General features: G+C 44.8%; 1 protein-coding gene across 1 annotated transcript; it reads right to left on the bottom strand.

Moving 5' to 3' along the window:
- Nucleotides 1-3121: 3121 nt before the first annotated feature.
- Nucleotides 3122-47475, bottom strand: mmp2 (matrix metallopeptidase 2). Its single transcript, XM_038806744.1, has 14 exons — nucleotides 47367-47475; nucleotides 47107-47271; nucleotides 45671-45897; nucleotides 44555-44703; nucleotides 41167-41295; nucleotides 40166-40339; nucleotides 35184-35357; nucleotides 32121-32294; nucleotides 23896-24051; nucleotides 23128-23254; nucleotides 7391-7527; nucleotides 6147-6306; nucleotides 5824-5933; nucleotides 3122-4003 (listed from the first exon to the last, which is right to left on the bottom strand). Exons 2-14 carry the CDS (start codon nucleotides 47248-47250, stop codon nucleotides 3900-3902), a joined length of 1965 nt encoding a protein of 654 aa, XP_038662672.1. The 5' UTR covers nucleotides 47251-47271; nucleotides 47367-47475; the 3' UTR covers nucleotides 3122-3899.
- Between the last annotated feature and the right edge of the window lie 13473 nt (nucleotides 47476-60948).

The raw sequence follows: 60948 nt of genomic DNA, 5'->3' as shown, positions 1-60948 counted from the left end.
TCCTCCAAGGTTTTCTCATTCCGCCATCCAAGGAGCATCATTTGTTCAATCTTCGTTAACAATGTGTCTCTATTAATCCAGTACTTAACTTGCTGTGCTGTTACAGCTAAGGAGCCCAGAAGGTTCAAGACCATTAAATCTTGTCCGGTATGAGAGGAGGTGAAGTGCTTTCTGGTTGCTGGAGTCTACTTAAGGCATGTGCATTTGCTATCCCTGGTTGATGTTGGAAAGTATATTCCTAGGTTGATAATAGCACCTAATGCTGTACCCTAGTAGAAGCACTTGGTAGAATTGCTTTGTCTTGTGGTCTGTGATTATGCTGAAATGCCTTCCGTATTTGCACTGATGAAATTATCTTCTTAGAGGGGTTGAAATGTACTAATAAGCATGAAGACTGAGTGCCTACATAACTTATTTAAAAGCCTCTTCCTGCAGTGTTCTCCATACCATCCCTGGTGCTTCTTGAACAGCAAATGCAACAGTGCCTGCAATGTTGATAGATTTGGAGGAAACGCCCATAGTAGTTGGTATACATAAAACCCCTGGCCAACTTGGCTTACAGAGTCTCTATTTTAGGGATGGGGTACCTACCTCGTTTGGTAGTCTGGTTTACCGTTAGCTTGTACTCTCATGGATGCGGATTGTCTTGTCTATTTTAACTACTAACACAATGGGTGCTGCCCAGTCTGCAAATTGTATGGGCCTGGTGATGTCCAAATCTTCCAATTGCTTTAATTCAGTTTCTACCTTCCCTACGAATGTGAGGGGCATGGATCTTGCTCTAAAAACATCTCAGGGTGGCCTCTGGGTCCACACTGATTTTTGCCTGCAATCCTTTGATCTTTCCCAATTTCTCTTGGAATAAGTCTTGGTGTTTTTTTTATGTGTTTGTGCAGGCCCTTCTCCTTCAATTAAAAAATTTCCAGCCAATTCTACTGGGGACCTAGTCATAACTAGGTGTTGGTGTTATATTTTTATGGCCTCTCCGGTATATGTAGCCAGTTTAGCTGCAGTATTCTTTAACCATGGGGGCTGAATCCCCTCTTGGAGATACCGGTAGATCTATTCACTTACGACAGTAACTGACGCCCCTGTGTCCACTTCAATCTTCAGTGTCTGGCCATTCACTAACAAACCCACTGTGAAGGAGCTATCTTGCCCACTTTCACATTATTCAGCGACAAAACGTTCCGTTCACCTGCTGGGCAATCCTCCATACTATGCACTGAGGCTGGATTATTTACTCTGCAGGTACAGGGCAACCCTACTTGTTTTAACACTTGTGCCACAAATGACCTCCCACCTGCAAAGCACTTTGCTTCTCTAAATCTACACATTGCTGGTGAGTGACTTTCCCCGCACCAATAGCACTCTAATATTCCTAGGCTGCCATTTAAATATTCTATACTTTGTGGCTCTTCCAGCTTCTGCATTATTGTCTCTACTTAAACCAGCACGTCCACTGCTGGCACCTCTGCTACTTTCAGCTTCCTGCCCTAACTGGTGAACCGCATCGCTTATACACTTTGCAACCCCTGGGCACCCTTCTCAGTGCTCTCTATCCAGCACCTATTTAAATGTTAACTCTGATTCAGCTGGGACAGCATGGTGGCGCAGTGGTTAGCACAGCTGCCTCACGGCACTGAGGTGCCAGGTTCGATCCCGGCTCTGGGTCACTGTCCGTGTGGAGCTTGCACATTCTCCCCATGTTTGCATGGGTTTCGCTCCCATAAGATGTGCAGTGTAGGTGGATTGGCCCCGCTAAATTACCCACACTAAATTGCTCCTTAATTGGAAAAAATGAATTGGGTACTCTAATTTTTTTTAGAAACTGATTCAGCTAACAGCTTTCTCTGTTTATGCCACATTCCAGTCGGTCCCTTAGCATGTCAGTCAACACTGACCCAAAATAGCAATGAGCTGCAATTTGTCTTAATCTTGCTACAAAATCTGCAATGGTCTTCCCTGGGCTTCTCCCTATGGAATTAAATGTGTACCTTTGTAAGATTATCAAGGACTTAGGGGGGGGTAACATCTCTTTGCTAGCTCAATGGGCTCTGCAAATGTCTTCATGTGGGAGCATCCGGGGACATTAAACCTTGGATCAAGTTACACTGGGTCCCACATGCAGTTAGCAAAATAACTTTCTTCCTCCTCCTCTATTTCGTTAGCATGTTGGTAGCTTCAAATTTTCCGAAGAGAGGCAGGCCATTTTTTCTGGCAGGACTCAATTGAAATAGACTCTTACAACCGCACTTGCCTTCAAAATTCTTTTTTTTTTGGTGCAACTTGAGTTGCTGTTGTTTTTCCTCATCACCAATATAGTAAATGGAAAGAATGGCGACCACCAGTTGGCCAAGGGTTTATTAACAAACTGTATATAGAGCACAATAAACTATGTTTTCATTCTCAGCAATAGGAGCACAACTGGCTGCAACAACCTGCGCTCTGCACCCAGATCCTCGCGCGTTCTTTTCCCATTGGCATGGCCCTTCAGATGTTCACCCTTCCACACACAACTTTGAGTTTCGGATTTGATTTGTAAAGTTATGCAAGAGAAAGGTCACTGCACATCCTAATGTGCATGAAATAATTTATTTAATGTTTGCAAATTGGAACTTTTAGACTATACATTCCCAAAATGAGGTTATCGCATTTTCACATTGCTAACCTCTCCGTCTTCTGTTTTGTCATACGTTAGTCAATCTACATTATTAATGAGATAACTTTCATCAAAATGTCTAGCTCCAGGCTTAGATTTATTTAATTAATAATATATTTGTAATAACCAGCACGGGACATACGGTGTGGGGATAATTGTTTCCCCGTGCTCCACGGGGATACAAACTCCCCCGCTCGGGGTGGGGTAGCTTATCCGTACCTATATAAAAGGTTGACCAGTGTGGAACCGACTTGACAAGATAGAGAATACCCGGTGAGGTTGACTGGGCCTCATGAATGAACTGTTGTAAAATAAATATCTTTATTTTTAAACTTGCTGTGGATTCCCTGCTCCTTACTAAAATATTAATAATGATTGTGTTGTGAGAGTTAAATAGTTTCTGGATAACTTCATCCATCTTCACTGTCCTTTCACTACTAAATAATCACAAAAATTGGATTCGACCATCTTTAAGACAACTTTATTGAATATAAAATTTATGGAAAAAGACAAAATTAGTACAAGAATGCTTTAAAATGTCACAATGTTTTTGTAGCTTACTGCCTAATAAGAAATGGAAACACCAGTGTTTCCTGTGAGTTGTCAATTTTTAAAATCATATCTGGGCACTACAAAAGGTGCAACTAAATGGCATTGTTCAGAAAAAAAGCAGTTAGCACAAATAAGCTGATTTTAGGTTATTTTCAGCTTCCCATCACATCTTTGTTCTAAAAAGCAGTTATTGTGACTTGTTTTTGACAACTGATTATGTCCGTGTCTTGGTTATTATGATGTTTCAATACCATTTAAAAGAACTAGTTTTGATTTATTTAAAGCATTTCCTGTATTTTAAAAGAAAAAAAAAAATCACGTTTATATGAATATGGCCTGTGTTAAAAAAAATGTACCAGTCAAGTACAGAAAGCATTTTCAAATATTTAAATAATGGTTTTTCATTATAATTCCATCACACAACACAAACCAATACATTAGGCAACCTGTGCCTTCACCATTTGTTTTCTTTAGATCTCACAGAATAATGAAAATACTGACCTAAAAATGTTGTTGCAATAGCAAAGCCGTATATAATACTGTTGTACTTGATCTCAGTGTAAAATTCCAAGCTTCACTTTACAACCATGAGACAATGTTACATTTATCATTTCAACAATAACTTACAGCTAAGACATATGACTATGTGGAGGAGAATAAGATAAATGATAAAAATATGTTTATCCTAACAACCGAGCCAGTCAGTTTTCACATTTCCTACTTTGATAATCTTCAAGCTCTGGTCTTCCATTTTAAGGTAGTACCAATCCTTGAAAAAGTAGGAGTACCCTGTGAAGAATTAAAGATAATGTAACAAATTCAATACACAATCATAAACAAGAATTTTGAAATGTTCTTCCGTTTTCATGGATTCTTGTCTCAAATTTCTGTTGGGCAAACAGCAAGGGTCGGGTGGGAGGAGGGGCCTTTGTTTTGGTACCTGTTTCAGGTTCTTCGCATTAGGCAGTCAGAGGTACAAGAGTATGATTTAGGGAGACTGTCTAATTACTCTCCCGCTGGGAGGAGTTTAGGGTTGTGGGTCTGGGGGTTTGCATTGGGAGCGGTGATGGGGAATAGTGGCTGGAAGATGCCTCACCTCTTTGCAATATCAAAGGTTAAGAGTTTTTGCATGAATTACTAGGCTACAAGATGAGTTCTACCATTTATTATTTGCATTAATTTGGAACACTGACTTTACAATTCATTTTTATAATTCTGAAACAAATGTTGACATATGTCAAATCATAGAATGGTTTAAGACTAATTTACATATAGAAGATGTTGGTATAGTGGTATTTTCACTGGACCAGTATTCCAGAGACCCAGGGTAATGCTGTAAGGGCTGGGTTTGAATCCTACCGCGGCACATAGTGAAATTTGGATTCAATTAAAATCTGGAATTAAAAAGTCTAATGATGATTGCTGATTGTCATAAAAACCCATCTGGTTCACTAATGTCCTTCAGGGAAGAAAATCTGCCCCACTTAACTGGTCTGGCCTACATGTGACTCCAGACCCACAGCAATGAGGCTGACTCTTAAATTGTACCAGTCAAGTACAAGAGCAATTAGCGATGGCAATAAATGCTGGCCAAGCCAGTCGTGCCAATGAATAATTCCAATTAATTAAAGAAAAACTAAGAAATATAAGTGCAGAAGGATGTTACAAGTTACAGAGGGACATAGATAAGCTGCAGAGCTGGGCTGACAGGTGGCAAATGGAGTTTAATGCAGAAAAGTGTGAGGTGATTCATTTTGAAAGGAATAACAGGAAGGCAGAGTACTGGGCTAATGGTAAGATTCTTGGTAGTGTGGACGAGCAGAGAGATCTCGTTGTCCATGTCCATAGATCCATGAAAGTTGCCACCCAGGTTGAGAGTGTTGTTAAGAAGGCGTACGGTGTGTTAGCTTTTATTGGTAGAGAAATTGAGTTTCGGAGCCATGAGGTCATGTTGCAGTTGTACAAAACTCTGGTGCGGCTGCATTTGGAGTATTGCGTGCAGTTCTGGTCGCCACATTATAGGAAGGATGTGGAAGCATTGGAACGGGTACAGAGGAGATCTACAAGAATGTTGCCTGGTATGGAGGGAAGATCATATGAGGAAAGGCTGAAGGACTTGAGGCTGTTTTCGTTAGAGAGAAGAAGGTTAAGAGGGGACTTAATTGAGGCATACAAGATGATCAGAGGATTAGATAGGGTGGACATCGAGAGCCTTTTTCCTCGGATGGTGATGTCCAGCACGAGGGGACATAGCTTTAAATTGAGGGGAGATAGATATAGGACAGATGTCAGAGGTAGGTTCTTTACTCAGAGAGTAGTAAGGGCGTGGAATGCCCTGCCTGCAACAGTAGTGGACTCGCCAACACTAAACGCATTCAAATGGTCATTGGATAGGCATATGGACGATAAGGGAATAGTGTAGAGGGACTTTAGAAGGGTTTTACAGGACAGTGCAACACCGTGGGCCGTAGGGCCTGTACTGCGCTGTAATGTTCCATGTTCTATATGCTTATCAGATCACAAATTCCATGATATCAAGTGCAAAGTTGTTTGGCTTCCTCTTTTGTAATCAGTGACATACTTTGCCCTCAGTCTATTTCAAGGCTTACCATTTCTAACCGACTCAGCAGCACAATCCAAGTTATCTGGGATGCCATTCCAGGCATCTGCAATTAGCTTAGGGAATCCGGCATCCATTTTTTTCTTCGCTTCATTATATCTGTAAGTTTGAAATACAAACCGAATTAATAAAATTAATTCTTCATCTTAAGAGCAATGGAGAAATTTCTTGTACTTTTTGTCAGTTACATGACATCGCCAATGTAAGAATATAAGCTTGGGAAATCTGAGGCTTCACAATCTGCACATCAAAATACTATTCAAACTAAAAACTGAAAATTCCTCTGATTAACAATTTGGAGTTTCAACTTACCTCCAAAACTTGTCACCTGCAAAGATGTAAGTCTTCTTGTTTTTATTCCAGTTAAAAACGGCATCAATACGTGGTAAGTCATCTGGTAGCCCAAGTGTGGAGATTTTCTTGGGATATCCTTTCTCCAGGTCACTGGCACTATAAACCCAGTGTTGATCTCCTGAATAAAGAAAACCATTGTTTACTAGTAAAGTAAAGCGAATAAATATTCTTAGTTTTCACATACGGCAAAACAAATGATTTAAATTTGAGTAAAGTTACATTTTCATCTTTTAACAGCTGGATTCAAGTTCTGATTAAGAGATTGATAAGTAGACTTATCCAGCATTATTGAACTGAGGTGATTTACACTTTAGTCTCAGGCTATTGCTTTGTACGATACAAGTATGCTATTCTCTTTCATATTTAACATCGTTCTTGGTTATTATTGCTTCCATGTGTAGCCTTGTGGCAATGACTGGTCAGATTGTAGAAATTTTTTGCTTCTGAAATTTCCTTTCGCCTACTCCAAAAGTATGCTTGGCTCAAAATTTGCTCAGCAGTTTTACAAAAATAATGTTAAAATATTTGCTGTGTGCATGGGCCTATATTGTTTGCCTTTTGGATAATGAATTACGGGTTTTTTGGCAGCAACAAATAGTCTTGCAAGGTTTTGTCAGGGGCAATGGAAGACGTCCATAGTGAGTTATCAAAGAAACAAAACTTATTTTATTTAACATGTTAATATACACAGCTCCAGTAGTTTCCTACTGGGCCTTCTCTAATGCACAGCACATTGTTAAGGGGCCCCCGCCTCTTATCGGGAGAGCCCGGATTCTTCAAGTTCCATCGGCCTGTGGTACCCTTGCGGGTGATAACACAAGGTAAGTTGTGTGGAGCAACAATCATTTTAATTCAATATGTTTGTTTATTTGCAGAAATGTAACCAGAAATTTACCATGATATGGATCTGTATTCACAAGGTCTTTTTAAAAAAAAAAAAATATTTGCATTGCTTGACATTTACTTGGGCGGGACTTTCTGACCCCCCCACCCCCCGTGGTGTATTTTCCAGTGGCGGAGGAGACCCGCTATTGGTTCTTCCAGTCCTGCCGATGTCTGCTGCGTTTTGTGCGGTTCGCACCCTCCGACGTCGGGGAACCTGCTGAGGGGAAGTCACCATCGGCAAGACTGGAAGATCCTGCCAGTGGGAAGAGTCAGAAGATTCAGCCCTAAATCACAGTAATCAATATTGAAATCAATACCGGCAAAGAACACAGCCTTCTCATGTAAAGGCTCCTGATAGACAGCATCAATTTTTTCAGGCAGTTCAGTCCAGTAAACAGCAATTAGGACAGGTCCCGTGGGTTTGCTCCGGGGATTTGTGGTTCTCCACAAGAATCTAAACAGCACAAAAGATTTTAGGGAATGTACAACAGACTTATTCATCAGTACATCTGCTTCTAATCACTGCCAGCAAAGTGAATACCCACAGCAGAAGCTCATAATTCCCTATGTCTGTCAGGAGTTGCTCATTAAAAAAAATTATATTTTTTGTAAAACAAGATGTTTCTGCACATTTAATAAAAAGTTATGCAAAACAATCTATTTGACTTCTTTGGCAAACGGGGGAAAAGCTTTAACTTAGTGATTCTACCAAATTAATACAAATAAGCTAATAACATGCACATGACTATAAAACGTTAACCACAATTATCCAAGCAGTGATACAGAAAAGTAAGGATGAATTTAGAATGAAAATGTCCGATAAAATAGAATAAACCGATTAGATCATTCGTAACTTTTTGTAAGACGAAGCAATGTTAATAAGGAACATAACATGCAAATATTTTAGAACATTTGTAAGTTCAAGTTCAATGGCAAGAGATTATATGTATTATAGTTATCCTCTCAGTTAGTTACATCAAGGTTTAACGCATTAATTCACTGAAGAATTAAAACATTTGCTGCTGATGGCTCATTCTCTTCAGCTGCTGTCCCTCCTTTAAATCTGCTGGCATTATCCCCTCCTCAAAAAACAAACTTTTCATCCTGCTATCCTTGCTACCCTCCCATCTCCAACCTCCCTTTCCTTTCCAGGTTCCTTGAGCAGATTGTCATCTGACAAATCCGTTTCTGTCTGTTCTATTGCATCTACCATGTTTGAATCCCTCCAATCATAACTGAAATAGCTCTTATGAAAGTCACAAATGAGACCTTGTGCAATTGTGCAAAGGTAAATTTTCCCTGCTCTTCCTTCTCAACCTATCTGTCATGGTTGACTACACCATCTTCCTCCAGTGTTATCCTGCTGCATGAGACACCTCTCGCCTGGTTCCATTCTTATCTATCTAATCATAGCCAGAGAATCACTTATAATGGATTATCTTCCTGCTCACTCATCAACATCTTTGGTGCAACCCCCCCTCTCCCCGTCCCCTAAGGATCAATCCTTGGTCCCTTCTTATTTCTCATCTACTTACTGCCCCCCCAGAGACAACATCCAAAGGTACAGTGTTGGTTTTCACATGTGCGCTGACATCACGCGGCTCAATCATGCCACCTTCACGCGAGACTCCTCCACTGTTGCGAAATTATCAGAATTCTTATTCGATATCCAGTGCCGCATGAGCAGAAATATCCACTAATTATATATTGGGAAGACTGTCTCAGCTCATCTACTGTTGACACACCTTGCCGGAGCGGAGACAAACGGACCTGCAAGGGACAGCTCTACTTGAATAGCGGGCTGAGATTGCGAGACAATCCAGGAGGGACATCACAGGAAAATGGTAAATTCATTGGTTATTAGGAATTATGTTTAAATGACTTTTAACTCAAAAAACGCATATTAATAAAGAAGTAGCTCCTGAGAGAACACCAGTAGTAGGGAAGCAAAATGAAATCAAGTCAAAGTGAAATAACTAAATAACTTAAATGAAGTTAGAGAGCAGAACCGGGGAGATAAAAAAAAGAGTGCGAGACAGAGTGAGACTGAGTGTGGAATCGGGAGGATAAAGGAGCGCAAGAAAGAGCGTAACAGAGGACGGAGCTGGGGGGGATAAAGGAGCATGAAAAAGAGCGGTACTGAGAGACAAGTGTTAACTTGCAGTTTGAAGTTCCTGAGATGACGTCAGGATTCAAAAGTGACGCAAGTGGAAGCAGCTGATTGGGTGAGTGCGGTCAGGTATGTATTTACTACTTTCATCGCTTATAGTTTGTAAGGTCTGTATTTTGAGGGCTATAGTTTTTTTTTTAAATAATTTTTATTGAATTTTTCAAAATACAAACATTTTAACCCCCCCTACATTTACATTTAAATTATAACAAAACAAAGTCAAACCCCCCTACTTAACAAGAAAAAGAAAAAAGTCCCCCCCCCCCCCCGACCCGCGCGTCCCCCCCACCCCCCCCCCTCGCCGGCGAACCGACAGTCAGACCAACTTATCATTTCTAGCAGCGTCCTCGGGCAGGCCTTGCCCGTGCCACCACCGCTACCGTACTTCCTTCGTCTTTGTCCCCCCTCCCCCCCCCCCCCCCCCCCTCCCCCCTCCCTCCCGCCCTCCCCTCCCCTCCCGGGTTGCTGCTGTCACGGCCTCAGTTTCTATCTCTGATCCAAGAGGTCTAGGAAGGGTTGCCATCGCCTGGAAAACCCCTGCACCGACCCTCTCAGGGCGAATTTGATCCTTTCCAATTGGATGAAGTTTGCCATGTCGTTTAACCAGGTGTTAACACTCGGAGGCCTTTCGTCCCTCCACTGAATCAGGATCCTCCTCCGAGCCACCAAGGACGCAAAGGCTAATATTCCAGCCTCCCTCGCCTCCTGTACTCCCGGTTCCACCCCAACCCCGAAGATCGCAAGTCCCCATCCTGGCTTGACCCTGGACCCCACCACTCTCGACACCGTCCCTGCCACCCCCTTCCAGAACTCCTCCAGTGCCGGACATGCCCAAAACATATGTGCATGATTCGCAGGGCTTCCCGAACATCTAATACACCTGTCTTCACCCCCGAAAAACCGACTCATCCTTGTCCCCGTCATGTGGGCTCTATGCAGTACCTTAAATTGAATGAGACTTAGTCTCGCACATGACGACGACGAGTTGACCCTCTCCAGGGCGTCTGCCCATGTCCCGTCCTCTATCTGTTCCCCCAGCTCTAACTCCCACTTATCTTTCAGCTCCTCTACTGGTACCTCCTCCACCTCCTGCATAATCTTATAGATGTCCGAGATCTTCCCCTCCCCGACCCAGACCCCTGATAGCACCCTATCACTCACCCCCCTGTCGGGGAGCGCGGGGAACCCCGCTACCTGTCGTCTGGCAAATGCCTTCACTTGGAGGTACCTGAACGTGTTCCCCGGGGGGAGCCCAAATTTCTCCTCCAGCTCTCCCAGGCTCGCAAACCTCCCCTCTATAAACAAGTCCCTCAGTTGTCTAATACCCGCCCTCTGCCAGCTCTGGAATCCCCCTCCTGTGTTTCCCGGCGCAAATCTGTGGTTCCCTCTTAGTGGTGCCCCTATCAGACCTCCCACTTCCCCCCTGTGTCGCCTCCACTGCCCCCAGATCTTGAGGGTGGCCGCCACCACCGGGCTCGTGGTATACCTCGTGGGAGGGAGCGGCCATGGTGCCGTTACCAGTGCCCCTAAGCTTATGTTGCCGCAGGACGCCCTCTCCATGCGCTTCCAGGCTGCCCCCTCCCCTTCCATCATCCACTTTCGTACCATCGATGTATTTGCCGCCCAGTAATATCCTGAAAGGTTGGGTAACGCCAGCCCTCCACTATCCCTACTCCGCTCCAAAAAGACCCTTCTAACTCTCGGGGTGCCATGTGCCCACACATACCCCATGATACTACTCGTTACCTTCTTGAAAAAGGCCCTGGGGAGGAAGATGGGCAGACACTGGAACAAAAACAAGAACCTCGGGAGGACCGTCATTTTAACTGACTGCACCCTCCCTGCCAGCGACAGCGGCACCATGTCCCACCTCTTAAACTCCTCCTCCATCTGTTCTACCAGTCTGGAAAAGTTCAACTTGTGGAGGGTCCCCCAGTTCTTTGCCACCTGCACCCCCAAATACCTAAAACTTTTAACTGCTCTTTTGAAGGGGAGCCTCCCAATTCCCTCCCCTTGGTCTCCCGGGTGTATTACAAAGACCTCACTTTTCCCCAGATTTAATTTATATCCCGAAAAGTCCCCGAACTCCGCTAGTATCCCCATTACCTCCGGCATTCCCCCCTCCGGGTCTGCCACATACAACAACAAATCATCCGCATAGAGCGAGACCCGATGTTCCTCCCCTCCCCTTGTCAGTCCTCTCCACCCCCCTGAACCCCTCAGTGCCATCGCCAACGGCTCAATCGCTAATGCAAAGAGTAAGGGAGATAGGGGACATCCCTGCCTAGTACCTCGATGGAGCCCAAAATATTCTGACCTCCTCCCGTTTGTTACCACACTTGCCATTGGAGCTGAATAGAGCAGTTTTACCCACTTGATAAATCCCTCCCCAAACCCAAACCTTTCCAACGTCTCCCACAAGTATTCCCACTCCACCCTGTCAAATGCCTTCTCCGCGTCCAGCGCTACCACTATCTCCGCCTCCCCTTCCACTGCTGGCATCATAATCACATTTAACAATCTCCGGACATTTGTGTTAAGTTGGCGTCCCTTCACGAACCCCGTCTGGTCTTCATGGACTACCCCTGGCACACAGTCCTCTATCCTGGTTGCCAGGACCTTTGCTAACAGCTTGGCGTCAACATTCAGGAGGGAGATGGGCCTGTAGGACCCGCACTGGACCGGGTCCTTGTCCCGCTTCAAAATCAAGGAGATCAGGGCCTGCGACATTGTTGGGGGCAGAACCCCCCCCTCGCGCGCCTCATTGAAGGCTCGCACCAGCACTGGACCCACCAAGTCCACAAATTTCCTGTAAAACTCCACCGGGAACCCATCCGGCCCCGGCGCCTTCCCCGCCTGCATCTGGCCTATCCCTTTAATTAGCTCCTGCAGCTCTATCGGCGCCCCCAACCCTTCCACCAGCTCCCCCTGTACCTTTGGGAACCCCAATTTGTCGAGAAAGTTCTTCATTCCCCCTCTCCTCTTCGGCGGTTCAGACCTATACAATTCCCTATAGAAGTCCCTAAAGACCCTATTCACCTCTTGCCCCTTCTGCACTACATCCCCACCCCTCTCTCTCACTCCCCCAATCTCTCTGGCTGCATCTCGCTTACGAAGCTGGTGTGCCAGCATCCTGCTCGCCTTTTCCCCGTACTCATACGCCGCACCCTGCGCCCTTCTCCACTGCATTTCCGCCTTCCTAGTGGTCAGTAGGTCGAACCTGGCCTGCAAGCTACGCCGCTCCCTTAATAGCCCCTCCTCTGGTGCCGCCGCATATTTCCTATCTACTTCTAGGAGCTCCCCCACCAGCCTCTCCCTTTCCTGCCTCTCCTTCCTCTCTCTGTGTGCCCTTATGGAGATCAGCTCTCCTCTAATCACTGCTTTCAAGGCCTCCCAGACCGTCCCCACCTGCACCTCACCTGTGTCATTCGTACCCAGATAGTTCTCAATGCCCGTTCTCACCCTTCTGCACACCTCTTCGTCCGCCAACAGCCCTACATCCAGGCGCCACAACGGGCGTTGGTCCCGCGCCTCCCCCATGTCCACGTCCACCCAATGTGGTGCATGGTCCGATATCGCAATGGCCGAGTACTCCGTGTCCTGCACTCTCGGTATCAGCCCCCTGTTCAATACGAAAAAATAGATCCTAGAGTACACTCTGTGGACGTGGGAGAAAAAAGAATACTCCCTCGCCCTAGGCCTACCAAATCTCCATGGGTCTACCCCTCCCATCTGCTCCATGAACCCCCTTAACACCTCTGCCGCTGCCGGCCTCCTATTCGTCCTGGAACTCGATCTATCCAGCCCAGGGTCTAACACCGTATTAAAGTCCCCTCCCATGATCAGGCCCCCTGCCTCCAGTCCCGGGATGAGGCCCAGCAGGCGCCTCATAAAACCCGCGTCGTCCCAGTTCGGGGCATACACATTTACCAGTACCACATTCTCTCCCTGCAGCCTACCCCTCACCATCACGTACCTGCCCTCCTTGTCTGCCACCACCTCTGCCGCCACAAACGACACCCTCTTTCCCACCAAAATCGCCACCCCCCGGTTCTTGATATCCAAGCCTGAGTGGAACACCTGTCCCACCCACCCCCTTCTCAGGCGGACCTGATCTGCTACCCTCAAATGAGTCTCCTGCAGCATTGCTACATCAGCCTTCAGTCCCTTCAGGTGTGAGAAGACCCTTGATCTTTTGACCGGCCCATTCAGCCCCCTTACGTTCCACGTGATCAATCGGGTCGCAGAGCGACCCGTCCCTACTCCCTGTCGATTAGCCATGTCTTGTCCCTTGCTCGCCCCGGGTCATCCCTTCTTTTCTGACCCGCTTCCCATAGCGATGCGCCCCCCCCCCCCCCACCCCCCCGGCTCTCCCCTTCTCGTCCCTGGTCTTTCCATCAGCAACCCGGTGTCCCCCCCAGCCCCCCCCCTTCCCCCCCCCCCCTGGCTAGGACCCCTCCTAGCCGCGATGTACCCCACATCGTACTCCCGAGAGTCAGCTGGTCTCCGCTGACCCGGCTGCTCCTGCCACATTCCGACTCCTCCCGGTTCACCCCATCTGCGCCCGTGAAAGATCCCCTTAAAACCCCCGAGAAAGACCCGCATAATCAACCCGCTCCCCCCCGTCCCGTCTCCCCAACTTAACGATATAAATACCCAATGGCAACTAAATACATAAATACTTAACTACATACTTAAATAACAAAATAATTAACTAACTATCAACTAACAGTGTGCCCAACCATCACCCTCCATCAAACAGTATAAATAACCGCAGATAACCATAACCCGAAAAGAAAAAAGAACAAAAAAAAAACCCCCCCAAGCACCCAAAGAAAAAGGGTAAGAGGGGTAAATAACTAAGGGAAATTGGAAACGGGAAAAAACACCCCATAAGAAGCCAACGACCCACAATAGAGATTTCAACAGTACAAATATACAGAAACACCCAACAACTCGAAACCTTCAAAATATTCAGAAAAGTCAACCGTTCGAGAAAAAACACCCCAAACAATCCACGAAACTGTTACCCAGTTCCGACCTGGCCTGAAAAAGAAAAGGGCCACTTGCTCAATCAAGAGTCCCCCGGCGGCTACGACCGCCGGTGCTCCCAGGTTTTAGTTCGTGTCCAACTTTTCCTCTTGTACAAAGGTCCAGGCCTCCTCTGGGGACTCGAAATAATGATGTTGGTCCTTGTAGGTGACCCACAAGCGCGCCGGTTGCAGCATTCCAAATTTGATCTTTTTCGCGTGTAGCACCGCCTTTGTCCGGTTGTACCGGGCCCGCCGCTTTGCCACCTCCGCACTCCAGTCCTGGTACACCCTTACCGTCGAGTTCTGCCACTTGCTGCTTTTCTCCCTTTTTGCCCACCTCAGGACTTTCTCTCGATCACTTAGCCGCTGGAACCGCACCAGCACCGCCCTCGGGGGCTCGTTTGCCCTAGGCCTCCTGGCCATGACCCGGTATGCCTCTTCCAATTCCAGGGGCGCCGGACCGGCCCCTTCCCCCATCAGGGAGCTCAACATCTCCGCCTCATATCCCGGGAGATCCGACCCCTCCAGGCCTTCTTCCAGGCCCAGGATCCTCAAATTTTTCCTCCTCATCCGAGTGTCCAGCTCCTCGAAGCGGCTCTGCCACTTCATGTGGAGTGCCTCGTGCACCTCCACCTTTGCCCCGATGACTGTGGCCTCCTCCTCCCTCGCGGTCATCTCCTGCTGCAGATCTTTAATCGACGCCTCTTGGATCGCCTGGGCTCCCACCAACCTGGTGGCCGTCGCGTTCATGGACTCTAAGAGTTCCACTTTCATCTCCGTGAAAAAACGGAGGAGAGCGGCCTGCTGCTCCTCCGCCCATTTCTTCCACTCCTCCGATGCACCGCCGGCCGCCATTTTGATTTTCTTCCCCCGCTTTTTTTGGGGAGCTGCTGCCGCTTTTCTTGCCGCTCCACTCCGGGTACCGACCATAAAATCGGTCTAGTTCTCCTCAGGGGACCTTCCCCCACCGGGATTCGTTTTTTCAGCGCCGTTGGGGCCCTCCAATTGGCCCAAAAACACCTTTGTTGCAGGAGCTTCCAAATGTGCAGCTTAGCTAGTCATAGCCGCAACCGGAAGTCCAGGGCTATAGTTTTTAATAGTTATGTTCTGTAGTAACGAGGACCAGAGAGAAAGAGTCTGAATCTAATTGATATTATTTGATTTTAAGTATCTTCCAAAATGTTTGATTTAAAGGGGTATGCCATGGCGAGAGAGCTCACAACAGTGGTGTACTCCTACTGCCCTCTGTGGGAAGCCGGGATTATTCCCAGTGTTTGGGGCCAGTGTGTGACTAGGGACACTGTGGAGCTTATGCGAGGTGGAGAATATTGTGGATAGCATGTATAGAGAGGTGGGCACACTGCAGGCTAAGACTTCACAGGTAGGAAGGGAATGGCTAGGTAGAGCAAAAGGACTAGGCAGGCAGTGCAGGAATCTCCTGTGGCCATTCCCCTGTGATGTACAATCAATGGACACGAAACGTAGGTGTAGTCCGAAACGAAAGGCTTTAATCAGCAAGAAGTGTGCCCAGCAGCAGGAGTACAGAAATGACCTGGCTGCTGGGGCACACGGCTTCTTATACCCCGCCTCGTAGGCGGAGCTACCTTCCTATCAACCAATGAGAATACAGGGGACACGATACTTGGGCCAATGGGCAGCGAGCCCTCTGCACCAATGGCAGCTCACACTCCCGGGTACCGTAATACCCCTAGTCATACTACCACATTCTGCACAACAGATACAGATGTATCGCCTTGGATACTGTTGGCGGGGGGGGGGGGGGGGGGGGAGGAGGATAGCATCTGAGAGGAAAATAGCCAAATTTGTTGCACCATGGTTGGCTCTTCTGCATAGGGAAAAGTAAAAAGCGTGGAAATGCAATAATTATAGGGTATTCAATTGTAAGGAGAATAGTCAGGCTTCCTGTGGCCGCAAACAAAACTCCAGGATGGTCTGTTGCCTCCTTGGTGCTAGGGTCAAGGATGTTTCAGAGCCGCTACATGACATTCTGGAGGGTGAGGGTGAACAGCCAGTGGTCATGGTACACATTGTACAAATGACATAGGTATAAAACCGAATGAAGTCCTAAAAGCAGAATATAGGGAGTTAGGAAGTAAGTTGAAAGTAGGACCTCAAAGGTAGCGATCTCAGGATATCTACCAGTGCCACGTGCTAGTCAGTGCAGATATAACAGGCTATATCAGATGAATATGTGGCTGAAGAGATCGTGCGAGGTGGGACCAGTACAAACTGGACAGGTTGCATCTGGGCAGGACCAGGACTGATGTACCAGGTGAAGTATTTTCAAGAGTGGTTAGGGAGGGTTTAAACTAAAATGGCACAGGGAATGGGTACCTATGCAAGGAGTTAGAGGAGGGGAAAACATGTCCAAGAAAAAAAAATAGAGAGGGGAACAAGAAAGGTGATATGCAGAGAAATCAAGGGCCAGAATCAAACAGGGCCACAGCGAAAAATAATGAGCATAGGACAAGTAATGTTAAAAAGACAAGCCTTAAGACTTTGTGCCTTAATGCTCGTAACATTGGCAATAATGTGGATAAATTAATAGCGGAAATAGATGTAAATGTTTATGATACAGTCAGGATTACAGAGACATGACTGCAGGGTGACCAGGTATGGGAATTGAACATCCAGCATTATTCAGTGTTTAGGAACGACAAACAAAAAGGAAAATATGGTTAGATTTCATTGATGGCTAAAGAGGAAATTGACACAATATTGAGAAAGGATATTAGCTCCGACGATGTGGATTCTGTATGGGTAGAGTTGAGAAACATTAGTGGGATGGCATATAGACCCCTAAACTGTAGTGGTAACGTTGGGACTGGCATGAAGCAGGAACCTAGAGATGAATGCGATAAAGGAACATGTGTAATTATGGGTGACTTTAATCTGCATATAGATTGGACAAATTAATTTAGTAACAATATCATAGAGGAGAAATCCCTGAAGTGTCTACGGATAGTTTTCTGGACCAATACGTTGAGAAACCAACTAGAGAACAGTCCATCCTAGACTGGGTACTGTGTGATGAGAAATGAATAACTGGCAGTCTAGCTGTGTGAGGCCGCTTGAGGGTGAACAACCATATTATGATAGAATTCTTCATCAAGGTGGAGAGTGACGTAGTTGATTCTGAGACTAGGGTACAGAATCTCAATAAAGGAACCTACGATGGTATAAGGCCCAAGTTGGCTTTGATGGATTGGGGAATGTTGGGGATTGGGGATGATGACGGATAGACAATGACAACATTCAAAGAGCGCATGGGTGAAATGCTAAAATGGGAAAGGTGGACAAACCATTGCTTACAAGGGAATTAGACATATTTTACATCTAAGGAAGAGGCATACAAGTTGGCCAGAAAAAAACAACAGACCAGAGGGTTGGGAGCAATTTAGAATTCAGCAAAGGAGGACAAAGGGATCGATTAAGAAGGAGAAAATAGAGTACAAGTGTAAACTTGCCAGGAACATAAAAACTGACTTAAAAGCATCCATAGGTCTGAGAAGAGAAAAAGATTGATGAAGACAAATGTAGATCCCTTACAGTAAGAAACAGGGGAATTTGTAATGAGGAACAAAGAAATGGCTGACCAACTAATACATATTTTGGTTCTGTTATCACAAAGGAGGACACAAATAACATACCAGAAATGTTGGGGAACACAGGGTTTAGTATGAGGGAGGAACTGAAGGAAATCAGAATTAGTCGGGAAATGGTGGGTGCAATTCTCCGACCCCCACGCCGGGTGGAAGAATTGCGGGAGTGCCGGGCGATTCCCGCCACGCCGCCTGGCACCCGCACGTGATTCTCCGCCCCCTCCCCCCCCCCCCAAAATGATGTGCCGCGTTTCACGACAGGCTGCTCGGAGAATCGCCGCTCGTCGTTTGTAGCAGGCGAGCGGCGATTCTCCGGCCCGGATGGGCCGAGCGGCCTGCCCAATCCAACGGGTTCACGCTGGTGCCAACAACACCTGGTCGGTGCCGGCGTGAACAACGCGCGAACGCTGCGTGTGTGGCCTGTGGGGGGTGGGTGGAGAGGGAGGATCGAGCACCAGGGGGGCACTCAGTAGGGGTCTGGCCCGTGTTCGGTGCCCACCGATCGGCGGGCCGGCATCTCTAAAGGACGCACTCTTTTCCTCTGCCGCCCCGCAAGATCAATCCTCCATGTCTTGCGGGGAGGACAGCAACCGCGCATGCGCGGGTTTTGCGCCGGCCAACCTGCGCATGCGCGGGTGACGTCATTTACGTGGCACCGGCCACGTAATATACGTGGCGCCACTTTCACGCGGCGCCAAGGCCCAGCACGTGTAATTGACGTGGCGGCGCTCCTAGCCCCCTGGGGGTGGGAGAATAGGGGGCGAGGAGCGGCCTCCGATGCCAGAGTGAAACACTCCGGTTTTCACTCCGGCGTCGGCACTTAGGGCGCGATTCTCCGCTGCCCACGACGGGTTGGAGAATAGCGGGAGGGCCTTCCCGACAATTTTCACGGCCTCCCGCTATTCTCCCCCCCCCCCCCCTCCCCTCCCCTCCCTCCCCTCCCCTCCCCTCCGGCCGCCCCCCGACACGAATCGCTGCTCGCCGTTTTTTACGGCGAACAGCGATTCTCCGCAGGCCGATGGGCCGAATACGGAATTACGGCCGTTTTCACGGCCGCGATCACACCTGCTTTCAGCGTTCGTGAAAACGGCCGCAAAGTGCCCGTCCCGGACAATCATGGCACCACGGCCGTGCCAAGGGTGGCATGGGCCTGCGATCGGTGGGCAGCGGGTCCGATACCCGTGCACTATTTGTTCTTCCGCCACCCCGCAGGATCAGTCCGCGGGGCGCCTGAGGGGCATGACGGCCCGCGCATGCGCGGGTTTGACACGTCTACGTGATGACGTCATCCGCGCATGCGCGGGTTGGAGCCGTCCATCCCGCGCATGCGCCGATGACGTCATCGTGCGCGTCAGCCGCCGTGACTCTTGGCGGGCGGAGTTAGCGACATTCGCTAACTCCGCGTCGCCGTGATTCCCCGGGCCCCGATACTAGCCCCGCCCGGGGGGGAGAATTGGGTCCCAGGACAGAGCTCCGAGGCTGTCGTGAAACACGGCAGTTTCACGCCAGCCTTCACGGCATGCCGGATTTGCGGAGAATCGCACCTTTAGTCTCCGGTTGGGAGAATTTCACCCGGTGTTGGGGAAATGCACGGATTGAAGACTGACAAATCCCCAGGACCTGATAATCTACATCCCATAGTACTGAAGGAAGTACCACTAGAAATAGTTGATGCATTGGTGGTCACCTTCCAAGATACTATAGACTCTGGAACATCTCCTACAGATTAGATGGTAGCTAATGTAACTCCACTATTTAAAAAGTGAGGTAGAGAGAAAACAAGGAATTATAGGCCAGTAAACCTGACGTCGGTAGTGGGGAAAATGCTAGAGTCCATTATAAAAGATTTAAAAGCAGAGCATTTGGAAAACAGTGGCAATATTGGATAGAGTCAGCATGAATTTCTGAAAAGCATGCTTGACACATCTACTGGAATTCTTCAGAGATGTAACTAGTAGAGTTGACGAGGGGGAGCCAGTGGATGTGGTTTATTTGGACTTTCATAAGGCTTTCGACAAAGTTGCACAGAAGAGATTAACATGTAAAATTCAAGAGCATGGGGTTGGGGTTAGTGTATTGAGATAAAGAAAACCCACTGGCAGACAGGAAACAAAGAATAGGAACAAATGGGTCTTCTTCCAAATGTCAGGTAGTGACTATTGGGTACTAAAGGGCCAAATGGCCTCCTCCTGCTTCTATTTTCTTTGCTTCTACAAAACCCTCATTGTACTTCTGAGGCTGTATAAGGCTCTGGTCAGACCCCATTTGGAGTACTGTGAGCAGTTTTGGGCCCCATATCTCAGGAAGGATGTGCTGGCCTTGGAAAGGGTCCAGAGGAGGTTCACAAGAATGATCCCTGGAATGAAGAACTTGTCGTATGAGGAACGTTTGAGGACTCTGGGTCTGTACTTGTTGGAGTTTAGAAGGATGAGAGGGGATCTTATTGAAACGTACAAGATACTGCGAGGCCTGATTAGAGTGGACGTGGAGAGGATGTTTCCACTTGTAGGAAAACCTAGAACCAGAGGACACCATCTCAGATTAAAGGGACGATCCTTTAAAACAGAGATGAGGAGGAATTTTTTCAGCCAGAGGGTGGTGAATCTGTGGAACTCTTTGCCGCAGAAGGCTGTGGAGGCCAATTCACTGAGTGTCTTTAAGACATAGATAGATGGGTTCTTGATTAATAAGGGGATCAGGGGTTATGGGGAGAAGGCAGTAGAATTGCGATGAGAAAATATCAGCCATGATTGAATGGCGGAGCAGACTCGATAGGCCAAGTGGCCTAATTCTGCTCCTATGTCTTATGGTCTTATGTCTTGCTTACCTCTAGACTCAATTATTTCAAAATACTTCTGAATGGGGTCCAACATTCCACCCTCTGTAAACGTGAGGTCACCAAAACTCTGCTGGTGGTATTTTGATTTTCAGAAAACCCTGTTCCCCTATCACCTATTCACTGACCTACATTTAGTCCTGGCCCTGTAGTGCTTTGATTTTTAAACTTGCATCTTTGTTTTCAAATCCTCCCATGGCCTTGCCCCTCCCTATCACTCTAATCTTCTCCAGTCACAATCCTCTGAGATATCTTACCTCCTCTCTTTCTGGTGCATCTCTTGTGCATCCCCAATTTTAATTGCTCCACCATTGGAGGCTGTGTCTTCGATTAACTAAGTCCCAAGTTCTGGAATGCAATCCCTCGCCTCTCCGCATCCCAACCTCATTTTCCTCCTTTAAAAACGCACCATTTAACTCTTTGGTCAAGCTTTTTGTCATCTGACTTACTATCTCCTTATGTGGCTCATGTTCTGTTTTATAATGCTCTTGTGAAGAATTTTACGATGCATTCCATTAAAGATGCTATATACATCTAAGTTATTGTTGTGATTCTGCAACTTCATGATTTAAAGTAAAATTTCTCCCTTAGAAAGAATTTGCCTTAAAGTTTTGCCTTCAGTGCAAATTGAGACATACATGGAGAGAAAAAAGTCAGGATGCTCAGTGTCTGGATTCCGGAGATATGGGATCGGTTGTGATAAAAATTTGTCCTGATAACATTTCCAGCATAATTAGAATCCGTTAAGAACCTATCCATGTCAGGCAATTTCCAATCTGTTCTTTTTCACAAACATACCTAATATATAAACATGCAATCGAATTTTTGACCCAGAATGTTGAAATCGGTCTGGGATTATAAATGTCAATCTTTCAATCTGCATTACAGTATGACTGTTAAAATTTCAGCTACAAACTAACAAAATAGGCCTTTGGATTTGGGTTTGTCATTAAGCTGTGGAGTGACCAGTAGTGCCCACACTGTTGCTGCAGGTTTGGTGTTTTCTCCTCATAGTATAGGATGCTGCATTCTGAGTCCTTCACAATCCCCCATGCCCAATTATAAATCGCATGGGCACTCAGTGTTCAAATTCTTTGCATTTATTATGCTCCAGTATTTTTGAAATCTCCAAGAATGTAAATAGGGATGAGGATTTTGGAATGCCTGAGATGCACTCTTCAGACTAGCATTCCATGCAGGCATATTGGGTTGGCACTGACAGCTGTTACTCAGTTGCAAGAACAACTTGCACTTATAGAGTGCTTTTAACTAATAACAATCCCATGGCACTTCACAAGAGCATTAACAAGCAAACTTTGAAATCTGGCTACATGAGGAGATGCTAGAAAAGGAGATGGCCAAAAGCTTGGTCAAAAAGGCAGGTTTCGAGCAGCATCTTGAAGGAGGAAAGGGAGATAAACAGGCAATGGAGTGAGAGTTGGAAGAGAAGACAGTGCATATGATTCTCCGGCCAAAACTGGATAGTTAAGAATGGAACTGGTAAATGCAGTCCTAGCTAGTTGGACTGGCTAGGCTTGCATAGGGGCTGGTTTAGTACAGTGGGCTAAATAGCTGGCTTGTAATGCAGAACAAGACCAGCAGCATGGGTTCAACTCCCGTACCGGCCTCCCCGAACAGGCGCCGGAATGTGGCGACTAGTGGCTTTTCACAGTAACTTCATTGAAGCCTACTTGTGACAATAAGTGATTATTATTAATATAGGACAGCGATGGAGAGGCATTAGAGGAGGTGGATGTGATAAAGGCTGCAGACAGGTCAAGAAGGATGAGTAGGGAAGTTTTACCACAGTGATAAAGGATATAATTTATGATCGTGTTGAGAATCGTTCCTGTACTGTGGCATGGGCTGCCATTTTTGGCTCAATCACACAAATATTTTTGCTGCTACTGTAGTCATAAATTTGTAAAAGTGCTGACAGTTCAGCCACATTTCTTCAGTATTGGAAATGGTTCAATGCAGTATGGAATCTTCATTAGCCCCTCTGATCTGTTTGACTTTCAGCTGTGGTAAATCCCAGAACAAGTGAGGTTTCTCTGTTTATAAAGTTGTCAGGTTCTGAGGAGCTCACGGTCCATCTAATTCCAAATGATTGTGTTGACCTCTCTAAGAATGAAGACAGCACACCATACCTCAAACTTTCTATTACGGTGTGATCTGTCAGAAATGAAAGACAAATAACACTGACGCTCATCCAGTTGTAGCTTCTGAGCTCAGTTTAGTTTGAACTTTGAAAAACTGAAGGGAGGGAATTTGCCTTTGTCCGGTAGTGTAAATAGTAACAGGGAACAAAAAGCCCTTTTAACACCTTACCTGATTTTTATTACCATTGATTAATTTAAAGATAAATACAAAATGGAAAAAAATCCCTTACCGATTTTTAAAGAAGAACATCTCTCCTCTGATTTGTGTAATTGCATCAAAGACCAAGTTCGCCTTGCATACGTCCAGAGGAGTGACTGGACCCTGTGTCGGTGGCAAGGGTTTATCGGTTGGTACACCTGAAGTGAACCCAGAATATACAAGGTTTATTTTTAGTTGACAGAGTAAAAAAAAGACAAAAGTTAGGTCAATAATAATGTTGCTGATCGTGCAATTCTTTCAATGAGGCAAAAATATTGCATCAGGAGGTTGACATGTTAATGAATCAATTTAATACCAGATTACAATAAATAATTCAATTTTTTCATACTCTATGGCAGCTTTCCCATCTCAGCTACACTTGGCGAGGTGGTGGTGAGGTAGATCTGCCTGTTATCGGCATACATGTGAAAAATAAAACCATAGCTTTGGATCGATAACCAGGATGGCCCATGTGTACTGGTTCAATATTTATCACAGCTACCTCCTGTCAATGCTGCAACCTGCATTCTAGAATTCCTTTTCTGAAGGAGAGTTGGAACAAAATTGCAAGAACATAAATTTCTTGACTACGAAATTATTATCGAAATGCTGTGGAAAGGGTGTCAAATCTACATTTAACTAGTCCTCTCACCATACATCACCTTGAAGTAGCTAGCATTATACCTTGGAATCAAGTGAGTAAATATTTCCCTAATAGGAGTTTAAAATCCATTGGAATTCCAAAATACAAAACAAACGTTAGCTTTGCTATTATTAATTTAGCCCACTGTTGCTGTACCGTAAAGCTTCTGAATGCCGAGAATATCGTCATTTGAGAGTCTGAAGTGTTTGCTGTAGGTGTAGATTGGGGCCATTAGTGCTCCAGGGTCTTGGGAATGCTCCAAACCAAGTGCATGACCAAATTCATGAGCAGCAACGAGGAAAAGACTGTAACCTGCAAGAGTCAAAAAGAAAAATCAGCTGTCTGCAAAATTCCATCAAGGAAAGGTCCATCATATCTTCTTAAGTTCATATATTTAACTATAGTTAATTAACTGATAGTAAAGACTATCAATGCATTTCAGCTGCGGATCATCTGCTTGCCTGTCTGGTCCATTTCTGGAACACGTTTGCCCAGTGCGCAGGTGAATAGCTAGGATTTAGGCTGGGAACTGGACGCAGTGTGTCTCAGCCTCTCCGGTGAGTTTCCAGAGAAGGCACAGGGGCACCACAGATTCGCCCTAAATGTGACCCATACAAACATTAGAAATAGGAGCAGGAGTAGGCCATTTGGTCAAGCTTGCTCTGCCATTCAGTCAGATCACGGCTGATCTTATTGTGGCTTTAACTTCACTTTTCTGCCTACTGTCCCAAACCCTGGACTTCCTCGCAGATCTAAAATCTGTCCAACTCAGCCTTGGCTACATTTAAAGACCCAACCTCCTCTGCTCGCTGGGGAAGAGATGTGCAGCAAATTAGTAACTCTCTAAGATACAAAATTCCTCCTCTTCTCTGTGTTAAATGGGAGATCCTTCATTCTGAAACTATACTGCTAGTCTATGAGAGGAAGAACATCATCTCAGCATCTATCCTGTCAAGCTCCCTTGGAATCTACACTTCAACAAGATAATTTCTCGTTCTTCTAAATTTCATACCTGGAATACTGTGAACAGTTTTGGTGCCCTTATCTACGGAAAGTTATACCGGCTTTGGTGGCAGTCCAGAGAATGGTTGCCATGTTGATCCCGGGTATGGTAAGATTTTTTATCAGGAGAGGCTGGACCTGAAGTTTAGAAGAATGAGAGGTGACCCTATTGAGACATACAAGATACAAGCTTGACAGGGTAGATGCTGGGAGGTTGTCTCCCCTTGTGGGAGAGTCTAAGGCTAGAGGGAAGAATCTCAAAGTAAGCGGTCACCCATTTAAGACAGAGATGAGGGGGAGTTTCTTCTCTCAGAGTGCAGTGAATCTGGGGAATTCTTTACCACATGGGCTGTGGAGTTTGCTTGAGGTTGAAACAGACATATATTTAAAGAGTAAAGGAATCAAGGGTTATGGGGATAAGGTAGGAAAGTGGAGTTGAGGATTATCATACTGGATCAGTCATGATCTCATTGAATGGCGAAGCAGGTTGGTGGGCCAAATGGCCTACTCCTGCTCCCACATCTTTTTGTCTTATGGTCTATAGACCCAGTCTTCTCAACCATTATTCATTGGACAACCCCTTCATCACAGAAGTCAGCACAGTGAATCTTGACTGAACTCCTTAAACAAATAGTTTAAAACTGTACACAGTATTCCAGGTGTGGTCAAACCAAAGCCCTGTACAGTTGCAGCAAGACTGCCCTACCTCTCTACTCCATCCTCCTTGCAATAAAGGCCACCATTCCATTTGCCTTTTTAGTTACTTGTCGAGTTACTAGACTACTCATTTGTTCTTTACCTGCTTCGCCATTCAATGAGATCATGACTGATCACAGAATCACAGAAAAATGCAGTGCAGAAAAGGCCCTTTGGCCCATCAAGCCTGCACCGCTGCATGAAAGGCACCTGATCTGCCAATCCTAATCCCATTTGCCAGCACTTGGCTCATTGCCTCGAACTTTAAGGTGCGGCAAGTGCTCATCCAGGTATTTTTTAAAGAATTGAGGCAACCCGCCTCTACCACCCTCCTAGGAAATGTGTTGCAGACCTTCACCACACTCTGGGTAAAAGGGTTTTTCCTCAAATCCCCCCTGAACCTCCTGTCTCTCACCTTGTACTTGTGTCCCCTCATAACCGACCCTTCAACTAAGGAGAACAGCTGTTCTCTATCTACCCTATTCATGACCCTCATAATCTTGTACATCTCGATCAGGTCACCCCTCAGTCTTCTCTGCTCCAACAAAAACAACCCAAGCCTATCCAAACTCTCTTCATAACTTAAATGTTCCACCCCAGGCAACAGCCTGTTGAAATGCATCTGCACCCGCTCCAGTGCAATCACATCCTTCCTATAATGTGGCGACCAGAACTGCACACAATACTTCAGCAGTAGCCTCACCAATGTACTAAATAACTCCAACATGACTACCTTGCTTTTGTAATCTATGCCATGATTGATAAAGGCAAGTGTACCTTTTTCATCACCCTATTAACCTGCCCATCTGCCTTCAGAGATCTATTTACAAACACGCCAAGGTCTCTTTGTTCCTCAAGACTTCCCAATGTGGTGCCATTCATTGAATATTGCCTTGTCAAATTGCTCCTTCCAAAGTGTAACACCTCACACTTTTCAGGGTTAAATTCCATCTGCCATTTTTCTGCCCATTTGACCATCCCGTCTATATCTTCCTGTAACCCAAGACTCTCAGCCTCTCTGTTAACCACCTGGCCTATCTTTGTGTCATCCGCAAACTTACTGATCCTACCCCTCACATAGTCATCCAAGTCATTTATATAAATGACAAATAATAGGGGACCCAGCAGAGATTCCTGTGGTACGCCACTGGACACTGGCTTCCAGTCACTAAAGTAGCTGTCTGTCATCACCCTCCATTTCCTACAGCTCAGCCAGCTTCAAATCCATCTTATCAAGTTCCCGATATCCCATGTGCATTTGCCTTATAAGTCTCCCATGTGGGACCTTGTCAAATTCTTTGCTGAATTCCATATGAACTACATCAACTGCATTACCTTCATCTACACACTGAAGTCAGGTGCCCAAAAAATTCAATCAAGTCTGTTAGGAATGATGTCTCTCTGACAAAGCCATACTGACTATTCCTGATCAAACCTTGCCTCTCCAAGTGGACATAGATTCTCTCTATCAGAATTTTCTCCATTACTTTCCCCACCACTTACGCGAGACTCAGTGGCCTGTCATTCCCTGGCTTATCCCTACAACCTTTATTAAAAAGTGGGACCACATTCACAGTTCTCTAGTCCTCAGGCACCTTTCCCATGGCCACAGAAGAATTAAAATTTGGATCAGGGCCCCTGCAATTTCCTCCCTCGCGTCCCACAGCAACCTGGGACACAATTCGTCAGGAGCTGGAGATTTCTTCACTTTTAATCCTGCCAACACCTTCAATACCTTGTCCCTATGACAACTTGTTCAATAACCTCAATAACCCTCTCCCCGAGTTCCATATCTGCCTCCTCATTCTCTTGGGTGAAGACAGATGTGAAATATTCATTTAACACCCTATCAAAGTCCACTGGCTCCACCCACAGATTTCCCCTTGGTCCCTAATGGGCCCTACTTTTTCCCTAGTTATCCTCTTCCCGTTGATATACTGAGAGAATATCTAGGGATTTTCCCTACTTTTACCAGCTAGAAAATTCTCATATCTCTTTGCTCTCCGGATTGCTTTCTTAAGCTCCATCCTGCACTTTCTGTACTCCACTAATGCTTCTGTTGATTTGTTCCCCTTGCACTTATTAAAAGCCTGTCTCTTCCTTCTCATTGTATCCTGAATATCTCTGGTCATCAGTTGTTCTCTGGGCTTGTTACTCCCGCCTATTACGCCAGAGGGAACATGTTGGGCCTGTACCCTCCCTATTTCCTCTTTGAACATCCCCACTGCTCTTCTGTAGATCTCCCCACCAGTAACTTGTTCCAATCTACCTGGGCCAGATCCTGCCTTATTTTACTAAAGTCTGCTTTCCCCCAATCCAAGACCTTTTTCTGCAATTTGTCCATTTCCTTGTCCATAACAAACTTAAATTGCACATGTTGTACTCTCTCACCATCATATCAATCACCTGTTCGGCTTCATTCCCCAGAAATAGGTCCAGTACTGCACCATCCGTTGTTGGACCCTCTATATGTTGAGCTAAAAAATTCTCTTGCATGCATTTTACCAACTCTGCTCCATCTAAGCCCTTAACACAATGACTATCCCAGTTAATGTTGGGAAAGTTGAAATTACCCACGATAATTATCCTATTATTATTTTTATGCACTTTGGCAAATTACGCACATATCTGCTCCTTAAAATCCTGCTGACTATCTGACTATAATAAACACCTAGTAACTCCGTGTGGAGTTTGCACATTCTCCCCGTATCTGCGTGGGTCTCACCCCCACAACCCAAAGATGTGCAGGGTAGGTAGACTGGCCACGCTAAATTGCCCCTTAACTGGAAAAAATAATAATTGGGTACTCTAAATTTTAAAAATAAATATATAGATAAACACATAGTAACATGCTTGTCCCTTTTTTATTCCTAAGCTCTATTCACAAAGCTTCATTTAACGCTACCCCAAGATATCATCTCTTCTTACTGCAGTCCTTAACTAATAGTACAATTCCTCCCCCTATTTTGTCCCCTCCGCTGTCCCTCCTGAAGATTCTGTATCCCGGGATGTTAAGCTGCCAATCCTGTCCCTCCCTCAACTATGTTTCCTTGATGGCTACTATATTAGAACTCTACGTGTCAACCCTTGCCCTTAACTCATCCATTTTACCTGTAATTCTCTGGGCATTAAAGTAGAGTCCATTCAGCCTCGTCTTACTCTCCTGAAAGTTACTACCACTGTATTCCCTTTGACTTGATTGCTTTTCTTTCTTATACTGTGCCCATATTCTGCTAACAGTTTGCATCCCCTCCCCCTGCCAAATTAGTTTAAACTCCTCCCAACAGCACTAGCAAACCCATTAGCAAGGATGTTAGTGCCGCTCTGGTTCAGATGTAGACCCTCCCGCTTGTATAAGTCCCACCTTCCCCAGAAACGGTCCCAGTGGTTCAGGAATCTAAAACCCTCCCTTCTGCACCAACTCTTAAGCCACACATTCATCTGTGCTGTTCTTCTGTTTCTATACTCGCTAACCCGTGGCACCGGGGGTAATCCAGAGATTACAACCCGAGGCGTTCTGCTCTTTAATCTATGTCCTAACTCCCTGAATTCCTGATGCAAGACCTCATCCCTCTTTCTACCTATGTCATTGGTACCAACATGTACCACGACCCCTGCCTTTTCACCCTCCCGCTTCAGGATGCCCTGCAGTCGTTCAGTGACATCCCGGACTCTGGCACCAGGCAGGCAACACACCACCCTAGAGTCACGTTGACGGCCACAGTCGCGCCTATCTGTTCCCTTAACAATTGAATCCCCTACCACTATAGCCCTGCCATTCTACCCCTCCCCTCTTGTGCAGCAGATCCACCAATGGTGCCATTAAATTGGTTGCCGCACTTTCCTCTGTGCAGTCACCCCTCCTTCCCAACAGTATCCAAAACGCTATATCCTTGAGAAAGGGGAATGGCCACAGGGGACTCCTGCACTTATCCAATATGGCAATCCTCAACTCCACTTTCCCACCTTATCCCCATAACCCTTGATTCCCTCACTGTTTAAATATCTGTCTATCTCAATCTCGAGCAAACTTAATGAACCAGCCTCCACAGCCCTCTGTGGTAAAGAATGTACAGTAATCACCAAGCAGGCAAAAGCTTCTGCAGTGGCTAAATGGAACTCTCCAGACCTCTGATGAATTTTGTCAGGGGGCAGTCTTCAATAACATGCGTAATTTTATGGATTACATTAACTGAGGGCAGCACAGTAGCACAAGTGAATAGCACTGTGGCTTCACAGCGCCAGGGTCTCAGGTTCGATTCCCCGCTGGGTCACTGTCTGTGCGGAGTCTGCACGTTCTCCCCGTGTCTGCGTGGGTTTCCTCCGGGTGCTCTAGTTTCCTCCCACAGTCCAAAGATGTGCAGGTTAGGTGGATTGGCCATGCTAAAATTGCCCTGAGTGACCAGAAAGTTTAGGAAGGGTTATTGGGTTACGGGGATAGGGTGGAAGTGAGGGCTTAAGTGGGTTGTTGCAGACTCGATGGGCCGAATGACCTCCTTCTGCACTGTATGTTCTATGTTCTAACTCTGTTGGCTAGGACAGTATAAATAATTTACCTCTGTGCACCAACCTCAGTGCCATAATTCCCACTCCTTTATCTCCTATTTCTGTACATTTGTAAGCCATTTCTATCTAACATCATTTGATGTTGGTCCATTGACTTGCAACTCATCATTTCAAAAATAGTTAAGATTATGCTTTCTCCATATAGTGAAGGGAACTTCACAGCGGACCTCCTACATTCATTCAAAATTCAGGCGGTGCACTTTTAGAAAGGTGGGGCAGGATTCTCCGACCCCCCCCCCCCCCCCCCCCCCCCTCCCCGCCGGGTTGGAGAATCGCTGGGGGCTGATGTCAATCCCACCCCCGCTGTGTCCCGAATTCTCTGGAGATTTGGCGGGGGCGGGAATCGCTCCGCGCTGGTCGGCAGGCCCCCCTGGCGATTCTCTGGCCCGAAGTCCCGCCGCTGTCAAGCCTCTCCCGCCGGTGTGGATCAAACCACTGCCTTACTGGCGGGAGCAGGCGGCACGGGCGGGCTACGGGGTCCTGGGGGTGGTGATCTGGCCCCGGGGGGTGGCCCACGGTGGCCTGGCCCACGATCGGGGCCCACCGATCGGCGGGCGGGCATGTGCCGTGGGGGCACTCTTTTCCTTCCGCCTTCGCCATAGTCTTCACCATGGCGGAGGTGGAAGTGACCTCCTCCCCTGCGCATGCGCGCGGATGACGTCAGCAGCCGCTGACGCTCCGGCACATGCACGGACCTCCGCTGGCTGGCGAAGTCCCTTCGGCCCCGACTGGCGTGACGCCAAAGGCCGTCCACGCCAGCCGGCGGAGCACCAACCACTCCGGCGCGGGCCTAGCCCCTCAATGTTAGGGCTTGGCCCCTAAAGGTGCGGAGACTTCTCATCTCCACTTCCCACTCCATCACGCCGGGACCCCCCACCCCACCGGGTAGGGGAGAATCCCGGCCGTGATCAGGAATTGAAATTCTGAATGACCCAGGGGTGAGGAGACCAAATGGCAGCACAGTTGCGATCAGCTAACTGGCCGCCCCTCTGAAAGAAATTCGTGCATGTGGAGCAATTTCCCTGGTCTCAAGCCATTTCAAAGTCCTTTACAGGCAACAGATTACTTTCTGAAGTGTGGTTGCTCTTGGCATGCAGGTTTATGTAAAAATCACCTCACTGTCAAGCACCCTATCATGTACAATCTTTCAAGCTTCTGGTGATTTCATGAAATGGACAGAGCAACGTCAGACAGACCACAGACCATTGTTACACTAGTCGTATGACCGATGTGTAGGCTATGCTGTTCCTCCTACCTTCTGGCTCATGAGTTTTGCAGTTTCATTTTTTCACAATAATTACGTATAAGTCAACGTTTACCACTCGCTACTTCCATTAGTTTCTGGGCACTGTAATGTCAAATCAAATAAAGCCAACTATCTACTCATCTGCAAGTAGTTTCACCTTTCGTGTGGCAGGATACAAATCTTTTTTTTAGAAGTTCAGCTCAACTTGCTATGCTTGGTCATTTCAATGAGGAAACTATTTACTGGGAGTTACATCAGAACCATCACTTCTATTGAGCTTTTTAATAATAGAAGTCCTAGCTATCGACCACAGACTGTTCAATGTATGACTGCTTGATAGACCAGACACCCAAGTCACCTAATTGGCACTCCTCCGGACAAAAAGTTCAGAGTGTGCCACTTCCTTTTCAAAAAGCGTGAATTTCTTCTCTCAGATATAAAAGCAACTTTTAATGTTTCCCAACAATGTTTATTGCTGTGAGTGATGGTGGGTTACTGTGACTGAATCTGGGTCTGAGTTGCTGTGGCACCATGCACTTTAACATGCCTGTTGTAGCCTGGAGCTATGGATAGTGATGGTAAAGGCTTCAACTTTCTTTCCATTACATTTCGAACCAGGAACCTCTCTCGCTCTTACTGCCTGACATTGGCTTATGTTGGAAATATTCGCAGATCGCTCATCAACCTGGTTGGCAGAGTTATGCATATCCCTCCTTTGCCTTCAGGTCCTGGGATGGGACTCGAATTTGGAGCTTCTGATTAAGAAGGCGAAACGCCACCCACTGTACCCCCAAAAATTCCCATATAATAGTGAGTACTAAAAGTGCTCCATTCCCTTCGGACTACTATTCAACTTCCATCTACAATTTACCACTGTCGGGGCAGAATCCCCACTTGCTGTCTGTGTCATAATTTGCAGTGGTCGCACACCACATCTGGCCATCATTTCGTCCGATCGTCGTGCAGGAATCGTACGTTTTCCGAAGAAAAGTGAAAGGAAATACACAAGGTAGACCATCTGAGTTTCCTCCAGATGTTGACATGGCTGAAATGAAGAAATCAAGACAGATGAGCAACATTTTTAAAAAATTACAGACCAACAAACTGGACAATAGAAGTTTTCAAATAGAGGGTGATGACATTTCAAGTATTGATCTAAAAATTAAGTTTTCTAAGGGTCCATTTGCTGAATGTTGCAATAAAATATTAAAATCTTATCTGCATTAACTATGACACTAAAAAGTGTGATGCGCTATTAATGCAGATAAAAATGTTAGCCTGCAGCTTGAACTATAGCTATGAGTTGATCCACTGTTTGAACAAGCAAATCAGATAGCCTTATTTAAAATTTACACAAGGACGCTTTACCTCACATTTTCTGCGATAAGATACTTTGGGCTGGATTTTTCAATGGATGTCAAGATGCAATGTTGGGCCTGTACGGGGGCCCTGAGCCCGCCCATGTTGTTATGTGCTCACCAATTCAACCTTCCTGCAAATGGCCTCCTGATCACTGCCTCTGTGCTCACGGCTTATTGAAGACTACGTGCAGGACCTGAGGCTGTTGGCCCAGTCAGAGGGCCCACAGTGATGTGAGATTGGCAGTCCCAACCGGAGAGGGAAGGGAGTGAAAATTGGTTGCCCAGAGTGAAGTCCTCAAACAAAGAGGACCAAAGCTGATTGCTCCATATGGGTGAAAAGTAACCCTTCCTCTGCAGGAGTAGTGATGGTCACAGTTGTGGCCTTTCATTCTGCTGCCCGGCATTGCAACATGAAGCTTCTGGCTCTGATGGCCACCAGGCCTGCTACCAAGAGCTGGCTTTGATTAAGCTGGCAGCTGCCACACTCAAGTGGGGGAGGGGGGGTCCACTCTGACAGTTTGAAAATATCAGTACCATTGGAGCGCCCTCTTAAGTTCTTCAATTGGTTCCCCGCTTCTGTGGAGCAGGCAGCTGATCTAGTTTCTAGGAAGACCCTGTAAAAGTCCCCTGGAGGTGGAAATGCATTGGCGAGCTGTCGTGACATGGCTACTTTAGTTTCACTGCCTCCTTGTCCCCACCCTCGCCTCCATGGGATCATGAAAATTCCTATTTTCATACAAGTTGAAGAGCTTGCTCGATTCAGAATGATCCCAACACAGTGCAGAAATGCTCATTGCGTTCACATGGTTAACATCAATTTTGTCATATAAATTTTCCCCCATCCCATTCCAAAACATTACAGACACCATGGTCCCTGATGGATGCTGATGCATTTTCACAAATGGCATAGAGGGATATGGACCCAGGAGTGTAGAAGATTTTAGTTTAGACGGGCAGCATGGTCGGCACAGGCTTGGAAGGCCGAAGGGCCTGTTCCTGTGCTGTACTTTTCTTTGTTCTTTGTTTTGTTCTTTGGTGGACGATCCTCTTCTGAATGTGATGCATATTTGGATGTCTAACAGTCATATCAAAGTGTGGTGGTGGTAATTATCTGGAGTAGATAATGTTGCCGGAGTCTTTCTTTTTTTGAAACAAAGTGCATTTTGGCCAATGGTAAATGCAGCAGAAAGATAAGAATTTGTAACGCTGCCTAACAGAAGTATGTTGAAAACAGATATGAACTGTCAGAGCGATGATCTGATTAGCCTCCATTAGTTTTAGTCCCTATTTGCTATTGCACTAGGAAGGTAAAGAGGAATTTGGTGCTTGGTGGGTATAAACTGTCTACAGTCCAAAGTTGAACCCATTCTCAAATGCGACTGTCAGCAATTCTGGCCTTACGCTTTGTCAAATATTTAACATCTCTGGTGCACAACATCTCAACGTAGGTGAACGTCAGGCTCAGAGGGCAGGTTACCTGATGATGGTAGATGTTAAAGGACCAGTGGTCATCCTTAAAATTGGCCTGCAATTGGGGTGAGGGGAAATGACTGGAAACTCACAAGAACTGCACCGTGCTCTAATACTCTTTGCCTGTCCAGTTGAAGTACATGTGGCAGAGCAGTGAAGTTTTTTTTAATGTTATGGGCACCCTATAATAAAGAGCAATACTGGAGTGGCATGGAAAGAAGTGACAGTTTGAACGAATGCTCTCTTAGTTGTGGCCCAAACAAGGATGCAAAGTTATATTAACTATTGGCTTTATTCGAAATCTTGGCAGAAGATACATCTTAATCATACTCCAGTCTAAACTTGGTGCATCATCACAATGGGAGAATGCACTGCAGTTTGCAAACTGTTAATCTTTCAAATTACTCCATTTATTCCTGGGCACTGTGGAATGTTGTTATATCATAACTTTAACTGCTCAGACCATTAAATGTAGTAAATAAAAATAGCAAGTTGGATTTCAATACAATGAATTATGTTCTACGTTCACATACTTAAGTCTGGGTGCATCATGCATATTCTGCAGTCAAACATATGTTCATTTTATATTTGCTCATAATTAGAGGTCGCGTAGGCAGATAGGAAGCTAATGTAAGAATCCTCAAGCTTTGCGCATTGACTCCTCAGGAGGAAGGATCCGCCGCGATTCTGAGCATTGGGGCATTACAGTGAAGAGGGTGGGTAAGATCATATACCGGTCCTAAGTTCCAGAACTCTTTCCAAAATCTATTTTAAACATTTGCTTAGCCCATGAACTGTTCAGTTTAGCTCTTGCATTGTGGAAACATCCACCTGTCTGTCTGAGAATTGGGGTATTAATTCAACTAATACAAAACTGGCCGCAAGGTTTTAAGTGCTCACGGTATTTCAGGTTACTCAGCCAATGCACGCATCAAGAGTTCCACAGACTTCAGATTTCCACGTCCCTATAATGCAGTGAGTCAACGCCCAGTGCGTTGCCCATGTGTTTTCAAGGACTGACGTGGTTAAATAAAAGATGAAGACTATCACACAAATGGTGTAGCCCACATTTTAACCATGTATTGTTCATACATTGGTCATACCTGAGTCTGGGCAGAACCCATATTTTTTGTCCACATCATAATTACTGGTTGTACCACACCACCGGTAGCCATCTGACCTTCCTTCTGCTGTGCAGCTATCATACTGCCTGCTTTCAAAGGTAAAAGGAAATACGCATGGCTCTCCGTCACCATTTCCTCCCATAGTAAAGAGTGCTGGAAGAAGCAAAAACATTTGTACATTATTAGATGCTCATTCTTGAAAGAAACAACAGTATTGGGTTTTTATCTTTCTGCAATTTGGTTCCAAAATTGATTGTGCAGCAACGGAGAAGAATATGTTATTTATTTAAAATGGTCTATGATTTATTTTTAAAAGTAGCTTAATTTTCAATGTTGTTGCTGTTCAACAAGATGAACATCTGTTTCAATGACTCATTTTGAACATCTTCCTGTTCCAGCTGCAGAAAATTGGTTGAACCATAGGTTATTATGGATGTTGCCTGCTGGTTACAAATGCAGCTTAAGATCAATTGTGGCTATAATAGATTTCAGCATGCTGCTGACTCATACAAATACGCAGCAGCAAGAAGTACAAACACACTTCTTTTGGGCCCCGAGTGAAACCATGTGTCTACAGGGCTAGACAAAAGCATAAAAACAACAGCTGAATAATAGCACCATAAATGGAAATGTTCAGGTCAATAAAAGTGCTGTTCTCAGCTAAAAACAAGTTGCAGCACTTTTTTTTCTTCTCAGTACAGCCGAGAGAGTGTCACTACAACACATTCAAACATTGGTACACTTCCCAAAACTTTTATATGACAGTCCACAGAGTGTTTTTTTGGTAGCAATTACATCAGTGATATTCAAGACCATGCAGTATGCTTCACTAAATTCACTGATCCACAACTGGTAGGAACTGTGGGTTTGATTTTATGGAGGGTACACTGGTCCTGCCACCGGGGCCAAAGCTGAGGAGGTTGGGTTGGGGGGGGGGGGGGGTGAACCCAGCTGTCACTGCCACCTGAGGCTCCATCTTGTCCATGGCATCAATTACTGCCACAGGGCCTGTGTGCCAAAGAGGGCCCAAAAATGTGGGCCCGCCTAGACGTCTATTGGGAGGCCACAAGGGTAAAGCTAGTGGGATTTCCATGTGACATTGGTCTATCCCCCCCACACCTCTCAAAGTGCTGGTAAAATCCAGCAAATGCACAAAGAGGCCCTCAACTGGCCAATTTGGTCTCTGGGTGGGCAGGCCAGTTGCATATTTCTCAGCTGGCAAAATGGAAAGGTGCCAGAAGGTGACAGGCTAAAAACAAGTTGCAACACTTTCATCTTCACCCTTCGCCTTCCTGCACCATTTTGCCAGCCGGCCTGCCTATCAGCCCATCCCCAAAGAGGTAGAAAAGTCCAATCTTATGAAACAGAACTTGGTACGTTAGTGGATAAATGCACTACCCAGTTTGGTAATGCGCTATAATTATCAGGAAGGTTCTAGATTCAGTCAAGAGACTGAGTTCCAGAAAAATACATTTAGATCCGGAACGTTTAATCTGGGTTCTCTCTCCACAGATGCTGCCAGACCTGCTGGGTTTGTCCAGCATTTTCTGTTTTTATATCAGAGGCGGAGTTCGATGATCTCAGTAGGCTGCCAGTCGGGTTGTTACAACTTGCCTCAATAATTATGGACTAAATTATGAATAAACTCAGCCAATTTGCATTTTTGACCATACTATAATGATACAGGTGTGTGGAACTGTACTCCAGTGCAAGTTCCTGATTTTAGAGAAGGAGCTGGCACATGTTCACACCATTTCTCCCTCCACACAACAGATGTGCCTGACCTGTTGAGCACTTCCAGAATTTTCTGCTGTCCTTTGCCTTGCTCATCCATCAATCATGCCCTTGTGGGCCAAGACTGATCCCTAGTTCTGTAAATTCTCCAATTTCACATTTTTACTCTTCTGCATAAATTCCAGCATGGCCTTTACCCATCCTAACCCTATAATTTCTTCCAGCCTGACAACTCCTCTGCCCAATTCTCTGTATTTCCAATTTAGTCTTTTTATGCATCTATTCATTCCTTGCACCCCACCATTGGTTGCCATAACTCCTGCTCTCTGGGCCCCAGGCTCTGGATCCACTTACAGAACTTCTCTGTCTCTCTCTCTCTCAATTAAAGTCTTTCATAAAACCAATCTCCTTGACCAAGCCTTTGATCACCCTTCATAATATCTCCTCCTTTAGGTCGGCATCTATTTTTATTCAACTGTGCCTCTATAGAACATAGAACGATACAGCGCAGTACAGGCCCTTCGGCCCTCGATGTTGCACCGACATGGAAAAAAAACTAAAGGCCATCTAACCTACACTATGCCCTTATCATCCATATGCTTATCCAATAAATTTTTAAATGCCCTCAATGTTGGCGAGTTCACTACTGTTGCAGGTAGGGCATTCCACGGCCTCACCACTCTTTGCGTAAAAAACCCACCTCTGACCTCTGTCCTATATCTATTACCCCTCAATTTAAGGCTATGTCCCCTCGTGCTAGCCACCTCCATCCGCGGGAGAAGGTTCTCGCTGTCCACCCTATCTAACCCTCTGATCATTTTGTATGCCTCTATTAAGTCACCTCTTAACCTTCTTCTCTCTAACGAAAACAACCTCAAGTCCATCAGCCTTTCCTCATAAGATTTTCCCTCCATACCAGGCAACATCCTGGTAAATCTCCTCTGCACCCGTTCCAAAGCTTCCACGTCCTTCCTATAATGAGGCGACCAGAACTGTACGCAATACTCCAAATGCGGCCGTACTAGAGTTTTGTACAACTGCAACATGACCTCATGGCTCCGGAACTTAATCCCTCTACCAATAAAGGCCAACACACCATAGGCCTTCTTCACAACCCTATCAACCTGGGTGGCAACTTTCAGGGATCTATGTACATGGACACCGAGATCCCTCTGCTCATCCACACTACCAAGAATTTTACCATTAGCCAAATATTCCGCATTCCTGTTATTCTTTCCAAAGTGAATCACCTCACACTTCTCCACATTAAACTCCATTTGCCACCTCTCAGCCCAGGTCTGCAGCTTATCTATGTCCCTCTGTAACCTGCAACATCCTTCCGCACTGTCTACAACTCCACCGACTTTAGTGTCGTCTGCAAATTTACTCACCCATCCTTCTGCTCCCTCCTCTAGGTCATTTATAAAAATGACAAACAGCAACGGCCCCAGAACAGATCCTTGTGGTACGCCACTCGTAACTGAACTCCATTCTGAAGATTTCCCATCAACTACCACTCTCTGTCTTCTTTCAACTAGCCAATTTCTGATCCACATCTCTAAATCACCCTCAATCCCCAGCCTCCGTATTTTTTGCAATAGCCGACCGTGGGGAACCTTATCAAACGCTTTACTGAAATCCATATACACCACATCAACTGCTCTACCCTTGTCTACCTGTTCAGTCACCTTCTCAAAGAACTCGATAAGGTTTGTGAGGCATGACCTACCCTTCACAAAACCATGCTGACTATCCCTAATCATATTATTCCTATCTAGATGATTATAAATCGTATCTTTTATAATCCTCTCCAAGACCTTACCCACCACAGACGTTAGGCTCACCGGCCTATAGTTACCGGGGTTATCTCTACTCCCCTTCTTGAACAAAGGGACCACATTTGCTATCCTCCAGTCCTCTGGCACTATTCCTGTAGCCAATGATGACCTAAAAATCAAAGCCAAAGGCTCAGCAATCTCTTCCCTGGCTTCCCAGAGAATCCTAGGATAAATCCCATCCGGCCCCGGGGACTTATCTATTTTCACCTTGTCCAGAATTGCCAACACTTCTTCCCTACGCACCTCAATGCCATCTATTCTAATAGCCTGGGTCTCAGCATTCTCCTCCACAATATTATCTTCTTCTTGAGTGAATACTGACGAAAAGTATTCATTTAGTGTCTCGCTTATCTCCTCAGCCTCCACACACAACATCCCACCACTGTCCTTGACTGGCCCTACTCTTACCCTAGTCATTCTTTTATTCCTGACATACCTATAGAAAGCTTTTGGGTTTTCCTTGATCCTACCTGCCAAAGACTTCTCATGTCCCCTCCTTGCTCGTCTCAGCTCTCTCTTTAGATCCTTCCTCGCTTCCTTGTAACTATCAAGCGCCCCAACTGAAACTTCATGCCTCACCTTCACATAGGCCTCCTTCTTCCTCTTAACAAGAGATTCCACTTCTTTGGTAAACCACGGTTCCCTCGCTCGACCCCTTCCTCCCTGCCTGACTGGTACGTACTTATCAAGAACATGCAATAGCTGTTCCTTGAACAAGCTCCACATATCCAGTGTGCCCAACCCTTGCAGCCTACTTCTCCAACCAACACATCCTAAGTCATGTCTAATGGCATCATAATTGCCCTTCCCCCAGCTATAACTCTTGCCCTGCGGGGTATACTTATCCCTTTCCATCACTAACGTAAAGGTCACCGAATTGTGGTCACTGTTTCCAAAGTGCTCACCTACCTCCAGATCTAACACCTGGCCTGGTTCATTACCCAAAAGTGATAGTGTTGCACTATCACTCATAGAACATAGAACAGTACAGCACAGAACAGGCCCTTCGGCCCTCAATGTTGTGCCAAGCCATGATCACCATACTCAAACCCACATATCCACCCTATACCCCTAACCCAACAACCCCCCCCCCCTTAACCTTACATTTATTAGGACACTACGGGCAATTTAGCATGGCCAATCCACCTAACCCGCACATCTTTGGACTGTGGGAGGAAACCGGAGCACCCGGAGGAAACCCACGCACACAGGGGGAGGACGTGCAGACTCCACACAGACAGTGACCCAGCCGGGAATCGAACCTGTGACCCTGGAGCTGTGAAGCATTTATGCTAACCACCATGCTACCATGTTTCTGCATTAAAGGCTCTATATAAATGAAAGTTGGCATTAATGAATGGAAAATGCTGGCTAAAACTGAAAACTTACATTCATGAGGACAGAATCCATATTTTGACTCTTCATCGAAATTATAAGTTGTGGAACACCAGGGGAAGCCGTCACTACGGCCTTCAGTAGTGCAGCTATTGTATTCCAGCCCATTAAACAGGAAAGGAAACTTGCAAAATTCACCATCGGCATTCCCATATCTTGCCTTAACAACTGTAAAATACAAATGTATTTCAAATCAATAATTGTGTAATCGTTGTCATAAAACAAGTTATTCTAAAATGGTGATTATAAAATGTAATAATTTTAGTATCTCGTGATTAATATTAGCCAATGCTCTATTAGTCAAATAGTGGATATAACATCAGCTGTGGTAATAATTTTTGTGTAGATTAAATGCACAGAAAGATGATCGAAACCTTTCAGATCCTGAGGGGTCTTGACAGGGTGGATGGGAGAGGATGTTTCCTCTCGTCAGAGAACTGAGATCAAGGGGTTACTTTTTAAAACTATGGGGTTGCTCATTTAATACAGAGATGAGGAGAATATTTTTCTCTCAGAGGGTCGTGGGTCTCTGGAACTCTCTTCCTCAAAAAGGCAGTGGAAGCAAAATCTTTAATATTTTTAAGGCAGATCTAGAGAGGTCCTTGATCGACAAGTGGGTAAAAGGTTATCTGGGTGGGCCGGAAAGTGGGGCTAAGGTTACAGTCAGATCAGCCATGATCTTACTGAATGGCGGAGCAGGCTCGAGGGGCCGAGTGGCCTACTCCTGCTGCTAATTTGTCTAAATATGGATATTCAAAGCTTGGAATTTGAGGGCAGCCGGAGATCATGAAACAATGCTTGACAACTGAGCAACATTAAAAGTAATCTCCAGTAAGTGGTTGTGTTATGGCCAGTAAGTTTAGTGTAAATGGAGACAATTTGCAAAACACTCTTTATTGAAAAGTTTAACATTTTGTGACTGGATTAAAGTCAAACATGAACAATAAAAGTGAGACTAAAATGAATGCACGGCAGTTAAAAAGATGTCAGCGTACCTCGCCCTTCACCTAATGTCCAGAACTCATCATCATCGAAATGAGAATCCCCACCAATGCCTTTCGCTGGGGCAAAGGCGTGTGCCAGCAGTCCATCTTTCCCATCGAATGGGTATCCATCACCATGTTCTTGACAAAGTTAAAATTATACTGCATGGTTATGCTCCACATACATCACTATTTTCAGTTAAAATAACAACTTTTACTTTTGACTATCTTAAAAACATTTTACAATGTTGGTGACTGTAAAAGTGTCTGATCAGAACACATTAAATCTTCATTGTTGGCTTGTTCCACAAGCTACATTGGTAGCAGATAAATGTTTTAATTTTTCTGTGCGATTGTAACACAGAAATTAATAGAATAAATAAAACATGTATGAAATGACAATCACAGCATTTGAACAAGAGGTAGATACAGTGTAATATAAATCATGGTCAATGTAACCCCCTGTCCTAGGTTTGGTTGACAAAAGGGGCAGAGAAGAATTTTCAAGGCTTTTCTCCTAATTTGCTTGGGCTTTGATCTAGGCTTTGTTTGCCTCTCCTAGGAAGTTACATAACTCCAGGTTGGCAAGAAGTGTCTCTATCAGGATCCATATGGCAGTAAAACTACAGCGAACAAGCTGAATGGACTTTTTCTGCCTGCCGTTTTCATACATGGTTTTACTTTTTTTGTAAAAATGACATTATCTTTTGATATGGAAGCCCTTCTCCAAAAATATCCATACTAGAAAAAGAAACAATACTATAAAATGTCTGAACACAAAAGATTTCCAATGGAGTTATGACAGTGGAATCAAGAATCAACTAGTGCTGATGGACTGGCTGTAAAGCTGTTGACACTAAAACCAGTCACAAGCCTATGGGAGAGGCGTTCAACACAGTTTAGGTGCTTCCTCACAAAACATAAAATCTAAAAGTGGGGAATCTAAAATATGGGGCACAGTTTCCGGATATGTAGCTGACTATTTAGAACTGAGCTGAGGAGAAATTTCTTCACTCAAAGTGTTGTGAATCTCTGGAATTCTCTACTCCAGGGGGTTCCATCATTGAATATATTTAAGTCTGGGATAGACCGATTTTTGGTCTCTCAGGGAATCATAAGATCTGGGAATCCGGTGGGGAAAGTGGAGTTAAAGTCTGAGATAAGCCATGATGATATTGAATGGTGGAGCAGGCTCGGTAGGCATTTGGTCTACTACCCATTTCTAATGTTCTTATGAACAAGTTAGCTCCTAGTGGGCACTCAGTAGCACTTGTTCCATCTGATTCGAGACTGCTGCATGGCACCAAGGGAACCAAATCTTCAGGGAAGAAGGAAAGATAAAATGGGCAGCCCAGGCAAATGCAATAAACTGAAAAATATTCAGAAAATTATTAATTCGATAGCTGGGGAACCATTCTGAATCTGGCGAGGTGAGGGAAGCGCAATTGTCTATTCTCGGAGGTGGAAAATACAGGAACCACTCAGTTGAGCCATTTCTTGCATAACACTTTAAAGAGATCACATTTTTATGCTTAGAGAAGCGAACACTAACAGAATTGTCTGCACCTAAATTATGCTATTACACATGTGATGACATGCACGGTTCAATTCCCGTACCAGCCTCCCTGAACAGGCGCTGAAATGTGGTGCTAGGGGCTTTTCACAGCAACTTCATTTGAAGCCTACTTGTGACAATAAGCGATTTTCATTTCATTTCGATGGTACCTTATCCTTATGATCAGGCAATAGCATCCAGGAGTATATTAGGAACTATGTTTCTCTGTGTCATACTGAGAGATCAGGGCAAACTCGGAATAATTCATATAGTACAGAGGTTAGCACTGTTACTTCACAGCGCCAGGAACAGCGCCCGGGTTCGATTCCGCGTTTGGGTCACTGTCAATGCAAAGTCTGCACCTTCTCCCCGTGTCTGTGTGAGTTTCCTCTGGGTGCTCCGGTTTCCTCCCACATGTCCCGAAAGACGTGCTTGGTAGGTCAATTGGACATTCCGAATTCTCCCTCAGTGTACCCGAACAGGCGCCAGAATGTGGCAACTAGGGGATTTTCACAGTAAGTTCATTGCAGTATTAATGTAAGCCTACTTGTGACAATACTAAATATCATTATGATGACAATCTGTTATAGAATTGCTGTATTTATTTATTTATAAATTTAGAGTACTCAATTATTATTTTTTTATTTTCCAATTAAGGGGCAATTTAGCGTGGCCAATCCACCTAACCTGCACATCTATAGGTTGTGGGGGTGAAACCCACACAGACATGGGGAGAACATGCAAACTCCACACGTACAGTGACCCCGGGCCGGGATTTGAACTTGGGTCTTCAGCATTGCAGTCCCAGTGCTATCCACTGTGCCACATGCAGCCCCGAATTGCTGCATTTATATGGATGAACACGAGTGCCTGTGAAATTCCTTCTAGGCTCCCATGGTCTCCCACCATAATTTTAGATAGCAACTGGGTGAAATGACAGGGACACTGGTGCAGCCAATTTTGGGAGTTCCTTCATGGTGTCATAGGAGATATCTCTATCTTGCCAATATGAAGGAAATAATAGTCAAAAAAAAACTGGGGAGTCTCTTTGCAGACAGTGTCTTCTCTTGAGAAGAGACTGCTACTCAGCCTATCCGTAGTGGCCCTGTATACCGAGGGAGACATATTGGCCTCCATCAGGCTTGCTCCACGCCAAGCCCCTGCCCCTCACCCCGCCTCCCTTCACGGGGAGAGCAAATCTGAAAAGATCAACCATCTTCTCTTGTGGGCCAAAGAAAATTTGCCTGGAGGATTGGACTTAACATTTCATATCGAGGTCTGTTTAAGCAAAGGCCATCAACTCAATAAGTCAACTCGTTTCTCTCTCCACAGGTACTGCCAGACCTGAGGTGTATTCCCAGAGTTTTCCCAGTTTTTATTTCGGTTTTCAGCATCCACAGCATTTTAATTTTGAATTTGCCTGGAGATGTGTCTGTGCACCTACTCCCAAATGGCAAATTGAAGCTAAAAGCTTCCAAACACATGTGACAGATCGATGGTAGAGATGCAGCCAGAATGGTGCTTACACCCATTCTTTTGAGATCTCCTCCAGTTGATCCTGCAAACTGCACTGCTGATGGAGGCAAGCAGGCGCAATTCTAGCGCCCACACCAGGATTTTGCACTGAGAAGTTTGGGTTCAAAAATATCACAAAAGTGTGAGACACAGGCTCTCATTAAAACTGCACCCATTTTAAGTCCTTGTGAGGAAGCATTGGTTACACCTCGCTTCGAGGCATCACCCACCAATGACCATCCTGAATATTAATAATCCAGCTGGAGTTTATCGCACATTCCAGGAGGAATTCCGGCTTCAATAGAGAGAAAAAAGAACAGTAATGATTACCCCAGCGGCCAAAGTTAATCATGATGTCCGCCTCTCCATCGAAGATCCTTGTGAATGACAGTGGGGTGACTGCAGCCCACACATTAAAGGCCCGGGAAAAAGCGTCATCCACCGTCTCCGAGTCAAGGTCATAAGTGTATCCTATAATCCTGGAAGCAAAAAGAGGCAGGAGCTTAACTTGACATGGAAGAGTTTGAAATTCAGGCACAGCAATGGCAGGAACCCTTCCCACAACTACAATAATAACCCCATGCTTACAGAACAACCTATTTTAAGAAACAACGCGAACACTCCACGATACCACAGTGGACAGCAACTCAGTCACTGAGCTGCCAAATGGTAGACTTCTAGAAATTAGTTCATTCAATGATCAGTTGTAATAGGGGCTGGTTTAGCTCACGGCTAAATCGCTGGCTTTGAAAGCAGGCCAGCAGCACGGTTCAATTCCCGTACCAGCCTCCCTGAACAGGCGCTGAAATGTGGCGCTAGGGGCTTTTCACAGTAACTTCATTTGAAGCCTACTTGTGACAATAAGCGATTTTCATTTCATTTCGATGGTACCTTATCCTTATGATCAGGCAATAGCATCCAGGAGTATATTAGGAACTATGTTTCTCTGTGTCATACTGAGAGATCAGGGCAAACTCGGAATAATTCATATAATAGCAAATTACTAGGGCAGCACGGTGGCACAGTGGTTAGCATTGCTGCCTACAGCGCTGAGGACCCGGGTTCGAATCCCGGCCCTGGGTGACTGTCCGTGTGGAGTCGGCACATTCTCCCGTGTCTGTGTGGGTTTCACCCCCCACAACCCAAAGATGTGCAGGAAGGTAGATTGGCAACTCTAAATTGCCCCTTAATTGGAAAAAATAATTGGGTACTCTAAATTAAAAAAAAAATAATGGCAAATTACTGCAGGTGCTGGAATCTGAAACAAAAACAGAAAATACTGGACAATCTTAGCTGGTCTGACAGCATCGGTGGAGAGAGAAGGGAGCTGACATTTTGAGTCTGGATGACTCTTTGTCAAAGCAGAATAATCAATCCCATTTCAAAGGCTTTACCAATCAGAAACATTAAAAACATAAATGTTTGTATGTGTGAACACACGCCTACCTGTAAGTGATATGTTTATTCTCCCATTTGAGCATTTGTGGGAAGAAGTTGTAATTGGCCACGTCGGGAACACCACATCGCGGCTTTTTCATCACATCTACTGTCTCGCTGTCCAGCTCCCCAGTCTGCGGCAAGCCAAAGAATTTCTGCATCTTCTTCAGTGTGTCGGCCAGCACCACAAGGTCGCACCTTTCCTTCGGGCAGCCATAGAACTTGTTCAAGTATAACTGATCCAAAACAGAAGTGAAACAGGCTTAGTGTGTGTGTTTGGGAAGGTTCAATGCAATCCGAGACAAAGCGTCACTGAGTTAGTTGCAAACGCTACGCTTCAGTGCGTGGTTGCAAACTTTGCCCGAATGTAAAGAATTTCAGGGTAACTGTTTGGAAAGATTGGGACTGACCATTTTAATTGGGTTACAATTTGATTTGACTTATTGTCACGTGTACCGAGGTACAATTAAAGGTATTGTTCTGCGCACAGTCCAGACAGATCGTTCCATACATGAAAAAACCTAGGATATACGATGAATACACAATATAAATTCATAGACTCAGACTCAGGTGAAGCCTAGAGAGTGTAGTACTTGTCAGTAGAGAAGATGTGTGGAGAGATCAGTTCAGTCCACAAGAGGGTCAGTCAGGAACCTGGCAAAAGCGGGGAAGAAGCTGGTTTTCAATCTGTTAGTGCGTGTTCTCAGACTTCAAATCTCAAACAGACTGCAGATTTCGCTTCAATATTGAGTTTTGTGTAAAAAGCCTTTGGGGCGGCGGTTCAGACTGATATCGTTAACTTCAACATTTCAAAGCAATTTGCTACTTCCCATTGACCAAAAATTTGCACCAATAAAGTAATTATCTCACGCTATATTCTCTCAGCACTCATAAAGTGAGTCAACTTGGACTTTTGCCGTCTTTCCAACAGAAAGTACAAGAATACCTATTTGCAAACTGGAATGGATGTTTATTTATGGGGGGGGGGGGGGGGGCGGGGAGGACTCAGCGGGTCTCAAATTGTTAAATTGACCTGTATTACTGTTTTGACATGCCCGCCTTGGACACACTGGACAGATTGAGATTTTGTTTGTTCTACTTCTTCCTTTAAGGTGTCATTTTTGACCGCACATTTGTTGAAATAAAAATATTTAAGGTATGAGCCAGTTCCCTGTGTAAGTATTGCCTGCTTATCTCTAAGTCTTGTTTTCTCTGCTAGCAAGGACGGTGCAATTGCCAACACGAACAGATGTTATCAAGGCCCGTTGTGCTTTCACTGCTGGATCTTGAAGAAACTTTTGATCCCTGGGGACGCTGGGCGGGATGAATATTCTCTTCCTTCAGTTTGGCAGCTAGTGGAAGCTACAGAAAATGATCAGCCCAGAAACATAAAACGCCATTTGCAAGGCACCCGGGTGTTAGAAAGTTAACGAAAGTTAACTTACAGTGGCTATTTCCTGGTCTGTTTTCGTGCTGTTATCGCCTGGAAACTTGACTATGCCAGTCGGTGCCTCCAGAGTCTGCTGGACCCCGATGATGTGGAGCAAGGCTACTTTTAAGGCTAAGGAATAAAAGTTGCCGGCTGTCATTTTCTTCCAGGGGGAAGGCACCTATTTATCAAAAGAAAGAAAAAAATCACTGCAGCGCTGTCTCTTTGATGTCCTTCACTGCACAGGCATACTGCTGTTTTTATCCCCTCGCTCTCTCTGGGTTGCTGCTGCAGGTAACAATGTGTCCTTGTTAAACTTGCTCCTGTCGACTCGAATCCTTTGTACTTCCCAAATGCGCAGTCGCGCGATGAAGCAGTTACTGGCGGAAGTTGAGAAAAAACCCACCGAAGGAAATGCATCGTCTGGCACCCGGGGCACAAGCATCCACAAGTTTGGATTTGGAAATGAGAACTATTATGAGAGATGAAAGCGTTTTTGAGAACAAGGGCTACTTGGTAAATGTACCAAAGCCAGTGATGCAGTTTCGAACGGATTCGGTGTCCATGAAAATTTAAACAGGACTGCAAGGTGGCTGGAATTTCATGTGGCAATTCAAAAGTTAGGTTTTTATGGGATGCAAAAGGACACAGAGTTTGACCCCACCCAATCATTCATAAGTTTCTGCTCTTTAAGCAATTCCTGTGCTTCACTGGCGCTATACAAATGCAATCTCCTTTAATATCCTCTGGTTATGAAAGGCGCTATATAAATGAATTTTCCTTTAACTAAAGATCATGTGGTTACGAAAGGCGCTACACAAATGCATTTTCCTTTCAGTACAAACAAAGCATGCGAGGCACGAGAAACAACAATGGAACAAATAGTCTCCGGCGCTTCAGCCAGCGGAAATTCAAGCCACATGTGGTGGATATTACTTTAGGTACTCAACGTAAGGGTTAATTATAAAAATATTTTTAAAGCGGTGATGTGCACTTTTAAAGACACCCTCTTTGAGAATCTCAAATACTTAAAAAAAAGACTTGTCAACTTTTAATTTGAAGGGCGTGCTGTAAACTTGCTGCATGACTGGAACAATCACAAGCCTGGAGGCGCCAGATAGTCCTTCGGGGTTTGTATTGTGCCAGATTTATCTGCAGCCAGATGTTTCAGCAGTGAATGGTTCACGTTGGCCAACGCCCTCCAACTCGTGCTGTGGGCGGGAGGGAGGGAAGGGTTTGAAGGTGCCCTCAGTGCAGCTTCGGGGCCATAATTCTAATCACTATCGATTGCCGTTTCATCGAAAGCGTGCTATTTAGGTTATACATTCAAAAACATTCAGTCAGAAAGCCTGAAAGGAGTCACTGAGGAGGCTTCTCTGCGGCGCGTTTTTGGTGCTGCAAACTTCGTTTTCTGTTGTTGTTGCATGCTTTCCCCAGGAGAAGTGACAGACCCCGGAGCTGCTACCTGCACGTTTCAAACGGCTTCACTGGTCAGCACTTAACTGAAAAACATCTTTCCACCGTGGACGTCGAGACACACGCAAAGGCGCCATTTGACTAAAGTTTCGCGACTTGAAATTAAAGGGGAGCTGTGTCCCGACTTAAACAAGTGGCTCTCCCGTTACATGAGGTATCTGTGAAGAGAAACGCCTTTTTTACTAGCCAGAAAACCACTCGGAGCAGAAGTTCTCCATTCGGCCCATCGAGTCTGCTCCACCGTTCAATGAGATCATGACTGATCTGATATGATAATCCTCAACTCTGCTTACCCCCATAACCTTTCATTCTCTTACTGATGAAAAACCTATCTCAGCCTTCAGTGTACTTAAGTGACCCCAACCTCAACAGCCTTCTTCTTCAATTGCTTCTCATAAACAACCATCAATGGTAGAATGATATAGCACATTTATCCTCACAATGTGCTGTTAGGGCTATATTAATCTCACTCCCTGTTTCATTCCTGAATCTCTAATTATTTTCCCCTTTAAAGTATTTACCCAGTTCCTTTTGGAATGGCACGGGTGAATTTGCTTCCATCAGCTCATGCATTCGAACAACTTGCTATGTGAAAGGAAAATGGTTTCTCATGTCGTCATTTGTTCTTTTGCCAAACACCTCAAATCTTTAAGACCATAAGACATAGGAGTGGAAGTAAGGCCATTCGGCCCATCGAGTCCACTCCGCCATTCAATCATGGCTGATGGGCATTTCAACTCCACCTACCAGCATTCTCCCCGTAGCCCTTAATTCCTCGCGACATCAAGAATTTATCTATCTCTGCCTTGAAGCCATTTAGCGCCCCGGCCTCCACTGCACTCCGCGGCAATGAATTCCACAGGCCCACCATTCTCTGGCTGAAGAAATGTCTCCGCATTTCTGTTCTGAATTTACCCCCTCTAATTCTAAGGCTGTGCCCACGGGTCCTCGTCTCCTCGCCTAACGGAAACAGTTTCTTTGCGTCCACCCTTTCTAAGCCATGTATTATCTTGTAAGTTTCTATTAGATCTCCCCTTAACCTTCTAAACTCCAATGAATACAATCCCAGGATCCTCAGCCGTTCATCATATGTTAGATCCGCCATTCCAGGGATCATCCGTGTGAATCTCCGCTGGACACGCTCCAGTGCCAGTATGTCCTTCCTGAGATGTGGGGCCAAAACTGGACACAGTACTCCAAATGGGGCCTAACCAGAGCCTTATAAAGGCTCAGTAGCACATCGCTGCTTTTATATTCCAACCCTCTTGAGATAAATGACAACATTGCATTCGCTTTCTTAATCACAGATTCAACCTGCATGTTTACCTTTAGGGAATCCTCGACTAGCACTCCCAGATCCCTTTGTACTTTGGCATTATGAATTTTCTCACCGTTTAGAAAGTAGTCTATGCTTGGATTCTTTTTTCCAAAGTGCAAGACCTCACATTTTCTCACGTTGAATTGCATCAGCCATTTCCTGCACCACTCTCCCAAAATGTCTAGATCCTTCTGCAGCCTCCCCACTTCCTCGGCACTACCTGCCTGACCACCTAACTTTGTATCATCGGCAAACTTCGCTAGAATGCCCCCAGTCCCTTCATCCAGATCATTAATATATATGGTGAACAGCTGCGACCCCAACACTGAACCCTGTGGGACACCGCTGGTCACCGGCTGCCATTCCAAAAAAGAACCTTTTATCCCAACTCTCTGCCTTCTGTCAGACAGCCAATCCTCAACCCATGCCAGTAGCTCACCTCGAACACCATGGGCCCTCACCTTACTCAGCAGCCTCCTGTGTGGCACCTTATCAAAGGCCTTTTGGAAATCCAGATAGACCACATCCACTGGGTTTCCCTGGTCTAACCTACTTGTCACCTCCTCAAAGAATTCTAACAGGTTCGTCAGGCACGACCTCCCCTTACTAAATCCATGTTGACTTGTTCTAATCCGACCCTGCTCTTCCAAGAATTTAGAAATCTCATCCTTAACGATCGATTCTAGAATTTTACCAACAACCGAGGTTAGGCTAATTGGCCTATAATTTTCCATCTTTTATCTTGATCCTTTCTTGAACAAGGGGGTTACAACAGCGATCTTCCAATCGTCCGGGACTTTCCCTGACTCCAGTGATTTTTGAAAGATCTCAACCAACGCTTCCGCTATTTCTTCAGCCACCTCCCTCAAAACTCTAGGGTGTAGCCCATCGGGGCCAGGAGATTTGTCAATTTTAAGACCTTTTAGCTTTTTTAGCACCATCTCTTTTGTAATGGCAACCATACTCAACTCAGCCCCCTGACCCTCTATAATTTTTGGGATATTACTCATGTCTTCCACTGTGAAGACAGACGCAAAGCACTTATTAAGTTCTCCAGCCATTTCCTCGTCTCCCATCACTAGCCTTCCGGAATCAGTTTGAATTGGCCCAATGTCTACTTTGGCCTGTCGTTTGTTTATTATGTATTGAAAGAAACTTTTACTATCATTTCTTATATTACTGGCTAGCCTGCCTTCATATTTGATCCTCTCCTTCCTTATTTGTCTCTTTGTTAACCTCTGTTTGTTTTTGTAGCCTTTCCAATCTTCTGATTTCCCAGTGCTTTTGGCCACTTTATAGGATCTCTCTTTTTCTTTGATACATTTCCTGACCTCCTTTGTCAGCCATGGCTGTCTAATCCCTCCCCGGATAATCTTTCTTTTCTTGGGGATGAACCTCTGTACAGTGTCCTCAATTATGCATACAAACTCCTGCCATTTTTGCTCTGCTGTCTTCCCCACTAGGGTCTGCTTCCAGTCGATTTTCGCCAGTTCCTCTCTCATGCCCTCGTAATTACCTTTATTTAACTGTAACACCATTACATCCGATTTTGCCTTCTCTCTTTCAAACTGCAGACTGAACTCAACCATATTATGATCGCTGCTTCCTAAGTGTTCCCTTACTTTATTTTACTTTACTTTGTCTTTGAGTTGCTAACCCTTCTATCACTGGATACTATTTCTCTACTTTGAAATCTTTACAAAACACTGGTTTCCGCCTCAGTTGGAGTACTGTGTTCAAATCCGGACACCATGTTTTAAGAAGGATGTGAAGATATTGAAGAGGTTGCAGAAAAGATTCATAAGAATTGTTGTCGGAATGAGGGCTTTAGGTACGAGAATTAATTGGTGAACCTCGGGCTGTTCAACTTAGAGAAGGTTGTGATGGAGGTTTGGTAGAGGTGTTCAAAATCATGAGAATAAGGAGCAATTGTTCCCATTGAAGGAACTGTCAAGAAACAGAGGACACCAATTGAAAGTGACTGGAAGAAGAACCCGAAGCAACATGAGGAAAATAGTTCATCTTTTACACAACAAGCATTTAGGACCTGGAATGCATTGCATGAGAGTTTGTTGGAGGCAGATAAAATCATGGTTTCAAAAGAGAATTGGATATTTAGCTGAGGAGAGATGATTGTCAGGCCTACTGGGGGAAAGCAGGAGAGTGCCACGAGCCAAATTGCTCCTGCAAAGAGTTGGAACAGACACAGTGGGGGAGATTTTATGATTTTGTATGTATTTGTAGCAATAATGGTTAAAAGCCTGGGTTAGTGTGTGTATAACTGCTGTCATGTTCTTAAAAGTCATGGTTTTTAGGGCAACTTTGGGAGCGAGAGATGCAATTAAAGTATTGTAAAAGCTCAGGTTAATGGATTTTTGTTTGGATTAAGAAGGGTTCCCTGTGGAATAGCTAACTAGATACATTGTGTTCAGTTGTTAAGGGGAGGAGCTAGAGTGCGACACGGTATCACAGTGCTTCACAGTGCCAGGGACCCAGGTTTGATTCCTGGCTTGGGTCATTGTCCGTAGAGGCTGCACGTTCTCCCTTTGTCCGTGTGGATTTCCTCCGTGTCTTCCAGTTTCATCCCACAAGTCCCGAAAGAACTGCCGTTGGGGGAATTGGACATTCTGAATTCTTCCTCAGTGTACCCGAACAGGACCCTTAGTGTGATGACGGGTATTTTTGCAGTAACTTCATCGCAGTGTTAATGTAAGCCTACTTGTGACAATAAAGATTGTTACTTTATTATTTTGCAGAAAAAACTTTTAGCTTTAGATTGTGATGTGAGCAGAAGTCACGAATCTATTCTCAATGCAGTACAGTTAACTATTTGACCGGGGACAGACCAGAAGCAGCTGATCTCAAGACATTGAGTTCAAAATGTGCCTGTGAACAGGAATGGCCGTTTCAACATTAAGTTTAGAAACAGGAGTTTGCAGGTTGGTTATTGGAAGTCAAACCATGAAGACAGTTTCTGAAGATTCAACTAGAGATCCCACATTGTTCTGGCAGGATTCAGGTTTGTCTCTTAAAACAATCTCAAAGACATCTCTTAAGCAAGAATGCCTTGGTCTGCTAACTGCATTTAAAAGTGGATTGAGAGCAGAGATGGTTTTGTTTGAATGGGAATGAAGATAGCAGTTAAGGGTTATTGTGTTATTGTACTGATTAGCACTGTTTAAAGAGTAATTGTAAGCTATTGTCCTGTGTGATGTTAAAGATATTTCAACACTGTTAGTAATAAAGTTTGTTTTAAAAACGATATCCCTATTTTGTGCAATATATCCTGTCCTCACAATCTTTCAAAACTAAAACAAAATATTGGGGTTTCTGTCCAGTATTCTGGCCACTCTTGGGGTATGGTCTGGGATCATAACAAAGTGTTGGTCCCGGTGAGAAAACTGGGGAGAATCCCACTGGCGCCGTTGGCGGGAAAGGTCGCCATATATTCAGCCTCTTAAACAATATTTTTTCCATGTGTTTCACGCCATGCTTGTGGCGGTTTTCCTCTGATTTGCTCACCCCGGGAAATGTTAATCTCTGTAATTAGTAGGGTTCTCCTTTTAAACGTCTCCCCAGCACTTGTTCCAAATCCAATTGGGGATATGGCTGCCAGGAAGACAGCACCATGATTCATGGAGGGAGCCCTCACCAAACATCTTGATGGTATCGATCAGAGGCATAACACCACTGCCCACCATCGCGCTGACGTCCAGCAAGCAAGGTCACTAACCCCGCCTGGGAGTTTGTGACGTTGATAGTGTGTGCTAGCTAGCTCGCTCCATAAGAGGGCAACCCTAGTGTTCCAACCAAAGATGAATGACCTTCTGAGTGCAGCCAAGGGAAGTCTGCCTCCTCATATCTCCTACTGCATCCCTTAATACACCCATTATACCGTCATGCTGATCTCTCTCTCAGCCACCTCACGGGGTCTCAACATTTGTCTTCTTTTGTGCTGCCGACTGAGAGGTACTGCACATGTCACCTGTGCAGGTCTGAAACAAGCCGCTGGTATAGATGTAGAGATCAGTAGTGACCTCCCTGTCCATGTGGTGCCAACTCTTGCATCATCTGGCATAGATGGTTCACCATACCCCGGGACAGACACAGTCTTCTCTGACACTGGACCTCTGACATTTGGAGGTAGGAAGTTTTACAGTAGCAGTGTCTCCTCCGAGGCTCTGGCATCCGTGACCCTGCTCCCAGGAGATCAGCGGGCCCTGCCTCCCCCTCCTTTGCATGGTGCTGGTCCTGGCTGTGTGCAGCGGCACATCACTGTCGCTGTTGCTGCTCTACGGCAATCAAAAGAATTGCCAGCCCGTGTAGCTCCTTGATTCTCTTGAAACCAAACTGAAAGGAAGAGAACATCAAAGTGAGCGATGAGAAGTGCTGACACTGCCCTGACCTACAACTCGCTCAGGGTCTGGGGCATCCACCCATGCGCATTCCCCTAGGTTAGCGCTTTCCACAAAACCTCACTCCCTTCCCTGTCACACAATTGCCAATTCCCCACAGTTGCCCCTTTCAGCTCCACCTGCACAAAGTCCTTCGACCCTTGAGAGCCTCAGCAGGCTGTGTGACTCCCCCAAGTGTGAGGAGTGAGGGCAGTTAAGTGCATTCAATGGACTTGCATTCTAATCTCATGCAGGAATGAGACACTGTAACCCATCCTGCCCTGAATGGAGTGACTGAAAAATACATCCACAATAACATCTTGCATTGCGGCCCACATTCTGTGTCATCTCTCTATCATGGAGACCTGAGTTTTATCCTTGGAGATAAATGCTTGAGGCTAAACTCCCAAACGATTAACTAATGGGTACCAATCAGTGCAACACTCACGCATTGCAATGCTGACTAAATTGGCACAATAGACTCGTCAAGGAAGGGTCAGGAAGCTAATTAGGAAACTGGCTTCCTCTTGTGGCAGGTGAGGCACATTTGATAATAATTTTTATTGTCACAAGTAGGTTTACATTAACACTGCAATGAAGTTACTGTGAAAAGCCCCTAGTCACCACATTCTGGCGCCTATTCGGATACACAGAGGGAGAACGGTAGTGCAGTGGGCAGCATGGTGGCACAGTGGCTAGCACAGTTGCTTCACATTCCAGGGTCCCAGGTTCGATTCCAGCTTGGGTCACTGTCTGTGCAGAGTCTGCACGTCCTTCCCGTGTGTGCGTGGGTTTCCGCCGGGTGCTCCGGTTTCCTCCCATAGTCCAAAAATGTTCAGGTTAGGTGGATTGGCCATGATAAATTGCCCCTTAGTGTCCGAAAAGGTTAAGTGGCGTTACGGGGATAGGGTGGAGGCATGGGCGTAAGTGGGGTGCTCTTTCCAAGGGCTGGTGCAGACTTAATTGGCTGAATGGCCTCCTTCTGCACTGTAAATTCTATGATCTATGAGAATTCAGAATGTTCAAATTACCTAACAAGTTTGGAACTTGTAGGAGGAAACCAGAGCACCCGGAGTATACCCATGCAGACACAACATTTGAAGACTGCATTTTCCTATCAGTTTCATCCTTAAATGACACCCTAATACCCTCAGCTCTCATGAGCTGCAGATTAAATAAACCTTCCAACTTGAACAGCCAACCACCATACACTAATCCTTGACAGCCTGGCCTCCATAACCATTTCCAGACAGCTCATACCCTCAGGAAAAAGTGCAGCTTGAGTGGGGGTTCATTCTGACTGCACCTGTCCTCCCCCCTGTGTGAGGGTCCACGCAGCCTGGAAACTCACAAGACCCCACGAAGGGACCTCTCAGTCAACCCCTGTGCTGACCCTGTGGATTTATCTGTACCCACACATTTTCCAGCTGCCACTCTAGATGGACAAACCCCGAGTGTTGATATTGCCAGAAGCCCAGCAAGGAGGACACGGGAGGCGCTGTCTGTACACCAGCCACCAGGCCCTTTTAAACCTAGAGATTCACAGCCATGAAAGCCTGCTAAGGCCTGCGGGCAACTCCAAACCCCGAGATGCCACGACTGAACTCCTACCCCCCTCCTCCCTGGCCCCGAGTTGCACCTATTTTATTTCTAAATTATATTTCTTGTTATATTTTCTAGTTCAGGTTCTATGTGACTTAGTGAAAATTCTTCAAATTGATTGGTTGAAGGGTCTCACTGTTTCTGGCCTTGTTTACAGATGCCATGAATGCTCAATAGAAGGAACCATGCTGAGGTGCTAGATTAGCGGAAGCCTGTGTTCTAATGTCAGTCATACTGTGTGGGCAGTTGGCAGGAAAGTGAATGTTAAGTACCATGCCTTTGCCGCTAATCCCAAAATTTGGACCACTTGCATTGCTCTAGGCATTTTTGACTCTTGGTCTCATAAAGGCAAATAGTTGCTAAACTTTTGTTTGCCAAAAGTCCGACTATATGACAAATTGACATCTGATAATCTCATTGTGTTACAATTGTATCATCAGCAAAGATGACATCGTAAAATGATGCATTGTTGTGCAGCCATTCATTATCCTCAGTCAAGAAACTTATACTCTGTAAAGAAACTTTATTTTTCATTGGATTATTTTATGCATTTTTATTTTATTGGTACTGTTCCTAACATATTTATCAAAGTAACATCTTTCACACTAGTATTTCTAAACATATTTAATCGGCATTCATGCTAATCATATTTCAAAAGACTGAATAGCTTCCTTCTGCACTGTATGTTCTAAAAAGTAATGGTTTTCACCACCAACACTTTTTTTAATGTGTTCTTTATGATATTGCCTTCATTGGACAAATGCTGGGCTCAGATGTTGCTGACAAAATAATGGTGAGATTAATATGCGCACTGTGATGAATGTATAAAGTGTGCATTGGGTTCTGATGAGAGAGACACCATGTGATTTGAGATTCAGCACAACTAGCTGGTTGATGTGCTCCCCTCCATGGTTAGTGCCACAAAAACCACAGCTCAGCATCAACCTCCCTGTGAGTTTAATGAAATTGCTCTATTTGCACAGTAATTACCAACTAAACTTACTTTAAAATGTTAGGGCTGGGACTTAACTGCATAAGTACTTTTTTTAATGATGATATTTATGTTCCTGCAATACCAATTAAACTTTCCAGCCCAATAAGGAAAACAAATAACTGTCGAGTCTCAGTCCTACCAGTAGAAAATTGTTGTTTTGAATTGTTAAAAGTGAAAGTTTAGGGGGCGGCACGGTGGTGCAGTGGTTAGCACTGCTGCCTCACAGCGCCCAGGACCTGGGTTCAGTCCCGGCCCTGGGTCACCGTCTATGTGGTGTTTGCGCATTCTCCCTGTGTTCTGCGTGGGTCTCGCCCCCACAACCCAAAAATGTGCAGGGTAGGTGAATTGGCCACGCTAAATTGCCCCTTAATTGGAAAAAAAGAATTGGGTACTCTAAATATATATATTTTTTAAAGTGAAAGTTTCAAGTTTCTTTCTTATTTTCTTTCTGTCTTTTTTTCTCTTTTTAAAACAGTCTTTCTTTCCCTCTGTTTCTCTTTCTGTATTCAATTGGTCTCGAAATAATCAACTAACCCCGTGCTGGAAGTATTATAATTGAGCCAAAGATGACATTTCAAGAATTTCCTTTTTGTTTACTTCGGAATAACATGTTAAACCATCAGGATCAATATTAATTTGCCCTGGTTTGTGTAGAAGGACTATTAATGGCTCAGAAAATACTATTAGGTCACTTAACACTCTGTTACTTACTGTCTGGTTACCCTGGTGTTCCAGCTGTAAGCATCTTGCGTATAGTCATCAGGTAAGTGTCTAGAGTGTCCAGATGTTTTAAACAGGGTGTCATTTATAATACGCAGATTGGGATTGTACAATCCCCGGTCTCCAGTTGTAATTTGGAGGTGTAAATGGATGCTGTGTATCTCCACTAATTGGGATTGGGCTATGAACAATCTAATCAACGGTCTTTAAAGGGCTTGCAGGAGGCTGCTTACAGAATTTCCAAAGATTTTTTTTTAATGACGCAGTCGAATAACGTGCCCACATTTGTTGTCTAAGTTGACATATGAAGAATGATCCCATGGGTGGGGAAATGAGAATTGGCGACGTCCATTGAAACATATTTCAATTAGACTCCAGAGTTTTCAGGAAGGAAGGGAGAAAACAGGCAAAAGAAAGTTTTAAAAAATCTAGGATAGCAGATAGAAAGATAAATAACATTATAAACAATCCTGGCTATTACTTTCAAGTAAAACTTTCTGAAACCCAAACGACAACCACAGATTCTGTGATGCCCTTTTGGTCCCCAAGCTTCTCTAATGATCTGCTGCTTTTGCCATTTTAAATTGCACTGCTCTCATTTTGAAATACCATTCAGAAAGTTAATGACATGAGACCCCTTGTTTTTTAAAAAATAATTTATGCAACCAATTACTAGATGCCATGGGAGTTAAAAAACGCTGGTTAAATTTCATTGCAGAGACATCTGCAATTATAGTTTTTTCAACCATGGCGTTTGTTTAGATGATCTATGGCTAAAGTGACACAATCGTCCCATTGAATAGCCAAGACTAAGAATGACATCCATCAGCTTCATCAAGTGGTAAAGCATATGTTTATGTTTGTTATTTTTGAGGTAGTCCGACTTACTAGACTCAAGGTGGCTATTAAGGGAAGGTAGAGATAGGAAGATAAGTCGTCATTTTAAAAGAATAATTAATTTTCAAAATATGAGTTACCCCAAGTCAGTCTCATGTAATTTCTAGCATTGCATACAAAGGCGAATTGACAAAGACCACTTGTAATTAATAGTGAGGGAGTGAGGTAGTGTTAGATAAACCTTTAAAAAGAAAGGGAAAAAATGCTAATGTCTTCATATTTTGCATTGCATTATGCTTCTTCAGTATGACCTTCCTTTAACTTTTGAATAAAAAAAGTGCTGGTAATGAAAACCATGACTTTTTAGAACATACAGTACAGAAGGAGGCCATTCAGCCCATTGAGTGCACTGACCCACTTTAAGACCTCACTTCCACCCTATCCCAGTAACCCAATAATCCCTGCTAATCTTTTTGGACACTAAGGGCAATTTAGCAAGTCCAATCCACGTAACCTGCACATGTTTGGACTGTGGGAGGAAACCGGAGCACCCGGAGGAAATCCACACAGACACAGGGAAAATGTGCAGACTCCGCACAGACAGTGACCCAGCGTGGAATCGAACCTGGGACCATGGTGCTGTTAAGTCACAGTGCTAACCACTGTGCTGCCCAGTCTTTTTGAAAAGACTGTTGCGCTAAAGGCTATGGTCAAACAACTAGCTTCAAGAGACATGACAGAAAATACTTTGAGAAGAGGAAATATTTTGTAAATGAGTTGAGATACCTGAGCTATTGCTTAAATCATTAGATGGAGATGTGGATTGTCATCCTAATATGTAGAAGCTAATTTTGAATGTTTGATATGTTGAGTTAGAGATGCAACTGAATTAGAATACAAAGTTGCATTTTTTGCTTCACCCAACGATCATTACCAGAGCACCTTTGTTGCAAAACAAAATCCCAAAGTGATTCACAGAGACCCAAGGGGAGGTGTGGCATAATGGTATTGTCAGTGAACTAATAACCCAAAGACCAAGGGAACCTGAGTTTGAATCCCACCATGGTAGATGGTGAAGTTTGAATTCAATAGAAAAATTAATCTGGAATTACAGGTCTAATGATGACCATGAAACCATTGTCGATTGCCATTAAAAAATCTGGTTCACTAATGCCCTTTAGGGAAGGAAATCTGCCATCCTTACCTGATCTGGCCTACATGTAATGTAGTTAACTCTTAACTGACACTCAGTTCAAGGGCAATTAGAGATGGAGAGAAGATACTGACCTTGCTAGTGGCACCCACATCCCATGAACAGAGAACAAATACATGCAGAGTAATAGATGAAGATGGAGTGATTAAAAGATGCAGTAACCATGGGAAGGCTGCACAGAAGAGGGTTCACTGGGAGGAATATCTTTAAATCTTGGAGCATTGGGGAGTGAAATGAGTATTTGTCTGTCCTAAGACCATAGATCATAGGTTCTCCTGACTGATCATTCAAGATTGCATATTTTCTTGTAGGTAGCTTTCTCAGCCATTTTATTTTAATGTATACATTACCTACATGAACTGTTCTGATTTACTGTTATTTTACAACAGTGCACCACTATTCCCTTCATACATTGTCCAATGGCAAAATATTACATTGATTTGTTTTGAAAAAATACTTTAAAAATACATCAAAAATACTTTTTTTTTTAATAAACAATTTTATTGAGGTAGTTTTTGGCTTTATAAACAGTTACAGACATCATCAGAAAGGAAGCAAAAAAGGCAAAAATGTGCAAACATCCACATACTTTCAATACTTCCATCGTAACATATTGCACAAGCCCGCTCCCCTCCCACCGGTCAAAAATACTTTTTTGAAATATTCTTTATTCATAAAATTTGTAAAAGCATATTACACAACAAAAAAATGAAATTGATGTTTTTTACTGTCAAAAGTAACAGTAAGGCTAATGATCCCTGCTGTTATTTATGTGATTGTGATCATGCACCTTCAGGTGATGGCAGGTGTCTGATTAAACACCAATGTTCAAAGTTCCTGTACAAGTTGTGATACTCTGCCCTGAACATTGAGAAAATGGTATCTCATTGTCTGCTTCACCATTGAAAGTGAATGGTGGGAAGCTGCTTTATTTGTTCAGCAGATAGAAACTAAACTCACCACAGAAAGTTAACTCTTATCCATGTCGCCCTTAATATTATTAACAATGTTATGAATATCAACCTCTCTGGCACTGAATTCTAATTCAAATTTGCAGTGCCATTCCTTTTACATTTTAGTTAGTGGAGATTTAAAAAAGTACAATATAATATATTTAGAACACCGTTGTTTTGCTTTTCCTTTCTACCTCTTTTTTTCCTCTTTATCTTCTCTCCTCTTTATCTTTCTTTATGTATATGATTTGACTTTGAATTCACCCAGTCTAATGTACACTTCCTTCTCAGACCATGCATTGTTTATTTCACAATCTTTCAATCTAATTGTTTAACTGTACACTCAGGTCC

The sequence above is a fragment of the Scyliorhinus canicula genome, chromosome 9, assembly GCF_902713615.1.
Source record: "Scyliorhinus canicula chromosome 9, sScyCan1.1, whole genome shotgun sequence".
Taxonomy (NCBI): Eukaryota; Metazoa; Chordata; class Chondrichthyes; order Carcharhiniformes; family Scyliorhinidae; genus Scyliorhinus; species Scyliorhinus canicula.
Note: the sequence above shows the minus strand (reverse complement) of the source record. Positions and strands in the feature narration are given on the sequence as shown.

Excerpts from the sequence above, each read along its gene's own strand:
- mmp2 (XM_038806744.1), bottom strand. The coding sequence starts at position 47,250 with ATGACAGCCGGCAACTTTTATTCCTTAGCCTTAAAAGTAGCCTTGCTC. Across the intron at positions 32,295-35,183 it reads TGGGTTCTGCCCAGACTCAG|CCATGTCAACATCTGGAGGA; the intron begins GTATGACCAATG and ends TCTTCATTTCAG. Across the intron at positions 23,255-23,895 it reads CGGCATTCAGAAGCTTTACG|GTGTACCAACCGATAAACCC; the intron begins GTACAGCAACAG and ends GGTTCACTTCAG.